The following is a 72,089-nucleotide window of genomic DNA, read 5'->3' as shown; positions in this document are numbered from 1 at the left end:
ACGAGTCAAAGCTGATACAGACATACCCAAGACGAGTCAAAGCTGATACAGACTCAAGACGAATCAAAGCTGATACAGACATACCCAAGACGAGTCAAAGCTGATACAGACCCAAGACGAGTCAAAGCTGTAATCTCCATGTCACACCCTGACCTTAGAGCTTTTTATGTCTCTATTTTGGTTTGGTCAGGGTGTGATTTGGGTGGACATTCTATGTTCCTTTTTCTATGTTTTGTATTTCCTTGTTTTGGCCGGGTATGTTTCTCAATCAGGGACAGCTGACTATCGTTGTCTCTGATTGGGAACCATACTTAGGTACCCTTTTCCCCACCTATGCTTTGTGGGTAGTTATTTTCTGTTTAGTGTTTTCTGCACCTTATACAAGACTGTTTCGGTTTCATTAATAAATTTTTGTTATTAGTGTTCAGTTTAAATAAAAGGCATGAACAATTACCACGCTGCGCTTTGGTCTGATGATTCCTCATCCGACGACGACACCCGTTGCACACCGCCAAAGGTGTTTATATAAAGTGTTGACTCAGGGGTGTGACTACTTATGTAAATGAGATATTTCTGTACTTCATTTTCAATAAATTTGCAATTACACCTGTAACTACATCATTACACCTATAACTACATCATTACACCTGTAACTACATCATTACACCTGTAACTACATCATTACACCTATAACTACATCATTACACCTGTAACTACATCATTACACCTGTAACTACATCATTACACCTGTAACTACATCACTACACCTATAACTACATCATTACACCTATAACTTACATCATTACACCTGTAACTACATCATTACACCTGTAACTACATCACTACACCTATAACTACATCATTACACCTGTAACTACATCATTACACCTATAACTACATCATTACACCTGTAACTACATCATTACACCTGTAACTACATCACTACACCTATAACTACATCATTACACCTGTAACTACATCATTACACCTGTAACTACATCACTACACCTATAACTACATCATTACACCTGTAACTACATCATTACACCTATAACTACATCATTACACCTGTAACTACATCATTACACCTGTAACTACATCACTACACCTATAACTACATCATTACACCTGTAACTACATCATTACACCTGTAACTACATCACTACACCTATAACTACATCATTACACCTGTAACTACATCATTACACCTGTAACTACATCATTACACCTGTCACTACATCATTACACCTATAACTACATCATTACAAACATATTTTTGTAATATTCTTTTAAATGGGATGTAACCAGTGTTTTCCTTTTCCCTGAAGTGTGCAAACGCAAAGATCCCTAAAGGGTGACGATGTTACGGCACTTATATAATCATGAGAAGAACATCCGGAATCTGACGGAATCTGAAACCAACCGAGGTTTTGACACAACCAATGAAGTCAACCGCTCCTCTACGATTGCTGTAAAAAATCCCTATCGATCGCCTGCTGTGGTGTTGCGTTCGGTTCACCAAGGGGTTTGTCCCAAATGGCACCCTATTCCCTATGCACCCTATTCCCTATATATGTGTCCTGGTCAAAAGTAGTGTACTATAAAGGGTGCCATTTGGGACGTACAGCAGATCATGTGTTGCTGTGTTTTCCCCTAGTAGGAATCTGTTAGCAGCATGCTGTTACTGCTCTCTGCCCTGCAATCAATCCATATAGGCTGATCATTCATCTCTAATCTCCCTGCATGATAGCCAGCTCTTTCAGGCATCAGGTTACAGTCAGAGCCATATGGCACAGTTTAACACTGATTTATTTCATTTAGAATTTGGAGAAAGTTTGACCTCCTAGCTGACTAACACACTGAAGGAGAACTGTATAGGAGATGAATTTATTCTACTACGGGTTGGGGAATGTTTTCCCACCTATCTAACATACTGAAGGAGAACTGTATGAGAGAGTATATGTGAGAACGCAGTAGGACAACTGCTGTGTTTCACTCACTATCACAGCCTGGGTCTATATTTCATATAGGCCCTGAAACCACACATCAAGGTATGGTTTAAAAGGTCATGAAACCACTCATCAAGGTATGGTTTAAAAGGTCATGAAACCACTCATCAAGGTATGGTTTAAAAGGTCATGAAACCACTCATCAAGGTATGGTTTAATCAAGGCCCTGAAACCACTCATCAAGGTATGGTTTAAAAGGTCATGAAACCACTCATCAAGGTATGGTTTAATCAAGGCCCTGAAACCACACATCAAGGTATGGTTTAAAAGGTCATGAAACCACTCATCAAGGTATGGTTTAATCAAGGCCCTGAAACCACTCATCAAGGTATGGTTTAATCAAGGCCCTGAAACAACACATCAGGGTAGGGTTTAATCAAGGCCCTGAAACCACTCATCAAGGTATGGTTTAATCAAGGCCCTGAAAACACTCATCAAGGTATGGTTTAATCAAGGCCCTGAAACCACACATCAAGGTAGGGTTTAATCAAGGCCCTGAAACCACACATCAAGGTATGGTTTAAAAGGTCATGAAACCACTCATCAAGGTATGGTTTAATCAAGGCCCTGAAACCACTCATCAAGGTATGGTTTAAAAGGTCATGAAACCACTCATCAAGGTATGGTTTAATCAAGGCCCTGAAACAACACATCAAGGTAGGGTTTAATCAAGGCCCTGAAACAACACATCAAGGTAGGGTTTAATCAAGGCCCTGAAACAACACATCAAGGTAGGGTTTAATCAAGGCCCTGAAACAACACATCAAGGTAGGGTTTAATCAAGGCCCTGAAACCACACATCAAGGTAGGGTTTAATCAAGGCCCTGAAACCACTCATCAAGGTATGGTTTAATCAAGGCCCTGAAACCACACATCAAGGTAGGGTTTAATCAAGGCCCTGAAACAACACATCAAGGTAGGGTTTAATCAAGGCCCTGAAACAACACATCAAGGTAGGGTTTAATCAAGGCCCTGAAACAACACATCAAGGTATGGTTTAATCAAGGCCCTGAAACAACACATCAAGGTAGGGTTTAATCAAGGCCCTGAAACAACACATCAGGGTAGGGTTTAATAAAAGGTCATGAAACCACAAGTCAAGATATAATTGGTTTCATAAAGTCAGGCTCTTCCTAACTCTGGACCAGTTTGCCTAAAGCAACACTAGCATCTCCAACTTCTGTCTGAATCCAGCAAAGCAGCTCCAAGAGTCTGTAGTCATTGAATAAATCAAAAACCACAAATTAAATATTGTGTGTGATTTATGCCTCTAGGCAAAAAGCATGAAAGTATAAATCTCTGTCTTGAATCTTCACCTTAAAGAAACGTTCTTTAACAGTTTTTCAACCAGACAAGAGTAACTTTCAGAAGCACTTTTCCTTCTGACCCTTTTTCTTCAAAAACTATTTTAGTGAACCCTGCGATAACATCAGTTAATGTTTTATTACAACTTCTCAACACTCTCAAAATACTTATCTTAAATTTTCAGAATGAATGCTAAGGCTGGATCCATAAGTTAAATCATGAAATAGGTAGCCACGCCTATAAAACTAAAACAATCCATATGCTCCAATCAAAAGGCCTGATTAACATGACATCATTAACAAAGCCACATCCTGAGTCCTCACATTCAGAAATCAAAAAAATGGTTTAGTATTTAGTTTAAAAGCTGTGACGAAGGCCAACGAGAACAAGAAACACTTTTCAATGAGAAAACAGAAATACACTTTTGGATCAAAATATTCTTTAAATGACAACTGTTTTCTAAGATGCAAAACTTAGCCTTAGCCTACATTTGAACACCACTGCAGAAGCTTTGTTATTTGGCATCTTCCCAATTAAGTAACCTAGTTTTGTTGTTTGTTTGAGAACCAGGGCTTATTCACTCTGCAGCCACATGAGGCTGCTGAGAGGAGAACGGCTCATAATAACACCCGGAACGGAGCCACCGGAATGACATCACATGACGCTGCTGAGAGGAGAACGGCTCATAATAACACCCGGAACGGAGCCACCGGAATGACATCACATGAGGCTGCTGAGAGGAGAACGGCTCATAATAACACCCGGAACGGAGCCACCGGAATGACATCACATGACGCTGCTGAGAGGAGAACGGCTCATAATAACACCCGGAACGGAGCCACCGGAATGACATCACATGACGCTGCTGAGAGGAGAACGGCTCATAATAACACCCGGAACGGAGCCACCGGAATGACAGCAAACACCTGGAAACCATGTGTATGATGGGTTTGATACCGTTCCACCAACTCCGCTCCAGGCAGTACCACGAGCCCGTTGTCCCCAATGAAGGTGCCACCAACCTCCTCTTCCAGTGCATTAAAGACTGTGCATCTAATTCTACTAGATGAAGAGCTGAGACGAGTGGAACATCCTGGCATTTAAACCATACTTCATTTTTTAAAAATTCACCCACTATAAAACATTCCATTTTGGCGTAATGAGAATGCGTCATGCGTGTTGCGTTGTTTCCCGCTATTCGTTGTTGTCACGCCCTGACCTGAGTAGTCTTTGTTTTCTTTATATATTTTGGTTAGGTCAGGGTGTGACGAGGGAGGTATGGGTGTTTTTGTCTCATCTAGGGTTTTTGTGCTGTCTAGGGTTTTTTGTAGATTTATGGGGTTGTTTATCATCTAGGTGTTTATGTTGGTCTATGGTTGCCTAGATTGGTTCTCAATTAGAGACCGGTGTTTATCGTTGTCTCTGATTGGGCACAATATTTAGGCAGCCATCTGCTTTGGGTATTTTGTGGGTTATTGTCTATGTTATACGTTAGCACAGTGTTCATTTAAAAAATATATATATATTATTTTTATACCTTTATTTAACTAGGCAAGTCAGTTAAGAACAAATTCTTATTTTCAATGACGGCCTGGGAACAGTGGGTTAACTGCCTGTTCAGGGGCAGAACGACAGATTTGTACCTTGTCAGCTCTGGGGTTTGAACTTGCAACCTTCCGGTTACTAGTCCAACGCTCTAACCACTAGGCTACCCTACCGCCCCTCATTAGCAGTCACGTTCGGCTTATCGTTTTGTTGTTTAAGTGTTCTTCCTGAAATAAAGAAGAATGTATTCTAACCACGCTGCGCTTTGGTCTCCTCCATACGACGATCGTGACAGTTGTTTTCGGTAGCTCATCCCAATTGATCAGCTGTTGTCAAAGGTGAAATTAGTATTACATCCGGGCATTTAAAGTATCCTAGCTTTTTCAAAAATGTTGCATACTATTAAACATTTTTTCTCCCCGCATACTCAAACGGCCTACAATTTAGGACGCAAGTATGGGTATTGGGACACGGCCATTGACTGTGATGGATTTTTCTACAGAGTTAGTTTACACAAAGGTGAGTCCTGGCCATATAAAAACCCGGATGAATAACGTCTACTCATTCGTTAATGTTGCGTTCGTGCTAAATCTAACCCCCTGTTGTCAAAGGCCCTCAGTCTTAGGTTTGTGTCCCAAATGGCACCCTATTCCCAAAACCCTAGTTTACTACTTTTGACCAGAGCCATGTGGGCCTTGGTCAAATGTAGTGCACTAAATGGGAACTAGGGTGCCATTTGGGTCACAGGAGTCCTACCACTCAATACATTGATGGGCTGTGTGTGGTGGAATGTAGCAGTCACTCTCCATGGGCACAGCTTGCTACAAACAGCCCTTAACTGCCAGACAGAAACAGAGGGAAGCGGGAACTATACGGGGATAGAACTGGTGTTTCACAATGTGTTCCAAGGTAGGTGGGGATTTTTCTTTCCCAAAAAAATAGCTTAATTTGGTTTGGTCACGATGACGGATCTTCGTTAAAAAAAGACCATTACAGGTTCCCCCTCCCTGGGGAACCTCCCTGGCTTTTATTCTCAGTAAATGCCTTTGGACCACACAGACTGTATGTCCTACTGAACAAGGCGGACATGACTGCACTCTAAATGACTTGACTGGAATAGAGAATAAACTGTACAGAGCAGATACAGGGCCTTCGGAAAGAATTCAGACCCCTTGAATTTTTCTACATGTTGTTGCATTACAGCCTTATTCTAAAATTGATTAAATTGTTCCCCCCCCCCTCATCAATCTACACACGATACCCCATAATGACAAAGCGAAAACAATTGTATATTTGTATTTATTTATTTTTCTCCCCAATATCATGATTACAATCTTGTCTCATCACTGCAACTCCCCAACGGGCTCGGGAGAGGCGAAGATCGAGTCATGCGTCCTCCAATGACGTGCCGGCTTAACCCAGAAGCCAGCTGCACCAGTGTGTTGGAAGAAACACCGTTCAACTGACGACCGAAGTCAGCCTGCAGTTGCCCGGCCCGCCACAAGGAGGCACTAGAGCGCGATGAGCCAAGTAAAACCCCCTGGCCAAACCCTCCTCTAACCCGGACGACACTGTGCCAAACCCTCCCCTAACCCGGACGACACTGGGCCAAACCCTCCCATAACCCAGACGACACTGGGCCAAACCCTCCCCTAACACGGACGACACTGGGCCAAACCCTTCCCTAACCCGGACGACACTGGGCCAAACCCTCCCATAACCCGGACGACACTGGGCCAAACCCTCCCCTAACCCGGACGACACTAGGCCAAACCCTCCCCTAACCCGGACGACACTGGGCCAAACCCTCCCATAACCCAGACGACACTGGGCCAAACCCTCCCATAACCCGGACGACACTGGGCCAAACCCTCCCCTAACCCGGACGACACTGGGCCAAACCCTCCCCTAACCCGGTCACGGCCAGTTGTGGGCCGCTTTATGGGACTCCTGGTCACGGCCAGTTGTGGGCCGCTTTATGGGACTCCCGGTCACGGCCAGTTGTGGGCCGCTCTATGGGGACTCCCGGTCACGGCCAGTTGTGGGCCATGATCGGAACCCCAGGCTGTAGTGACGCAGCAACACCGCGATGCAGTGCCTTAGACCGCTGTTCCACTCGGGAGGCCTCTCAAAAACATTATACTTTTTTTGTTTGTTGCAAATGCTCTGTTCCTTGTCAATTCCCTTGGACCACACTTACGTACACTGCTAAACCATGGCCCTAACTGCACTAAAACTAAATGGTCTGACTGGAAGGAACATAAAGACTTTGTCAGAAAAAAACACCTTGGTTTTCGTAACCGAGACTTTTAGGTGGAGTCCTGATAAACCGAGGTAGACCAGGCCTACTCTTCAGTCTTCACCATGACGCTTGAAGAGATCTGTGCTTTTAAACACCCTCCTGAGTCATATTGCTTGGCTGTTGCTTCTGAAGTAGTTCTGCTTAATCCCACATTTCATCGACAGTGAGGAAGACACTTAATGGTGGACAAGCCTAAAATCCTAAAGCTTTTGGGAGTTTAACACTGGCACATCATCAGATAGTGTCTATGTCAGAGGCCATTGGAAATATTACCACATTTCCAAACAAAATCATTCAAGAAGTGTCAAGTGAAATCCTTTTGAACTGTTTTTATTGCATGGCTTAATTTAGGATTTTGGCAACAACAGAAACAATTAATAACCAAGTCTTTGCATAGTGATGTAGTAAGTGCTGGCATACCAGTGTATATGGACAGTCTCTCAGTGAAACAATTGCGTGCTGCTTTGTCAAACCCTAACCCCAGTCCTCCTAACACAGGACTAAACATTAAAACAAACACTTCATTGCACCTCAGCTACCAAGCAAACGACTGCACAGCTTCTGAGTGAAAGGCTTGTGCATGTCTCAGTCAAAGCCTTTTTAGTGTTGCTGTTGTCAAAGATCTCGTCAGATGGTTGAGTGAGTCTCAGTCTGAGCTCAGTACTGCCAGGTCCTGCTGTGAAGATGGTCCAGGGAGGCCTGGGAGAGACAGACAGACTGTCTGAGTTTCCATGGAGTACTGATGCCTCCTGCCATCTTCCTCCTCGGCTCCTCCGAAGGCCATAACGTGCCGAAACGCACAGCTCTGAGTTTCCATGGAGTACTGATGCCTCCTGCCATCTTCCTCCTCGGCTCCTCCGAAGGCCATAACGTGCCGAAACGCACAGCTCTGAGTTTCCATGGAGTACTGATGCCTCCTGCCATCTTCCTCCTCGGCTCCTCCGAAGGCCATAACGTGCCGAAACGCACAGCTCCGAGTTTCCATGGAGTACTGATGCCTCCTGCCATCTTCCTCCTCGGCTCCTCCGAAGGCCATAACGTGCCGAAACGCACAGCTCTGAGTTTCCATGGAGTACTGATGCCTCCTGCCATCTTCCTCCTCGGCTCCTCCTCGGCTCCTAACGTGCCGAAACGCACAGCTCTGAGTTTCCATGGAGTACTGATGCCTCCTGCCATCTTCCTCCTCGGCTCCTCCTCGGCTCCTAACGTGCGAAAAGCACAGCTCTGAGTTTTCAGATCAACTGTCTAACTACGCATGAAATCAATGAGCTGAATAGAATATTAAGGTGAAACGAACGTGACATTAGGTCCATTTCAGTTAAATGTTAAATGTTAAATGTTAAATGTTAAATGTTAAATGTTTTATTTATTGTTATGACATTTATATGAATAATGACTAAATGATGTATACATTTAACTTAGAACTATAACTAAACAGAATACTACCCTGTCACTGTATGATTGTATGAATCATAACACTAAATAATGTGTTTAGTTTTAGTCAAGAATTAGAACAAGGACTTTCTGTTCCTTGTTAGAAACAAATGGAGCTATCGTCAGACCGGCTGGAATACTGTGTTCCTTACAGGACATTCTGTCCCCACCCAGGGAGGGGAGAGACCTGGGGCTTGTAGTAGATTGTTTAACAGGTGGCAGACAAGGTGAGAAGACTTGTGAACTATGTTGCCATTGTATCTGAGAGGAGGAGGGACATTTACGACGAAATGTGAGGTATATAAACCAATGTACATGGCATTATGATCAGAGCTCTCGAGAATAAACACTATTGGTTAATGTTGATGACTGGTCTCTGTCTATTTTATGTAAATAAGAACCTTACAAATTCTTATAAACGGACAGAGTGTTTTAATTGAATTGGTTAATGAACACATAAGAACTAAATTATTTAACCAGGGAAGTCAGTTAAGAACAAATTCTTATTTTCAATGACGGCCTAGGAACAGTGGGTTAACTGCCTTGTTCAGGGGCAGAACAACAGATTTGTACCTTCAGGTCTAGTCAACTGTGATGTGTGGGGTATGTTGCTTCCTGTAAGTCTACCTCAGGTCTAGTCAACTGTGATGTGTGGGGTATGTTGAGGTAAGTCTACCTCAGGTCTAGTCAACTGTGATGTGTGGGGTATGTTGCTTCCTGTAAGTCTACCTCAGGTCTAGTCAACTGTGATGTGTGGGGTATGTTGAGGTAAGTCTACCTCAGGTCTAGTCAACTGTGATGTGTGGGGTATGTTGCTTCCTGTAAGTCTACCTCAGGTCTAGTCTACTGTGATGTGTGGGGTATGTTGCTTCCTGTAAGTCTACCTCAGGTCTAGTCAACTGTGATGTGTTGCTATATGTTGCTCCTTTTCCTCCAGATTTTCATATGGTGGCATTTGATCAAAATCTACATTGGACAGTTTTGTTTGCCTCCAGTGACCTTCCATTGATATGCCCTGAAGGACCAACGTGTAAACAGAATGCTGTAAACTGAATGTAAACTGAATGTAAACTGAATGTAAACTGAATGTAAACTGAATGTAAACTGAATGTAAACTGAATGCTGAAATATTTTGATACATAACCAAACATCCCTCAAAAAGGCCCTTCTTGTCTCCCCTGACAGCATAGCCTAGTGGTTAGAGCGTTGGACTAATAACCACAAAGGTTGCAAGTTCAAATCCCCGAGCTGACTAGACCTGATGTAGCCACACATCACAGTTGACTAGACCTGAGCTAGACTTACAGGAAACAACATGCAGTGGGGCAAAAAAGTATTTAGTCAGCCACCAATTGTGCAAGTTTTCCTACTTAAAAAGATGAGAGAGGCCTGCAATTTTCATCATAGGTACACTTCAACTATGACAGACAAAATGAGAAAAGAAATCCAGAAAATCACATTGTAGGATTTTTTATGAATTTATTTGCAAATTATGGTGGAAAATAAGTATTTGGTCACCTACAAACAAGCAACATTTCTGGCTCTCACAGACCTGTAACTTCTTCTTTAAGAGGCTCCTCTGTCCTCCACTCGATACCTGTATTAATGGCACCTGTTTGAACTTGTTATCAGTATAAAAGACACCTGTCCACAACCTCAAACAGTCACACTCCAAACTCCACTATGGCCAAGACCAAAGAGCTGTCAAAGGACACCAGAAACAAAATTGTAGACCTGCAGCAGGCTGGGAAGACTGAATCTGCAATAGGTAAGCAGCTTGGTTTGAAGAAATCAACTGTGGGAGCAATTATTAGGAAATGGAAGACATACAAGACCACTGATAATCTCCCTCGATCTGGGGCTCCACGCAAGATCTCACCCCGTGGGGTCAAAATGATCACAAGAACGGTGAGCAAAAATCCCAGAACCACACGGGGGGACCTAGTGAATGACCTGCAGAGGGCTGGGACCAAAGTAACAAAGCCTACCATCGGGAACACACTACGCCGCCAGGGACTCAAATCCTGCAGTGCCAGACGTGTCCCCCTGCTTAAGCCAGTACATTTCCAGGCCCGTCTGAAGTTTGCTAGAGAGCATTTGGATGATCCAGAAGAAGATTGGGAGAATGTCATATGGTCAGATGAAACCAAAATATAACTTTTTGGTAAAAACTCAACTCGTCGTGTTTGGAGGACAAAGAATGCTGAGTTGCATCCAAAGAACACCATACCTACTGTGAAGCAAGGGGGTGGAAACATCATGGTTTGGGGCTGTTTTTCTGCAAAGGGACCAGGACGACTGATCCGTGTAAAGGAAAGAATGAATGGGGCCATGTATTGTGGGATTTTGAGTGAAAACCACCTTCCATCAGCAAGGGCATTGAAGATGAAAAGTGGCTGGGTCTTTCATCATGACAATGATCCCAAACACACCGCCCGGGCAACGAAGGAGTGGCTTCGTAAGAAGCATTTCAAGTTCCTGGAGTGGCCTAGCCAGTCTCCAGATCTCAACCCCATACATCTTTGGAGGGAGTTGAAAGTCCGTGTTGCCCAGCAACAGCCCCAAAACATCACTGCTCTAGAAGAGATCTGCATGGAGGAATGGGCCAAAATACCAGCAACAGTGTGTGAAAACCTTGTGAAGACTTACAGAAAACGTTTGACCTCTGTCATTGCCAACAAAGGGTATATAACAAAGTATTGAGATAAACTTTTTGTTTAATGACCACCATAATTTGCAAATAAATTCATTCAAAATCCTACAATGTGATTTTCTGGATTTTTTTCCTCTAATTTTGTCTGTCATAGTTGAAGTGTACCTATGATGAACATTACAGGCCTCTCTCATCTTTTTAAGTGGGAGAACTTGCACAATTGGTGGCTGACTAAATACTTTTTTGCCCCACTGTACCCCACACATCACAGTTGACTAGACCTGAGGTAGACTTACAGGAAACAACATATTTTTTTTAACCTTTATTTAACCAGGCAAGTCAGTTAAGAACACATTCTTATTTTCAATGACGGCCTGGGAACAGTGGGTTAACTGCCTGTTCAGGGGCAGAACGACAGATTTGTACCTTGTCAGCTCGGGGGTTTGAACTCACAACCTTCCAGTTACTAGTCCAACGCTCTAACCACTAGGCTACCCTGCCGCCCCGACATCACAGTTGACTAGACCTGAGATAGACTTACAGGAAGCAACATACCCCACACATCACAGTTGACTAGACCTGAGATAGACTTACAGGAAGCAACATACCCCACACATCACAGTTGGTATAAACTGTTCCCCAGAATATGAGTTTCTGGTGGAGACTGGAAAAAGACAGTTGTGTTTCAGCAGTGATGTCATCAACACCAACGTCCAGAGAGGTGATGGATCAGATTATAACCAAATTGTGACAGGAAGTCCTATATTTAGACACACAGCAAGGCTGCATCCCAAATGGCACCCTAGTCCCTATAAAGTAAAGTTGACCAGGACCCACAGGGCTCTTGTTCAAAAGTAGTGCCTCTATATAGGTCAAATGGAGTGCTGTATGCTCCAAACTGACTGACACAACTGAGGACAGCTACAATGCTGGTCTAACAATCAGGGCAAAGACAACACACAGAATCCCTCTTGATTCATATCATTGGTCGCCCAAAACAAGCCCTGCTGGAAAAGCAGGCAAGTCATCGTAGCTCCAACAGTACACGTCACATGGTACAGCGTGTCATAATGGTGTCCAAGTAGCTCAACTGTTCTAAACTTGACACCAGCTGTTATGACTGTCTGGGATCTATTGTGTCATGCTTATGAAAAGATTTATAATACATGGTTAATGGACATAGTAGAGTAGGACCATGTAACCACCACCCATTGACAACACAGCCACAAAGACATGTTAATGGACATAGTAGAGTAGGACCATGTAACCACCACCCATTGACAACACAGCCACAAAGACATGTTAATGGACATAGTAGACATAGTAGAGTAGGACCATGTAACCACCACCCATTGACAACACAGCCACAAAGACATGTTAATGGACATAGTAGAGTAGGACCATGTAACCACCACCCATTGACAACACAGCCACAAAGACATGTTAATGGACATAGTAGACATAGTAGAGTAGGACCATGTAACCACCACCCATTGACAACACAGCCACAAAGACATGTTAATGGACATAGTAGACATAGTAGAGTAGGACCATGTAACCACCACCCATTGACAACACAGCCACAAAGACATGTTAATGGACATAGTAGAGTAGGACCATGTAACCACCACCCATTGACAACACAGCCACAAAGACATGTTAATGGACATAGTAGACATAGTAGAGTAGGACCATGTAACCACCACCCATTGACAACACAGCCACAAAGACATGTTATCTCTGCTCATTTGAATAGCTGGTTACTATTTTATGATATTGACATTTAGCTCACCGGAACATCTGAATAAAAAACAAAGAGGGTAACATTTGTTTACAAGGACTCACGGAATGGATATGGAGCTGCCGAGTGGCGCAGCGGTCTAAGGCACTGCATCTCAGTGCTAGAGGCGTCACTACAGACCCTGGTTCGATTCCAGGCTGTATCACAACCGGATGTATTTGGGGGTCCTATAGGGCAGCGCACAATTGGCCCAGTGTCGTCCTGGATAGGGTTTGGCCGGGGGTAGGCCGTCATTTGTAAATAAGAATTTGTTCTGAACTGACTTGCCTAGTTAAATAAAGGTTAAATGAATCCCATGTAATAATTTGGAATATGACGGCATTGAGATGCTATATTCCACACACACACACACACACTAGCAAGAAGTCTGACCGCAATATTACATGTTTCTCTAATATCCAAACTCTTCTTGACAGAGAGACATTTCTCTGAAAGTGAAATCCTAAAACCAGACGACCAATAACAGTGTGAATGTGGTCATCGTCATGCTGCAGGCCTCTCAGCTCTCCAATAGCTGAGAGATCAGTTGCATGGATTTCCCAAAACAGTCATTATGAAAACCAACCTTGCAAAGCAGTCGGTCGGTCATTGTTCCTGTGAATAATCTGTGGTACAGCATTGCTCACCAACAACGTAAACCTCGTTGGTCCAGAAGTGTGAATCACACTAAATAAAGGGGCTCCATTGACCCACATGTCAACAATGAGCCCTTATAGTAATATGCCTGTCAGTACTATTTATGCTGATGTAGCAGGATGGATGATGGGTGAAGAGGAGGGAAGAGGCACTTTCTCAGACCCCGGAGAGGAAATCTTTTAAGAGAGCGAGACAGAGAAAGAATCCATATACAGTATGCCAGTAAAGGGCCTTTGAATTTCATTTATTTGAGAGAGAGCAAGAGAGGGAGAGAGGGAGGGAGAGAGAGCAGAGAGGGAGAGAGGGAGGGAGAGAGAGAGGGAGAGAGAGCAGAGAGCAAGAGAGGGAGGGAGGGAGGGAGAGAGAGCAAGAGAGGGAGAGAGGTAGAGAGAGAGAGCAAGAGAGGGAGAGACGGAGGGAGAGAGGGAGAGAGAGAGAGAGCTAGAGAGGGAGAGAGGGAGAGAGGGAGGGAGAGAGAGCAGAGAGGGAGAGAGGGAGGGAGAGAGAGAGAGCAGAGAGCAAGAGAGGGAGGGAGGGAGGGAGGGAGGGAGGGAGGGAGGGAGGGAGGGAGGGAGGGAGGGAGGGAGGGAGGGAGGGAGGGAGGGAGGGAGGGAGGGAGGGAGGGAGGGAGGGAGGGAGGGAGGGAGGGAGAGAAGATAGGGAGAGAGGTAGAGAGAGCAAGAGAGGGAGAGAGGGAGAGAGGGAGGGGAGAGCAAGAGATGGAGAGAGGGAGGGAGAGAGAGCAAGAGAGGGAGAGACGGAGGGAGAGAGAGAGAGGGTGAGAGCTAGAGAGGGAGAGAGGGAGAGAGAGAGAGCAAGAGAGGGAGAGAGGGAGGGAGAGAGGGAGAGAGAGCAAGAGAGGGAGAGAGAGAGGGAGAGAGGGAGGGAGAGAGAGCAAGAGAGGGAGAGAGGGAGGCAGAGAGAGCAGAGAGCAAGAGAAGGAGGGAGAGAGGGAGAGAGAGCAAGAGAGGGAGAGAGGGAGGGAGAGAGAGCAAGAGAGGGAGAGAGGGAGGGAGAGAGGGAGAGAGAGCAAGAGAGGGAGAGAGGGAGGGGGAGAGGGAGAGAGAGCAAGAGAGGGAGATAGAGAGGGAGAGAGGAAGGGAGAGAGAGCAAGAGAGGGAGAGAGGGAGGGAGAGAGGGAGAGAGAGCAAGAGAGGGAGAGAGGGAGGGAGAGAGGGAGAGAGAGCAAGAGAGGGAGATAGAGAGGGAGAGAGGAAGGGAGAGAGAGCAAGAGAGGGAGAGCGGGAGAGAAGGATTTGCTTTGGCAATGTAAACACATGTTTCCCATGCCAATAAAGCCCTTAAATTGAAATTGAAATTGAAAATTGAATTGAGAGGGAGAGAGTGGAGTGAGAGAGGGTGAGACAGAGAGAGAGAGGAAGAGAGGGTGAGATGGCGAGAGAGAGTGAGAGACGGAGAGAGGGAGAGGGAGAGAGGAAGGGAGAGAGGAAGGGAGAGAGTGAAGGAGGGAGAGAGGGTGAGACGGAGAGAGAGAAAGAAAAGTGTAAGGAAGAGAGAACAAGAGTGTCACACCTTGATTAGGGTTTCATCAAATCAAATTGTACTGATCACAATCAAATATTTAGCAGATGTTATTGTGAAATGCTTGTGTTCCTAGTTCAAACAGTGTCTCTCTACATTATGTCTTTCTTCAGATTAGAGGCTCTTGGAAAGAAAATATGCTCCCTCCCTCTTCCCCTTTAAAGATTAGATGTCCCTGGCTTCTCTCCTCCCCTTTAAAGATGAAAGGCCCCTGGAAAGAAAAGAGGCTCCCTCGCCCTTCCCCTTTAAAGATTTTGAGGCCCATGGAAAGAAAAGATGCTCCCTCCCTCCGCCCCTTTAAAAATGAGATGCCCCTGGCCTCTCTCCTCCCCTTTAAAGATTAGATGCCCCTGGCCTCTCTCCTCCCCTTGAAAGTTTAGAGGCCCCTGACCTCTCTCCTCCCCTTTAAAGATTAGATGCCCCTGGCCTCTCTCCTCCCCTTTAAAGATTAGATACCCCTGGCTTCTCTCCTCCCCTTTAAAGATTAGATGCCCCTGGCCTCTCTCCTCCCCTTTAAATATTAGAGGCCCCTGGCATCTCTCCTTCCCTTTAAATATTAGAGGCCCCTGGCCTCCCTCCTCCCCTCTAAAATTAGAGGCCCCTGGCCTCTCTCCTTCCCTTTAAAGTTTAGAGGCCTCTGTCCTCTCTCCTCGCCTTTAAAGATTAGAGGCCCCTGGGTCTCTCTCCTCCCCTTTAAAGATTAGAGGCCCCTGGACTCTCTCCTCCCCTTTAAAGGTTAGAGGCCCCTGTCCTCTCTCCTCCCCTCTAAAGATTAGAGGCCCCTGGCCTCTCTCCTCCCCTTTAAAGGTTAGAGGCCCCTGGCCTCTCTCCTCCCCTTTAAAGATTAGGAGGGGCAACTCCACAACTGGTTTGATATTGATGAAGAGCTAAAAGTACTGGAGGAAACACAAATCTACGAGGAAACGGCTCTAGCCAAGACATGTGGTTCAGTGCAGACAGCTTTCCTCTCAGAGGGAATTCCATTCCTCCAAACCCCACTGTAATCTATGCATTTTTCATCACATGGTGTCAAATGAGGTGGGCGCAATTATGAGAGAATGTCTCGAGGGGAAACAGGGGTTTGTGGTTGATCATTGAGAGGGAGGGAGCACCCTATTCCCTATGTGGTCTGGTCAAAAGCAGTGCACTAGAAATGTAATAGGGGGGCATCTGGGACGCAGCCTTCTCGCCGGTCACGCCTGCAGGGATGAGCTGCTGGAACACACAGACACACCAATCCTCCTCCCACTCCAACTGCCGTGTCTGACTCTGTGGTCAACAGGGTGGAGAGGAAGAAGAGAGAGGGAGAGGAGAAGAGAGGAGAGGAGAAGAGAGGAGAGGAGAGGAGAGGAGAGGAGAGGAGAGGAGAGGAGAGGAGAGGAGAGGAGAGGAGAGGAGAGGAGAGGAGAGGAGAGGAGAGGAGAGGAGAGGAGAGGAGAGGAGAGGAGAGGAGAGGGAAGAGAAGAGGGGAAGTATTCCCTTGGTATTGATAAGACTGTCACACCCTCTGATTCAAGCAGTGTTGATACCATACTGACTAGAACGTTGTAACATTTCCATCTGTAGGCCAAGACCTGATGATTAAATCAAATCAAATGTATTTATATGGCCCTTCTTACATCAGCTGATGTCTCAAAGTGCTTTACAGAAACCCAGCCTAAAACCCTAAAACAGCAAGCAATGCAGGTATAGAAGCACGGTGGCTGGGAAAAACTCCCTAGAAAGGCCAGAACCTAGCAAGAAACCTAGAGAGGAACCAGGCTATGAGGGGTGGCCAGTCCTCTTCTGGCTGTGCCGCGTGGAGAACAGAACATGGCCAAGATGTTAAAATGTTCATAAATGACCAGCATGGTCAAATAATAATCACAGTAGTTGTCGATGGTGCAGCAAGTCAGCACCTCAGGAGTAAATGTCAGTTGACTTTTCATAGCCGATCATTAAGAGTATCTCTACCGCTCCTGCTGTCTCTAGAGAGTTGAAAACCGCAGGTCTGGGACAGGTAGCACGTCCGGTGAACAGGTCTGGGTTCCATAGCCGCAGGCAGAACAGTTGATGACCCGTAGATTGAACTGGTATGTAGACCAGATGTTTTATGGACCTAATGATGACCTGTAGATTGAACTGGTATGTAGACCAGATGTATTATGGACCTAATGATGACCTGTAGATTTAACTGGTATGTAGACCAGATGTATTATGGACCTAATGATGACCTGTAGATTTCACTGGCAGGTAGACCAGATGTTTTATGGAGCATCATTTTGTCAGTTCAGTAACAACTCTCTCATTCCACTTAAGATGCTTCTACTGCCCCTATACCTGGACACACAACCTCATACTGTCAGAGCCACTCCTAATGGACACTACATAAACGACATAGTGTCAGAGACACTCCTAATGGACACTACATAGACTACATACTGTCAGAGACACTACTAATGGACACTACATAGACTACATACTGTCAGAGACACTACATAAACTACATACTGTCAAAGACACTCCTAATGGACACTACATAACTACATACTGTCAGAGACACTCCTAATGGACACTACATAAACTACATACTGTCAGAGACACTCCTAATGGACACTACATAACTACATACTGTCAGAGACACTACATAGACTACATACTGTCAGAGACACTACATAACTACATACTGTCAGAGACACTACATAACTACATACTGTCAGAGACACTCCTAATGGACACTACATAACTACATACTGTCAGAGACACTCCTAATGGACACTACATAACTACATACTGTCAGAGACACTCCTAATGGACACTACATAACTACATACTGTCAGAGACACTCCTAATGGACACTACATAACTACATACTGTCAGAGACACTCCTAATGGACACTACATAACTACATACTGTCAGAGACACTCCTAATGGACACTACATAACTACATACTGTCAGAGACACTCCTAATGGACACTACATAGACTACATACTGTCAGAGACACTCCTAATGGACACTACATAAACTACATACTGTCAGAGACACTCCTAATGGACACTACATAAACTACATACTGTCAGAGACACTCCTAATGGACACTACATAAACTACATACTGTCAGAGACACTCCTAATGGACACTACATAAACTAAAACACAAGCAATAACAGTAGTAATATATAATATATAACAGTAGTAATATATAATATATAACAGTAGTAATATATAATATATAACAGTAGTAATATATAATATATAACAGTAGTAATATATAATATATAACAGTAGTAATATATAATATATAACAGTAGTAATAATATAACAGTAGTAATATATAATATATAACAGTAGTAATATATAATATATAACAGTAGTAATATATAATATATAACAGTAGTAATATATAATATATAACAGTAGTAATATATAATATATAACAGTAGTAATATATAATATATAATTGTAGTATATATAATATATAACAGTAGTAATATATAACAGTAGTAATATATAATATATAACAGTAGTAATATATAATATATAACAGTAGTAATATATAATATATAACAGTAGTAATATATAACAGTAGTAATATATAATATATAACAGTAGTAATATATAATATATAACAGTAGTAATATATTAATATATAACAGTATTAATATATAACAGTAGTAATATATAATATATAACAGTAGTAATATATAACAGTAGTAATATATAACAGTAGTATATATAATATAACAGTAGTAATATATAACAGTAGTAATATATAACAGTAGTAATATATAATATATAACAGTAGTAATATATAATATATAACATAGTAAGTATATATAATATATAACAGTAGTAATATATAACAGTAGTAATATATAACAGTAATATTAATATATAACAGTAGTTTTTACTATATAACAGTAGTAATATATATTATATAACAGTAGTAGTATATATATTATATAACAGTAGTAATATATCATATATAACCAGTTCGTTAATATTAATACCAGTAAGTAATATATAATATATAACAGTTAGTAATATACTAATAGTATAACAGTAGTCATATATAATATATAACAAGTTAGTTATATCTATAACAGTAGGATATATAATATATAACAGTAGTAATATATACTAATATAACAGTAGTAATATATCACGTAGTAATATATAATATATAACAGTAGTAGTATATATAATATATAACAGTAGTAATATATAACAATTAACAGTAGTAATATATAATATATAACAGTAGTTAATATTATAACAGTAGTAATATATAATATATAACAGTAGTAATATTATATATAATATATATAACAGTAGTAATATATAATATATAACAGTAGTAATTATATAACAGCAGTAGTAATATATAATATATAACAGTATAATATATAATATATAACAGTAGTAAATATATTATATAACAGTAGTAATATATAATATATAACAGTAGTATAGATAATATATAACAGTAGAATCATATAACAGTAGTAATAGTATAATATATAACAGTAGTAATATATAATATATAACAGTAGTAATATATAATAATATAAACAGTAGTTAATATAATATAACAGTAGTAATAATATAACAGTACTAATATATATATCTAACAGTAGTAATATATAATATATAACAGTAGTAATATATAACAGTAGTAATATATAATATATAACAGTAGTAATATATAATATATAACAGTAGTAATATATAATATATAACAGTAGTAATATATAATATATAACAGTAGTAATATATATTATATAACAGTAGTAATATATAATATATAACAGTAGTAATATATAATATATATAACAGTAGTAATAATATAACAGTAGTAATATATAAATATAACAGTAGTAATATATAACAGTAGTATATATATTATATAACAGTAGTAATATATAATATATAACAGTAGTAATATATAATATATAACAGTAGTAATAATATAACAGTAGTAATATATAATATATAACAGTAGTAATATATATTATATAACAGTAGTAATATATAATATATAACAGTAGTAATATATAACAGTAGTAATATATAATATATAACAGTAGTAATATATAATATATAACAGTAGTAATATATATTATATAACAGTAGTAATATATAATATATAACAGTAGTAATATATAATATATAACAGTAGTAATATATATTATATAACAGTAGTAATAATATAACAGTAGTAATATATAATATATAACAGTAGTAATATATAATATATAACAGTAGTAATATATAATATATAACAGTAGTAATATATAATATATAACAGTAGTAATATATAATATATATATAACAGTAGTAATATATATATATAACAGTAGTAATATATATTATATAACAGTAGTAATATATATATATAACAGTAGTAATATATAATATATAACAGTAGTAATATATAATATATAACAGTAGTAATATATAATATATAACAGTAGTAATATATAATATATAACAGTAGTAATATATAATATATAACAGTAGTAATATATATATATAACAGTAGTAATATATATATATAACAGTAGTAATATATAATATAACAGTAGTAATATATAATATATAACAGTAGTAATATATAATATATAACAGTAGTAATATAATATATAACAGTAGTAATATATAACAGTAGTAATATATAATATATAACAGTAGTAATATATAATATATAACAGTAGTAATATATAATATATAACAGTAGTAATATATAACAGTAATATATAATATAACAGTAGTAATATATAACAGTAGTAATATATAATATATAACAGTAGTAATATATATATAACAGTAGTAATATATAATATATAACAGTAGTAATATATAACAGTAGTAATATATAATATATAACAGTAGTAATATATAATATATAACAGTAGTAATATATAATATATAACAGTAGTAATATATAATATATAACAGTAGTAATATAATATATAACAGTAGTAATAATACATTGATATAACATATTCCTGGTGCAAATACAACATTACAAAGATAGTCACATTCCAGATACAAGAGTGAGTAAACATGTATCCCCTAACCTACCCTGGCTAATGACCTAGCCTGGCTAATGACCTAGCCTGGATACTGTTGTCTGACAGCATGACAGAGAAGTGATAACGTTTGGTAAACAAAGATAGGACCCCAGCTCTGCGTCTAAAACATGCTGTATGGTCCTTGTGCTGTATTGAATCCTCATACTAAAGGACATGAAACATCACGACTTCAGCAGGAGGCTACTGGTTGCTCTCTGTCCTTTCAACCATCTTTGATTCTCTTAATGCGGTCGAAGTCTGTTCCAACACTATTCTGCCAGGATCTAAAGGTGATGTTTTTCAACCTTCCATCTGCAAGCTCTCTAAAGGATTCTAGAACTATCTGGTGTGTCTCCACAGTAGAGCAATCTGTCTGATGCTATGTAAGAGCTTGGGGATTGTCAGGGCTCGAAAAAATATGAATTTGTAAATCTCATCGTAGATATTGACATTTGCCGTTTAATAGATATGTTATGCAAATTCAAATCCTTTTAAATGTTAAGCAAACAAATTATGATCTAAATCCTGTCTGCACTGTGTTAAACCAGATGGTTATAATGGAGATAGCATGATCTGTCTGCACTGTGTTAAACCAGATGGTTATAATGGAGATAGCATGATCTGTCTGCACCGTGTTAAACCAGGTGGTTATAATGGAGATAGCATGATCTGTCTGCACCGTGTTAAACCAGATGGTTATAATGGAGATAGCATGATCTGTCTGCACCGTGTTAAACCAGATGGTTATAATGGAGATAGCATGATCTGTCTGCACTGTGGTAAACCAGATGGTTTATAATGGAGATAGCATGATCTGTCTGCACCGTGTTAAACCAGATGGTTATAATGGAGATAGCATGATCTGTCTGCACCGTGTTAAACCAGGTGGTTATAATGGAGATAGCATGATCTGTCTGCACCGTGTTAAACCAGATGGTTATAATGGAGATAGCATGATCTGTCTGCACTGTGTTAAACCAGGTGGTTATAATGGAGATAGCATGATCTGTCTGCACCGTGTTAAACCAGGTGGTTATAATGGAGATAGCAGGATCTGTCTGCACTGTGTTAAACCAGGTGGTTATAATGGAGATAGCATGATCTGTCTGCACCGTGTTAAACCAGGTGGTTATAATGGAGATAGCATGATCTGTCTGCACCGTGTTAAACCAGGCGGTTATAATGGAGATAGCATGATCTGTCTGCACCGTGTTAAACCAGGTGGTTATAATGGAGATAGCATGATCTGTCTGCACCGTGTTAAACCAGGTGGTTATAATGGAGATAGCATGATCTGTCTGCACCGTGTTAAACCAGATGGTTATAATGGAGATAGCATGATCTGTCTGCACCGTGTTAAACCAGGTGGTTATAATGGAGATAGCATGATCTGTCTGCACCGTGTTAAACCAGGTGGTTAATTTTTATTTAAAAATCTTTTATTTAATCTTTATTTAACTAGGCAAGTCAGTTAAGAACAAATGATTATTTACAATGGCGGCCTACAACGGCCAAACCTGAACGACGCTGGGCCAATTGTACGCCGCCTTATGGGACTCCCAGTCACGGCAGGTTAATGGAGATAGCATGCCTCGGTTGCTGTTTTGTTGTTTCACTACAACAGTAGCTTGTTTCCTACAGAGACCCTGCTGGTATTAAACAATAACCATGTGTTGAAATAGTAGCGTCACTTCCATCTCCTTTATTGGGGCAACAGCCTTAAGACATGGTTGGTCTGAGAGGCTGCTACTGTTGTAGTGTTGTGCAGTATTAACACGGTGTTGGCTGTGTAGGTTGGACTATAACTAACACCCTTAGACAGTAGAGGTAATACTTATTTGGGGATTTTAGGAGGAGTATATACTGTATGTCATGAGTAATTTATACACAAGGAAATGTTTCATTTTGTTTTGCGTGCTATTGCTAGCGCCAGAGAAGTGGCCACTATGACTGTCTGTATTGAAACAGCTGCTTCACAATAGAGGGGTTTATTTAGATAAGACCCATCCCAAACAGCAGTGTCTATATGGACTGAGAAAGAACGTCTACGGTTTGTCTTGAAGTCAGTGAACCTGTAAACCAGACACAGAAAAGCCAAGGAGACCTACTGAGTCAGGCTTCCTCAGGTCAAATGGGAGCCTTTCAGTCCACTGAACAAACCTCTGTCTCTATCTCTTTTTCTTCTCCTCGTTGTGATTGGTCCCTGAGTTCATAGGAGGCCATTTTGAAATGTATAAAAGCATCAACGTTATTTTATTCTTTTTTTTTTAAACCTTGAAGGCCAAAAGCCTTGGTTTTACGTGCAACAATAAAGAAGCATTTTTAAAGTGACTTCCGTTGGCCTCCCAAGAGTTGCTGAATCTCATCTTAACGTTTCTTCCTCTCCTAACAGGAGACCTGGGTGAAGGGGGAGGCGAGGGAGACCAGGGACGGCTGGGAAAGACCGGCCCACCAGGACTACTAGGTTCCTCCTTTATATATCTTTTATTGGTTTAATATTCAAATACATGAATCATTGAGGAATTAAAAGGAAGTGGTATAAAAGCCAGAGAGTTGATTCAACTTTCCGGCATGTTCTACTGATCCTTTTTTAAATTGTTTTTAAATTGTTGTCTTGACGGTTTTAAACAGAGTATCCAAACAGAGTTTGTTAAGTGTCTAAGTGAGCTGAGGTGTTTTGTATACTCCCACGCGTAGTGGTTTAAAGTACTGAAGTAAAAATACTTTAAAGTACTACTTATGTTGTTTTGGGGGGTATCTGTACTTTACTATTTATAATTTTGACAACTTTAACTTTTATTTCACTCACTTCCTGAAGAAAATTTAACTCCATAAATTTTCCCTGACACCCAAAAGTACTCGTTACATTTTTTATGCTTAGCAGGACAGGAAAATGGTCCAATTCACACACTTATCAAGAAAATATCCGTAGTCATTCCCACTTCCTCTGATCTGGCAGACTCACTAAAGACAAATGCTTTGTTTTTCTATTAAGGTATCTTTACTTTTACTCAAGTATGACACATTTTCCACCACTGCCCACCGCAGAGTAAGTCCTCAGAGTTCAAGGTATGTAAAACCTCCTCAGTTGAAGGTACATGCCTATATAAGCACTCAATACTCTAGACTCAAAAGCAGAACAGACTAGCTAATCCCCCCAGTCTTTCTATATTCAGAAGCAGCACGGTGTCTGACTCTGACGTGAGTGAGGTCTGATTGGCACCGGCAGTGAGCTGAGTTACAATGGAGTAGCCTGGGCCAGACCAGCCAGCCTCCGTGAGCCTGACTCTCTGCTTTTCCTTGAAGGAAGTCACATCAGAGCAGACGTGTTAATTGCTGCTGCAGTATGGCGGCCAGCGGTCGGCGGGAGCACCATATATGTTCTGTGGGAGGTGGACGTAAGAGACAGGGAGGCAGGCACAGGCGCTAAATGAACTTCTGGCTGGCCTCTTTCACAAACACACACCTCTATCATCGGACCAACAGACAGAGACAAATGCCAGCCAGGACCGTTGGGAGTCATTTCCCCCCCACAAAGAAAGAACACATCAAACTTGTTGACTTGTTTTTTCAACTTCACCCCACAGTGGATAACAAAACTAACAATGTTGGTTTCCTGTATAGGTTTGTTGTTCGGTTGGATTTGATGTATGTTCACCATAACGTAATGATTTATAAATCCATTACATGACATTACAGTAAATACCCAGCTTGATCAAAGTTTCCTTTACAGGTAATTTACTAAGAGATGTTAGAGTAACTTTAACATGTAAATGGGGCTTAAAGAGGGTTACTAACCATCAAAGTGAGTTTAAAATATCCACTGCACATACTACTGTCGTTGATTAAGCTAAGACTGACTGAAGCCAAATTTGTAATTGCCTTTAATTTGACATTGCATGAAAGGGTCACTAAACTAAAATGCATCACAAATGGTGCCACATTTTCCATAAATAATACAGTACTTTTGACCAGGACCCATAAGGCTCTGGTCAACAGCAGTGCACTGTGTAGGTATTTGGGAATAGGGTGTCATTTGTGCCACTAAACTAAAGTTTTCTCTGAACCTTTCCTGAGCATCAGCTGCTGGTGCCTTCAGCACCTGGGAGAAGGAGAGTCATTAGACACCGGTTGGCCTTTGAAAAGGGGGAAGTGAAATGAGAGAATGACATCTTGAACTTCTGACTGCTGGTTAAACTTAGCAATATCAGTGAGAAAATGTCAATAATCAGACCTGTATCGGTAGTGGATAATTAATCAATAATCAGACCTGTATCGGTAGTGGATAATTAATCAATAATCAGACCTGTATCGGTAGTGGATAATTAATCAATAATCAGACCTGTATCGGTAGTGGATAATTAATCAATAATCAGACCTGTATCGGTAGTGGATAATTAATCAATAATCAGACCTGTATCGGTAGTGGATAATTAATCAATAATCAGACCTGTATCGGTAGTGGATAATTAATCAATAAGGTGCAAGAGGCAGTGCAATATGACGACTACAGTCACAGTAGGTAAATGGTATTGTTCGGCTCGATGCGATAAACCACTGCCTTGTGTGCCTTATTGCTTTTAGACAATTCTTACCAACATATTTAAAATAACAATGGTTACATATTTTCATTAAAAAACGTTATTTGGATAAGTCATTACATAGAATTGAATGATTCCACCAGAATAATCTGGGTGTTAGTTATTTTGGTCATGTTGCTACAGACGTGACCCAGTTGTAAATGATTTTTGCATAGTTGCTATGCAACAGGACTGGTCATCCGTTCTCGTTACTTGCTCTAGATAGCTAACCAACTTCAGCTAACTCAGTCACGTCAAAACATTGAACCTTTAATAACAGTACACAAACTGCATTTTCGTTTGTTTGAGCTTCTTTTTTTTCTATTGACATTTACTTGGATATGTCCATGATACTGACGTTGATGTGTGATTTCGACTGTCTCAGAAAAAGTTGTCTGGTCTCGTCTGGGCACCGTTCACCGTATGGTACTAAATTCAAAAGTTTAACACTGTTTCCCGAGGTCTTACAGGCAGACAGCTAGGCTTATATTATCCCCCGCTGTACCAAACTAAATGCTAGGCTGGAAGCAAGGGGAAATCATGTGCGAGTTGGGATAAATACAAGAAATGATTCGGCCAGCAACACGATCATCATAGTCTTATGGAGGCGCAGGGATACTTTTCAGAGGGAAGCGTTATCAGGCATAGGTGTGTCTGTGACCGCCAATACAAGACGGCTCGTCCAATCAGCATCCAGGATCCAAACAACCAGTTTTATAATGACCGTTCCTGACTAAATCAAACAATCTCTTCACGTTCAGCCTATCATTTGAAATGTCCCACCTGCTAGAATATGAAAGCAGACACCATAATGATGATGTTCCATGTTGAGAAATGTTTCCGTGTGTTAGGAAATTGTCCTTTAAAAAATTCAGTCAGCTGAAATTATGCTAAAATGTGATGATGACTAAAATACTTGAGCTGTACATATGCTAGGTTGAACAAAACCCCAAAGTAGGTCTAATTTGGAAAAACACCAACGCTTTATACAATCTGTGAAGATACTAAATAATTACAATTCAATCCAACTGGACATGGCTGAAATACATTGTGAAAAACAATATTGACTGGTGCTAGACGGTTCATGTGTGGTACAGGCTTTTGGGAAGGGGGTCCTGCATCAGTTATTATTTCAACTACTGAGTATTTCCTGAGGAAATACTCATTTTGATCCTGGCAGAGCGGCTCTGGCATAAAAAGCAGATGTCCCAATCCGTCTCTCTCAATTCAATTCAAGGGCTTTTATTGGCACGGGACAAATATGTTAACATTGCCAAAGCAAGTGAAGTAGAATATAAAGTGAAATAAACAATCAAAATGAACAGTAAACATTACACATACAAAAGTTCCAAAAGAATAAAGACATTTCAAATGTCATATTATGTATATACTGTATACAGTGTTGTAATGATGTGCAAATAGTTAGTACAAAAGTGAAAATAAATAAACATAAATATGGGTTGTATTTACCATGGTGTTTGTTCTTCACTGGTTGCCCTTTTCTTGTGGCAACAGGTCACAAATCTTGCTGCTGTGATGGCACACTGTGGTATTTCACCCAGTAGATATGGGAGTTTATCAAAATTGGGTTTGTTTTTCAAATTCTTTGTGGATCTGTGTAATCTGAGGGAAATATGTGTCTCTAAAATGGTTATACATTTGGCAGGAGGTTAGGAAGTGCAGCTCAGTTTCTACCTCATTTTGTGGGCAGTGAGCACATAGCCTGTCTTCTCTTGAGAGCCAGGTCTGTCTACGGCGGCCTGTTTCAATAGCAAGGCTATGCTCACTGAGTCTGTACATAGTCAAAGCTTTCCTTAAATTTGGGTCAGTCACGGTGGTCAAGTATTCTGCCACTGTGAACTCTCTGTTTAGGGCCAAATAGCATTCTAGTCTCTCTCTCTAGTTTGCACTGTTTATTTCCATGTGTCAAGTAATTATCTTTTTGTTTTCTCACAATTTTGTTGGGTCTAATTTGGTTGGGTCTCTCTCTCCCCCTAGCTCTCTCTCTCTCTCCCCCCTCTTCCTCTCCCCCTCTTTCTCTTTCTCCACCCTCTCACTCTCCCCTCACTCCCCCTTTCTCCCCCCTCTCAGTCCCCCCCCTCTCTCTCTCCATCTCTCTTCCCATTTTTCTCCACCCTCTCTCCTTCCCCCTCCCTCTCCCCCCTCTCACTCTCCCCCTCCTTCTCTCTCCCCCTCTCCCTCCCCTCTCTCTCTCTCTCTGGCCTTTAGTTTCTCTCTCCTCTTTCTCTCTCCCCCTCTCTCCCCCTCTCCCTCCCCTCTCTCTCGCTCTCTGGCCTTTAGTTTCTCTCTCCCCCTCTCCCTCCCCTCTCTCTCTCTGGCCTTTAGTTTCTCCCTCCCCCTTTCTCTCTCCCCCTCTCCCTCCCCTCTCTCTCTCTCTTTCTGGCCTTTAGTTTCTCTCTCCCCTTTCTCTCTCCCCCTCTCTGCCCCTCTCCCTCCCCTCCATCTCTGGCCTTTAGTTTCTCTCTCCCCCTCTCCCTCCCCCCTCTCTCTCTCTCTGGCCTTTAGTTTCTCTCTCCCCCTTTGTCTCTCCCTCTCCCTCTCTCTCTGGCCTTTCGTTTCTCTCTCCCCCTTTCTCTCTCCCTCTCCCTCCCCTCTCTCTCTCTCTGGCCTTTAGTTTCTCTCTCCCCCTTTCTCTCTCCCCCTCTCCCTCCCCTCTCTCTCTGGCCTTTAGTTTCTCTCTCCCCCTTTCTCTCTCCCCTCTCCCTCCCCTCTCTCTCTCTCTCTGGCCTTTAGTTTCTCTCTCCCCCTCTCCCTCCCCTCTCTCTCTCTCTCTGGCCTTTAGTTTCTCTCTCCCCCTTTCTCTCTCCCTCTCTCTCTGGCCTTTAGTTTCTCTCTCCCCCTTTCTCTTTCCCCCTCTCTGCCCTCTCCCTCCCCTCTCTCTCTCTGGCCTTTAGTTTCTCTCTCCCCCTTTCTCTCTCCCCCTCTCCCTCCCCTCTCTCTCTCTCTCTCTGGCCTTTAGTTTCTCTCTCCCCCTCTCCCTCCCCTCTCTCTCTCTCTCTCTGGCCTTTAGTTTCTCTCTCCCCCTTTCTCTCTCCCCCTCTCCCTCCCTCTCTCTCTCTCTCTGGCCTTTAGTTTCTCTCTCCCCCTTTCTCTCTCCCCCTCTCCCTCCCCTCTCTCTCTCTCTCTGGCCTTTAGTTTCTCTCTCCCCCTCTCTGCCCCTCTCCCTCCCCTCTCTCTCTCTGGCCTTTAGTTTCTCTCTCCCCCTCTCTGCCCCTCTCCCTCCCCTCTCTCTCTCTCTCTCTGGCCTTTAGTTTCTCTCTCCCCCTCTCCCTCCCCTCTCTCTCTCTCTCTCTCTCTCTCTGGCCTTTAGTTTCTCTCTCCCCCTCTCTGCCCCTCTCCCTCCCCCCTCTCTCTCTCTCTGGCCTTTAGTTTCTCTCTCAGGTCTGACAGTTCACCAGTCTTCTCCTACCCTCTGTCTCAGGTCTGACAGTTCACCAGTCTTCTCCTACCCTCTGTCTCAGGTCTGGCAGTTCACCAGTCTTCTCCTACCCTCTGTCTCAGGTCTGGCAGTTCACCAGTCTTCTCCTACCCTCTGTCTCAGGTCTGACAGTTCACCAGTCTTCTCCTACCCTCTGTCTCAGGTCTGGCAGTTCACCAGTCTTCTCCTACCCTCTGTCTCAGGTCTGGCAGTTCACCAGTCTTCTCCTACCCTCTGTCTCAGGTCTGGCAGTTCACCAGTCTTCTCCTACCCTCTGTCTCAGGTCTGACAGTTCACCAGTCTTCTCCTACCCTCTGTCTCAGGTCTGACAGTTCACCAGTCTTCTCCTACCCTCTGTCTCAGGTCTGGCAGTTCACCAGTCTTCTCCTACCCTCTGTCTCAGGTCTGGCAGTTCACCAGTCTTCTCCTACCCTCTGTCTCAGGTCTGACAGTTCACCAGTCTTCTCCTACCCTCTGTCTCAGGTCTGGCAGTTCACCAGTCTTCTCCTACCCTCTGTCTCAGGTCTGGCAGTTCACCAGTCTTCTCCTACCCTCTGTCTCAGGTCTGGCAGTTCACCAGTCTTCTCCTACCCTCTGTCTCAGGTCTGGCAGTTCACCAGTCTTCTCCTACCCTCTGTCTCAGGTCTGACAGTTCACCAGTCTTCTCCTACCCTCTGTCTCAGGTCTGGCAGTTCACCAGTCTTCTCCTACCCTCTGTCTCAGGTCTGACAGTTCACCAGTCTTCTCCTACCCTCTGTCTCAGGTCTGGCAGTTCACCAGTCTTCTCCTACCCTCTGTCTCAGGTCTGACAGTTCACCAGTCTTCTCCTACCCTCTGTCTCAGGTCTGGCAGTTCACCAGTCTTCTCCTACCCTCTGTCTCAGGTCTGGCAGTTCACCAGTCTTCTCCTACCCTCTGTCTCAGGTCTGACAGTTCACCAGTCTTCTCCTACCCTCTGTCTCAGGTCTGGCAGTTCACCAGTCTTCTCCTACCCTCTGTCTCAGGTCTGGCAGTTCACCAGTCTTCTCCTACCCTCTGTCTCAGGTCTGGCAGTTCACCAGTCTTCTCCTACCCTCTGTCTCAGGTCTGGCAGTTCACCAGTCTTCTCCTACCCTCTGTCTCAGGTCTGGCAGTTCACCAGTCTTCTCCTACCCTCTGTCTCAGGTCTGACAGTTCACCAGTCTTCTCCTACCCTCTGTCTCAGGTCTGGCAGTTCACCAGTCTTCTCCTACCCTCTGTCTCAGGTCTGGCAGTTCACCAGTCTTCTCCTACCCTCTGTCTCAGGTCTGGCAGTTCACCAGTCTTCTCCTACCCTCTGTCTCAGGTCTGACAGTTCACCAGTCTTCTCCTACCCTCTGTCTCAGGTCTGGCAGTTCACCAGTCTTCTCCTACCCTCTGTCTCAGGTCTGGCAGTTCACCAGTCTTCTCCTACCCTCTGTCTCAGGTCTGGCAGTTCACCAGTCTTCTCCTACCCTCTGTCTCAGGTCTGGCAGTTCACCAGTCTTCTCCTACCCTCTGTCTCAGGTCTGACAGTTCACCAGTCTTCTCCTACCCTCTGTCTCAGGTCTGGCAGTTCACCAGTCTTCTCCTACCCTCTGTCTCAGGTCTGGCAGTTCACCAGTCTTCTCCTACCCTCTGTCTCAGGTCTGGCAGTTCACCAGTTTTCTCCTACCCTCTGTCTCAGGTCTGGCAGTTCACCAGTCTTCTCCTACCCTCTGTCTCAGGTCTGGCAGTTCACCAGTCTTCTCCTACCCTCTGTCTCAGGTCTGGCAGTTCACCAGTCTTCTCCTACCCTCTGTCTCAGGTCTGACAGTTCACCAGTCTTCTCCTACCCTCTGTCTCAGGTCTGGCAGTTCACCAGTCTTCTCCTACCCTCTGTCTCAGGTCTGGCAGTTCACCAGTCTTCTCCTACCCTCTGTCTCAGGTCTGACAGTTCACCAGTCTTCTCCTACCCTCTGTCTCAGGTCTGACAGTTCACCAGTCTTCTCCTACCCTCTGTCTCAGGTCTGGCAGTTCACCAGTCTTCTCCTACCCTCTGTCTCAGGTCTGGCAGTTCACCAGTCTTCTCCTACCCTCTGTCTCAGGTCTGACAGTTCACCAGTCTTCTCCTACCCTCTGTCTCAGGTCTGGCAGTTCACCAGTCTTCTCCTACCCTCTGTCTCAGGTCTGGCAGTTCACCAGTCTTCTCCTACCCTCTGTCTCAGGTCTGGCAGTTCACCAGTCTTCTCCTACCCTCTGTCTCAGGTCTGACAGGGGAGCTCGGAGATAAAGGAGAGCAGGGCCGGACAGGGAAGATGGGTCCTGCTGGAGACCAAGGTAATCATTTAGTAATCAGACTGGGAAATATTCTGCTTACGGAGAAGAAAACTGTTCTGGCTGCATCTCAGGCCAATGATACAGAGGCTGTGTCTCTACTGACACCCTATTCAGCCATAGGACTGGTTAAAAGTAGTGCACTACTACCCATAGTTCTGGTCGAAAGTAGTGCACTACTACCCATAGGGCTGGTCGAAAGTAGTGCACTACTACCCATAGTTCTGGTTGAAAGTAGTGCACTACTACCCATAGGGCTGGTCGAAAGTAGTGCACTACTACCCATAGTTCTGGTTGAAAGTAGTGCACTACTACCCATAGGGCTGGTCGAAAGTAGTGCACTACTACCCATAGGACTGGTTAAAAGTAGTGCACTACTACCCATAGAACTGGTTAAAAGTAGTGCACTACTACCCATAGGACTGGTCGAAAGTAGTTGCACTACTACCCATAGGGCTGGTCGAAAGTAGTGCACTACTACCCATAGGGCTGGTCGAAAGTAGTGCACTACTACCCATAGGGCTGGTCGAAAGTAGTGCACTACTACCCATAGGGCTGGTCGAAAGTAGTGCACTACTACCCATAGGGCTGGTCGAAAGTAGTGCACTACTACCCACAGGACTTGTCAAAAGTAGTGCACTACTACCCATAGGGCTGGTCGAAAGTAGTGCACTACTACCCATAGGGCTGGTCGAAAGTAGTGCACTACTACCCATAGGGCTGGTCGAAAGTAGTGCACTACTACCCATAGGGCTGGTCGAAAGTAGTGCACTACTACCCATAGGGCTGGTCGAAAGTAGTGCACTACTACCCACAGGACTTGTTAAAAGTAGTGCACTACTACCCATAGGGCTGGTCGAAAGTAGTGCACTACTACCCATAGGGCTGGTTAAAAGTAGTGCACTACTACCCATAGGACTGGTTAAAAGTAGTGCACTACTACCCATAGTTCTGGTCGAAAGTAGTGCACTACTACCCATAGTTCTGGTCGAAAGTAGTGCACTACTACCTATAGGGCTGGTTGAAAGTAGTGCACTACTACCCATAGGGCTGGTTAAAAGTAGTGCACTACTACCCATGGGGCTGGTAAAAAGTAGTGCACTACTACCCATAGGGCTGGTTGAAAGTAGTGCACTACTACCCATAAGGCTGGTCGAAAGTAGTGCACTACTACCCATGGGGCTGGTTAAAAGTAGTGCACTACTACCCATAGTTCTGGTTGAAAGTAGCGCACTACTACCCATAGGGCTGGTTAAAAGTAGTGCACTACTACCCATAGGGCTGGTCGAAAGTAGTGCACTACTACCCATAGGGCTGGTCGAAAGTAGTGCACTACTACCCATAGGGCTGGTTAAAAGTAGTGCACTACTACCCATAGGACTGGTTAAAAGTAGTGCACTGCTACCCATAGGGCTGGTCGAAAGTAGTGCACTACTACCCATAGTTCTGGTCGAAAGTAGTGCACTACTACCCATAGTTCTGGTCGAAAGTAGTGCACTACTACCCATAGTTCTGGTCGAAAGTAGTGCACTACTACCTATAGGGCTGGTTGAAAGTAGTGCACTACTACCCATAGTTCTGGTTGAAAGTAGCGCACTACTACCCATAGGGCTGGTTAAAAGTAGTGCACTACTACCCATAGGGCTGGTTGAAAGTAGTGCACTATACAGGGAATAGGGTGCCATTAGGGCTTGGCCACAGAGACACACTGCCAGACCCAAACTACCTGGGAGACCTTCATCAAGCTTGTTTTACATAAACAGCTTTTTATCCAATGGATTCAGCCTCTCTTCCCATTGAACCCTTCAACTCGGGTTGTAGATGCATCTGTTAGACAGACCTGGGTTCAAATACTATTTGAAATCTTTCCATTCTTTGATCATTTGCTCTAGCCTGGCCTGCCTGTAGTATCAGACAGACAGGGGTTACAGTGCTCTAGCCTGGCCTGTAGTATCAGACAGACAGGGGTTACAGTGCTCTAGCCTGGCCTGTAGTATCAGACAGACAGGGGTTACAGTGCTCTAGCCTGGCCTGTAGTATCAGACAGACAGGGGTTACAGTGCTCTAGCCTGGCCTGTAGTATCAGACAGACAGGGGTTACAGTGCTCTAGCCTGGCCTGTAGTATCAGACAGACAGGGGTTACAGTGCTCTAGCCTGCCTGTAGTATCAGACAGACAGGGTTACAGTGCTCTAGCCTGGCCTGTAGTATCAGACAGACAGGGGATACAGTGCTCTAGCCTGGCCTGTAGTATCAGACAGATAGGGGTTACAGTGCTCTAGCCTGGCCTGTAGTATCAGACAGACAGGGTTACAGTGCTCTAGCCTGCCTGTAGTATCAGACAGACAGGGTTACAGTGCTCTAGCCTGCCTGTAGTATCAGACAGACAGGGTTACAGTGCTCTAGCCTGGCCTGTAGTATCAGACAGACAGGGGTTACAGTGCTCTAGCCTGGCCTGTAGTATCAGACAGATAGGGGTTACAGTGCTCTAGCCTGGCCTGTAGTATCAGACAGATAGGGGTTACAGTGCTCTAGCCTGCCTGTAGTATCAGACAGACAGTGGTACAGTGCTCTAGCCTGCCTGTAGTATCAGACAGACAGGGTTACAGTGCTCTAGCCTGGCCTGTAGTATCAGACAGACAGGGGTTACAGTGCTCTAGCCTGGCCTGCCTGTAGTATCAGACAGACAGGGGTTACAGTGCTCTAGCCTGCCTGTAGTATCAGACCGATAGGGGTTACAGTGCTCTAGCCTGGCCTGCCTGTAGTATCAGACAGACAGGGTTACAGTGCTCTAGCCTGCCTGTAGTATCAGACAGACAGGGTTACAGTGCTCTAGCCTGGCCTGTAGTATCAGACAGACAGGGGATACAGTGCTCTAGCCTGGCCTGTAGTATCAGACAGATAGGGGTTACAGTGCTCTAGCCTGGCCTGTAGTATCAGACAGACAGGGTTACAGTGCTCTAGCCTGCCTGTAGTATCAGACAGACAGGGTTACAGTGCTCTAGCCTGCCTGTAGTATCAGACAGTGTTGGGACTATTCTATCAATCAAGCACAGATAAAGGATTTGCCTAGCTGCCTTTGTGCCCTTGAGCAAAGCACTTAACCCCCCACAACAGTTCCCCAGGTGCCCAGTGTGGCACCCCCCACCCCTTCTCAAAAAAAAACGGTATGTGTGTGTGTGTGTGTGTCTTTCTGAGGGGTCAAATCAGAGGTCAAAATTCCGTTGGACCTCGTGTGCAATTGACCAATAAAGTAATGTTACTCTTAATAGTATTTGTCACGGCCGTTGAATGAAGAGGACCAAGGTGTAGCGTGGTGAGCGTACATATTATTATTATTAGAAAAGACGCTGAACAAAACAATAAACGCTACCATGACGCTACCATGACGCTAAAGGCTATGTGCCATAAACAAAGTCAACTTCCCACCAAGACAGGTGGGAAAAAGGGCTGCCTAAGTATGGTTCTCAATCAGAGACAACAATAGACAGCTGTCCCTGATTGAGAACCCTACCCAGCCAAACATAGAAATACAACGATAGACAGCTGTCCCTGATTGAGAACCCTACCCAGCCAAAACATAGAAATACAACGATAGACAGCTGTCCCTGATTGAGAACCCTACCCAGCCAAAACATAGAAATACAAATCATAGAACACAGAATACCCACCCCAAATCACACCCTGACCAAACCAAAATAGATACATAAACAGGATCTCTAAGGTCAGGGCGTGACAGTATTAGTATCAAATAGTATGTGAACTCAGGTCCGCTAGTAGAGAATTATTTTCCACGGTCGTCAATGTGATCAGCTTGGAAGGGACTCATATTTAGGTGTCAGGAACATGTTTACTGAGAGCTAAACCATTATGTCCTGTGTGAAACCCTGTGTACATCCCAAATGCCGTCTATTCCCTATATAGTGCACTACTTTCTACCAGAGCCTGGTTAACAGTAGTGCACTACTTTCTATCAGAGCCTGGTTAACAGTAGTGCACTACTTTCTACCAGAGCCTGGTTAACACTAGTGCACTACTTTCTATCAGAGCCTGGTTAACAGTAGTGCACTACTTTCTACCAGAGCCTGGTTAACAGTAGTGCACTACTTTCTACCAGAGCCTGGTTAACAGTAGTGCACTACTTTCTATCAGAGCCTGGTTAACACTAGTGCACTACTTTCTACTAGAGCCTGGTTAACAGTAGTGCACTACTTTCTACCAGAGCCTGGTTAACAGTAGTGCACTACTTTCTACCAGAGCCTGGTTAACACTAGTGCACTACTTTCTACCAGAGCCTGGTTAACAGTAGTGCACTACTTTCTACCAGAGCCTGGTTAACAGTAGTGCACTACTTTCTACCAGAGCCTGGTTAACAGTAGTGCACTACTTTCTACCAGAGCCTGGTTAACAGTAGTGCACTACTTTCTACCAGAGCCTGGTTAACAGTAGTGCACTACTTTCTATCAGAGCCTGGTTAACACTAGTGCACTACTTTCTATCAGAGCCTGGTTAACACTAGTGCACTACTTTCTATCAGAGCCTGGTTAACAGTAGTGCACTACTTTCTATCAGAGCCTGGTTAACAGTAGTGCACTACTTTCTATCAGAGCCTGGTTAACACTAGTGCACTATACAGGGAATAAGTTGTCATTTGTGATGCAGCCCCTCTCTGAAGTAACATGTATGTAAACCTCAAGGCCTCATCAAGAGTCTGGTCAATCCTGTCTGTAATGCTCTGACAGACCTACAGAAAGAGTCTGGTCAATCCTGTCTGTAATGCTCTGACAGACCTACAGAAAGAGTCTGGTCAATCCTGTCTGTAATGCTCTGACAGACCTACAGAAAGAGTCTGGTCAATCCTGTCTGAAATGCTCTGACTGACCTACAAAAAGAGTCTGGTCAATCCTGTCTGTAATGCTCTGACAGACCTACAGAAAGAGTCTGGTCAATCCTGTCTGAAATGCTTTGACAGACCTACAGAAAGAGTCTGGTCAATCCTGTCTGAAATACTTTGACAGACCTACAGAAAGAGTCTGGTCAATCCTGTCTGTAATGCTTTGACAGAGCTACAGAAAGAGTCTGGTCAATCCTGTCTGAAAAGCTTTGACAGACCTACAGAAAGAGTCTGGTCAATCCTGTCTGTAATGCTTTGACAGAGCTACAGAAAGAGTCTGGTCAATCCTGTCTGAAATACTTTGACAGAGCTACAGAAAGAGTCTGGTCAATCCTGTCTGAAATGCTTTGACAGAGCTACAGAAAGAGTCTGGTCAATCCTGTCTGAAATGCTTTGACAGACCTACAGAAAGAGTCTGGTCAATCCTGTCTGAAATACTTTGACAGAGCTACAGAAAGAGTCTGGTCAATCCTGTCTGAAATGCTTTGACAGAGCTACAGAAAGAGTCTGGTCAATCCTGTCTGAAATGCTTTGACAGAGCTACAGAAAGAGTCTGGTCAATCCTGTCTGAAATACTTTGACAGACCTACAGAAAGAGTCTGGTCAATCCTGTCTGAAATACTTTGACAGAGCTACAGAAAGAGTCTGGTCAATCCTGTCTGAAATACTTTGACAGACCTACAGAAAGAGTCTGGTCAATCCTGTCTGAAATACTTTGACAGAGCTACAGAAAGAGTCTGGTCAATCCTGTCTGAAATACTTTGACAGACCTACAGAAAGAGTCTGGTCAATCCTGTCTGAAATACTTTGACAGACCTACAGAAAGAGTCTGGTCAATCCTGTCTGAAATACTTTGACAGACCTACAGAAAGAGTCTGGTCAATCCTGTCTGAAATACTTTGACAGACCTACAGAAAGAGTCTGGTCAATCCTGTCTGTAATACTTTGACAGAGCTACAGAAAGAGTCTGGTCAATCCTGTCTGTAATGCTTTGACAGACCTACAGAAAGAGTCTGGTCAATCCTGTCTGAAATGCTTTGACAGAGCTACAGAAAGAGTCTGGTCAATCCTGTCTGAAATACTTTGACAGACCTACAGAAAGAGTCTGGTCAATCCTGTCTGAAATACTTTGACAGAGCTACAGAAAGAGTCTGGTCAATCCTGTCTGTAATGCTTTGACAGACCTACAGAAAGAGTCTGGTCAATCCTGTCTGTAATGCTTTGACAGACCTACAGAAAGAGTCTGGTCAATCCTGTCTGAAATACTTTGACAGAGCTACAGAAAGAGTCTGGTCAATCCTGTCTGTAATGCTCTGACAGACCTACAGAAAGAGTCTGGTCAATCCTGTCTGTAATGCTTTGACAGACCTACAGAAAGAGTCTGGTCAATCCTGTCTGTAATACTTTGACAGAGCTACAGAAAGAGTCTGGTCAATCCTGTCTGTAATACTTTGACAGAGCTACAGAAAGAGTCTGGTCAATCCTGTCTGTAATGCTCTGACAGACCTACAGAAAGAGTCTGGTCAATCCTGTCTGTAATACTTTGACAGAGCTACAGAAAGAGTCTGGTCAATCCTGTCTGTAATGCTTTGGCAGACCTACAGAAAGAGTCTGGTCAATCCTGTCTGTAATACTTTGACAGAGCTACAGAAAGAGTCTGGTCAATCCTGTCTGTAATACTTTGACAGAGCTACAGAAAGAGTCTGGTCAATCCTGTCTGTAATGCTTTGACAGAGCTACAGACAGAGTCTGGTCAATCCTGTCTGTAATGCTCTGACAGACCTACAGAAAGAGTCTGGTCAATCCTGTCTGTAATGCTTTGACAGACCTACAGAAAGAGTCTGGTCAATCCTGTCTGTAATGCTTTGACAGACCTACAGAAAGAGTCTGGTCAATCCTGTCTGTAATGCTTTGACAGAGCTACAGAAAGAGTCTGGTCAATCCTGTCTGTAATGCTCTGACAGACCTACAGAAAGAGTCTGGTCAATCCTGTCTGTAATGCTTTGACACACCTACAGAAAGAGTCTGGTCAATCCTGTCTGTAATGCTCTGACAGACCTACAGAAAGAGTCTGGTCAATCCTGTCTGAAATACTTTGACAGAGCTACAGAAAGAGTCTGGTCAATCCTGTCTGTAATGCTCTGACAGACCTACAGAAAGAGTCTGGTCAATCCTGTCTGTAATGCTTTGACAGACCTACAGAAAGAGTCTGGTCAATCCTGTCTGTAATACTTTGACAGACCTACAGAAAGAGTCTGGTCAATCCTGTCTGTAATGCTTTGACAGACCTACAGAAAGAGTCTGGTCAATCCTGTCTGTAATGCTCTGACAGACCTACAGAAAGAGTCTGGTCAATCCTGTCTGTAATGCTCTGACAGACCTACAGAAAGAGTCTGGTCAATCCTGTCTGTAATGCTCTGACAGAGCTACAGAAAGAGTCTGGTCAATCCTGTCTGTAATACTTTGACAGAGCTACAGACAGAGTCTGGTCAATCCTGTCTGTAATGCTCTGACAGAGCTACAGAAAGAGTCTGGTCAATCCTGTCTGTAATGCTCTGACAGCTCTACAGAAATCCAGACCTCACTTAGCAGACACATAATGACACTATCAATTTAGTAGGTTAAGCCTTAACAATAATCAAAACATATCCATATTTGTGTTATATAAAAACACTATGCAGGTACTATTGTCCCAGGTAACTGTGGGAAAATAAAGGGTATTTCATGAAGCTGTATCAAGTCAAGAGAAAAGCCTTCAAATCAATCTCAGTGAAAATCTCAGATCCTTCAGCTATTTTGTGACACGATAACGTGACGCCTACACATTATTGCCCTCCGGTTCCAACTGTCATAAAAACAACCTGTGTTGTGTTGGTAATCTACTTACTTCCCCTAATTTATAAACTGCCAGTTAGGGGGTAAAACACCTAGTGTAGAGAGGGGTTGATTCACCTTCCTGTCAGTTAGGAGGTAAAACACCTAGTGTAGAGAGAGGTTGATTCTCCTTCCTGTCAGTTAGGATGTAAAACACCTAGTGTAGAGAGAGGTTGATTCTCCTTCCTGTCAGTTAGGAGGTTAAACACCTAGTGTAGAGAGAGGTTGATTCTCCTTCCTGTCAGTTAGGAGGTAAAACACCTAGTGTAGAGAGAGGTTGATTCTCCTTCCTGTCAGTTAGGAGATAAAACACCTAGTGTAGAGAGAGATGGATTCACCTTCCTGTCAGTTAGGAGATAAAACACCTAGTGTAGAGAGAGATGGATTCTCCTTCCTGTCAGTTAGGAGGTAAAACACCTAGTGTAGAGAGAGATGGATTCACCTTCCTGTCAGGTAGGATATAAAACACCTAGTGTAGAGAGAGATGGATTCACCTTCCTGTCAGTTAGGAGGTAAAACACCTAGTGTAGAGAGAGATGGAATCACCTTCCTGTCAGTTAGGAGATAAAACACCTAGTGTAGAGAGAGGTTGATTCACCTTCCTGTCAGTTAGGAGGTAAAACACCTAGTGTAGAGAGAGATGGATTCACCTTCCTGTCAGTTAGGAGATAAAACACCTAGTGTAGAGAGAGATGGATTCTCCTTCCTGTCAGTTAGGAGGTAAAACACCTAGTGTAGAGAGAGGTTGATTCACCTTCCTGTCAGTTAGGAGGTAAAACACCTAGTGTAGAGAGAGGTTGATTCTCCTTCCTGTCAGTTAGGAGGTAAAACACCTAGTGTAGAGAGAGATGGATTCACCTTCCTGTCAGTTAGGAGATAAAACACCTAGTGTAGAGAGAGATGGATTCTCCTTCCTGTCAGTTAGGAGGTAAAACACCTAGTGTAGAGAGAGGTTGATTCACCTTCCTGTCAGTTAGGAGGTAAAACACCTAGTGTAGAGAGAGGTTGATTCTCCTTCCTGTCAGTTAGGGGGTAAAACACCTAGTGTAGAGAGAGGTTGATTCCCTCTCCTGCCACATCTCTGCTCTATGAAGTGAAGCACTGTGGAGTGCTGCTGTCTAGTGGTGATATCTCACCAGTGCAAATAGTTTTCCTCCTGAAGCAGACGTCTACTCCACAAAATGTATATGTCTGGTCTCTCTCCTCCCTGGACTATGCTGCTGTCCCATATGTGCAGTGTAACTGTACATGTTGTTTCCAGGAGACGCAGGAGATGCAGGAGTCGATGGACCCTCTGGACTGAAAGGGAAAGCAGGTGAGCTAGTTCATTATTTAGCCTCGTTCTTTGTTCATGTATGTTTCCATACCACTGGATATGTGGGAACTCCTTCATGACTGTTGGAAGAAGCATTCCAGGTGAAGCTGGTTGAGAGAATGCCAAGAGTGTGCAAAGCTGTCATCAGGCAAAGGGTTTCTACCTTGAATAATCTAAAATCTATCTTGATTTGTTAAACACTTTTTGGGGTTACTACATGATTCCATATGTGTTATTTCACAGTTTTGATGTCTTATTCTACAATGTAGAAAATAGTAAAAACAAAGAAAAGCCCTTGAATGAGCAGGTTTGTCCTGACTTTTGACTGGTACTGTATGTTTCCAAACCACTGGAGACAGTACCTCCAAGTCACTGGAGATAGTACCTCCAAACCACTGGAGACAGTACCTCCAAACCACTGGAGACAGTACCTCCAAACCACTGGAGATAGTACCTCCAAACCACTGGAGACAGTACCTCCAAACCACTGGAGACAGTACCTCCAAGTCACTGGAGACAGTACCTCCAAACCACTGGAGACAGTACCTCCAAGCCACTGGAGACAGTACCTCCAAACCACTGGAGATAGTACCTCCAAACCACTGGAGACAGTACCTCCAAACCACTGGAGATAGTACCTCCAAACCACTGGAGACAGTACCTCCAAACCACTGGAGACAGTACCTCCAAACCACTGGAGACAGTACCTCCAAACCACTGGAGATAGTACCTCCAAACCAAAGGAGACAGTACCTCCAAACCACTGGAGACAGTACCTCCAAAACACTGGAGACAGTACCTCCAAACCACTGGAGACAGTACCTCCAAGTCATTGGAGATAGTACCTCCAAGTCACTGGAGACAGTACCTCCAAACCACTGGAGATAGTACCTCCAAACCACTGGAGACAGTACCTCCAAACCACTGGAGACAGTACCTCCAAACCACTGGAGACAGTACCTCCAAACCACTGGAGATAGTACCTCCAAACCACTGGAGATAGTACCTCCAAACCACTGGAGACAGTACCTCCAAACCACTGGAGATAGTACCTCCAAACCACTGGAGATAGTACCTCCAAACCACTGGAGACAGTACCTCCAAACCACTGGAGACAGTACCTCCAAGTCACTGGAGATAGTACCTCCAAGTCACTGGAGACAGTACCTCCAAACCACTGGAGATAGTACCTCCAAACCACTGGAGACAGTACCTCCAAACCACTGGAGACAGTACCTCCAAACCACTGGAGACAGTACCTCCAAACCACTGGAGACAGTACCTCCAAACCACTGGAGACAGTACCTCCAAACCACTGGAGATAGTACCTCCAAACCACTGGAGACAGTACCTCCAAACCACTGGAGACAGTACCTCCAAACCACTGGAGACAGTACCTCCAAACCACTGGAGACAGTACCTCCAAACCACTGGAAACAGTACCTCCAAACCACTGGAGACAGTACCTCCAAACCACTGGAGACAGTACCTCCAAACCACTGGAGACAGTACCTCCAAACCACTGGAGACAGTACCTCCAAACCACTGGAGACAGTACCTCCAAACCACTGGAGACAGTACCTCCAAACCACTGGAGACAGTACCTCCAAGTCACTATCATACAATGTTGTGTCTTCACATTCTGGACTGGCCTAGTTACAAAAAGAGATTTCCTGAAAGAGAATGATGTTTATTGTAAGACACATGCCGTACCTGACTACAAGCATGTCTGACAGGGGCAACATGTGACTGTGGGAGGTACAGGAAGGTGGTTGGACAGATGGACATCAATGTCAGAAAGCTGAAGAATGCAGTCAAGTTTGTGAAAAATGGTAAGTCATTGTATTCTGCTTAAATCATCATTTCAGGTCAGATCATTAGAAAACAATTGAACTAAAACAAGAAAATCTCAGCCAACGTAAATCAAACTGGCATCCTACAACACAAATAAATATCGGTTTGACTTGGATTGAATAAGGAGTTTTTACTTATATTGAATTGAATGAATAAGGAGTTTAGACTCCAACTTATTACATCTCATATGTCATATTCAGTCATTTTAGGCATTAAGGAAACGGAGGAGAAATTTTACCTGATTGTGAAAGAGGCCAGAAAGTACCGAGAGGCTCTGATAAACTGTAAGCTGAGGGGCGGTATGCTCGCCATGCCCAAAACAACAGACACCAACACCCTGATTGCAGACTACGTCACCCAGGCCGGCCTTACCCAGGTCTTCATCGGGCTGCAGGCTGGGCAGAAGGGGGGAGGGCCTGTTTACGCAGACTTGACCCCAGTGAGGAACTATACAGCCTGGGGCCTAGAGGAGCCATCAGGGGCCCCTTCCAACACCAGCTGTGTGAAGATGGTCAGCACAGGTATGGCAAGGACATTTTAACATGTACTCACTATGATTGACTAGTCCTACAATCTAATTCTAGATATCAATGAGCAACACTGAAATGGCACTCTATTCTCTGCCCTATAGAGTGCACTACTCTGGTCAAAAAGTGCATAAAACTAGGGAATAGGATGCCACTTTAGACACAGCCAATAAATACATTTGGACTTAGTACCATTTCAGAGTCAAGATATCGGCTGTGTTCCCCTGCTCAGACGTTGCACGTATCAGCCAATGGTTGCGTGCCACGTCATCGACCGTGCCGTCTTGGTACCAGATTGCTATGACATAATGAATGTAGTCAGCCCGATACTTCAAAAAATACCTATCCAGGTGTGGTGAGACCTGGAATGAGTCGGCAATGTCTGAGCAAAGGGAGGGGGGCGCCGCCATCAACACTTCCATTTGGACTAGTCCTCCTGATTGTATTCACCCACAGGCATCTGGAACCAGGTGGAGTGTGACATCACCATGTACTACGTGTGCGAGTTCAAGAAGAGCAGGAGAGGTCTCGCCGCCGTGCTGTGATGTCATCAAGTCGGTGGAAGGTTGACGTGGACATTAGACCTTTATAGTAAGACAGAAACCAGAGGTACTTTAACCTATAGATAAACATGTAGCCTTATAGTAACTAGACAAAGGTCATTGATATAACCTAGCCTATTGATATTAATGAGAGATAAAAGTTGGTATTCATGGGGGCCTCCCGAGTGGCGCAGCGGTCTAAGAGGTGTCACTACAGACCCGGGTTTGATCCCGGGCTGTATCACAACCAGCCGTGACCGGGAGTCCCATAGGGCGGTGCACAATTGGCCCAGTGTCGTCCGGGTTAGAGGAGGGTTTGGCCAGGGGGCTATACTTGGCATCGTCAGTCTCTAGCGCCTCCTTGTGGCGGGCCCGGGCGCCTGTAGACTGACCTCGGGTTGTCAGTTGAACGGTGTTTCCTGCGACACATTGGTGCGGCTGACTTCTGGGTTAAGAGGGCGGGTGTTAAGAAGAAGGGCGGTTTGGCGGGTCATGTTTCAGAGGACACATGACTCGACCTTCGCCTCCCGAGCCCGTTGGAGAGTTGCAGCGATGAGATGAGATTCAAATTGGGGAGAAAATGTTTTTTGTTGTTGTTTTTTAAAGTTGGTTTCCCTTTTGACACTTAAGCCTGTTGTGTTTTTAAAGTTGGTTTCCCTTTTGACACTTAAGCCTGTTGTGTTTTTAAAGTTGGTTTCCCTTTTGACACTTAAGCCTGTTGTGTTTTTAAAGTTGGTTTCCCTTTTGACACTTAAGCCTGTTGTTTTTTAAAAGTTGGTATCCCTTTTGACACTTAAGCCTGTTGTTTTTTTAAAGTTGGTATCCCTTTTGACACTTAAGCCTGTTGTTTTTTGGGGGATAGCACATAAAAACCTTTCCCTTTCTGTAATAAAACACCATACAAATCAACCACCTCATTTTCATCGTCCATTTATTCAGATCAGATCAGGTAAGATTATGTTTCTAGTGAGCAGTGGCACAGCGGCAAGGAAAAAGTCCCTAGAAGAAAGGAAGAAACCTGCAGAGGAACCAAAAAGCTAAACATTCACTGCACCAGTAACTTTAGGAATACAGTACAGCCAGTGAAAATAGATCAGTCCTTAATTGGACCGACTCTGTCTAACCTTGTTAACAGTATGTGCAGCTTGGGGTTATGTCAACAGGAGCTGAGTTTATCCACATATTCCAGGTAAACATTAACCTGGTGGGGCTTTTCTAGCCTGTTACTGCCCCTGTATGAAATAACAATCACTCTCTCATAATACCGTTCTCACTCTCTCTGACAATATAGATAAGTGGCAGACAGGACTCTTGCAGTCATCTATTCAATTCAGAGGCTTGCAGGTGTAGGCTATGGCTACGCCCCAAATGGCACCTTAAACGTAGTGCACTACGTAGGGCGTGAGGTGCTATTTGGTGACGTTTCTCTGTGGGTGATGGTTATTGAGTAAACAACTTAAGTTGTGTAATTATTTACCTAAACCATGAAGCTGTTTCAGCTTGCAGATAAATCACAGCTCTGCTTTCCGTTTCTCAGACTCCTCTCACCTTGGCATTTTCTCCCCCTGCAGGTAGACTAATATTGACTTTAGAGTGTCCTATCAACATCTGTGGAAGTTAATCGGCATCACTGCATCGTATTTTTTTCTCGAAAGGGATTCTATAGTAGAGCCTATCTCTCATTTTCTCAGGCACGTTCAATTCGTAGCAGATTCATCTTTAGCGAGTCGCGACGGTGAGATCGGGGTGAGGTATTGCGGTAACTGCGACTGCCTCCACTCTGCGGGTGAGTTGAGGTGGATAAAGTGAAAGGAGGAGCCGTGCACCTGTTAGACCAGTTAGGGACACATGACTGCTGAAGAATTTGCCTGAGTTGGTGTCCTTTGTCGAGATACAAGACGGGAAGGATGTCGGAGCCAGCGACGAATCCTGCGGTGACAGCATTCCCAGCGCCGACGATATCTTTGCCATTGGGACTACAAATATTGAGGACGTACTCCGGTGCTCTGATCTGCTTGGAAATTGTGAGTGTCGCATCTCTATTTCTACGAGTTTTGTGAGCAAATACATCACCGGTGGTCAGATTCTGGTTACACCCTTGTTTGAAGAAGGCCTACTTGGGGAAACTGCAGTCTAATCGATAGTCTTTATTAATTCTGCTTAATTCATTTAGTTCATTTGAGCTTTAGGATGAGCTTTTTCCATCGCAGAGGTAGTTATGTATAACACTATCAGAGGAGCCAGGCAGGTAGCGTCATAGTAATGGAAGTCAGTCATTACAGTACTTCGGCTGTGTTTTACTAACGGCATATGGGCGACTCCCTATTGTACAATCTGATAGTGTAGGATTGATAGGAGCAGAACATACTGCACATTTTGTCATTGTGAAGTGAACGACAAAATAGATACAACTGTTCTCTAGCTAAATAGTATAGTAGTGTGTTACTAGGCCTATAAATAATCTGTGTTCAGTTCAATTACAGCCTGCTCCTTTTAGGCCTATAAATGATCTGTGTTCAGTTCAATAACAGCCTGCTCCTTTTAGGCCTATAAATAATCTGTATTCAATAACAGCCTGCTCCTTTTAGGCCTATAAATGATCTGTGTTCAGTTCAATAACAGCCTGCTCCTTCTAGGCCTATAAATAGTCTGTGTTCAGTTCAATAACAGCCTGCTTCTTTTCACAAATGGAAATCGTACACTGTTGTCAGGCCTAGGATGCATTTTAAATAAACGGACATTCATGTCATGATCAGATCTCACAGTCTGGTGAAACAGTCTATATTCCTAAAGCATTTATTATGTCACAGATATCAAATCAGTCTTGACGAATGATGACTTGTCTAACAAATCTTCTCTATTCTGTTCTTCCAGATATTTGGAGGGCTAGTATGGATCCTGGTGGCCTCCTCCAACGTGCCTGTGCCCCTGCTACAGGGCTGGGTGATGTTTGTCTCTGTCAGCACGTTCTTCTGTTCCAGCGTGTACCTCCTCCTCTTCCTCCTGGGATTGGCTGACAGGATCAACACCGACTGGAACCTGATGGTGAGTCTGATAGTGACGGGGCTTTACCCAAGGAACAGGTCACATAAAACAACTCATTCTTGGGAAACAGGTTGGGAGCACTGAAAAACCAGCAGAGGTACAGATCTTCTTACCGTCAGATATACACAGGTATACTGACGTCACATGACATCATCAGAGGTAGAGTCTTCCTGATCTGTTTGGTTTGTCACTTCAGGGCTGTCCAACTCCAGTCTTCCTGGTCTGTTTGGTTTGTCACTTCAGGGCTGTCCAACTCCAGTCTTCCTGGTCTGTTTGGTTTGTCACTTCAGGGCTGTCCAACTCCAGTCTTCCTGGTCTGTTTGGTTTGTCACTTCAGGGCTGTCCAACTTCAGTCTTCCTGGTCTGTTTGGTTTGTCACTTCAGGGCTGTCCAACTTCAGTCTTCCTGGTCTGTTTGGTTTGTCACTTCAGGGCTGTCCAACTCCAGTCTTCCTGGTCTGTTTGGTTTGTCACTTCAGGGCTGTCCAACTCCAGTCTTCCTGGTCTGTTTGGTTTGTCACTTCAGGGCTGTCCAACTCCAGTCTTCCTGGTCTGTTTGGTTTGTCACTTCAGGGCTGTCCAACTCCAGTCTTCCTGGTCTGTTTGGTTTGTCACTTCAGGGCTGTCCAACTCCAGTCTTCCTGGTCTGTTTGGTTTGTCACTTCAGGGCTGTCCAACTCCAGTCTTCCTGGTCTGTTTGGTTTGTCACTTCAGGGCTGTCCAACTCCAGTCTTCCTGGTCTGTTTGGTTTATATCTTCAGGTCTGTCCAACTCCAGTCCGGGAGAGCTACTGGTTGGTGCAGGGTTTAGTTCCACCTCGGCACTAAACACAATTCAAATGATAAACAAATAGTAGTCTTCAGTCTGAACATTTGCTATTTGAATCCGATGAATTTGGAGATCACCCTGCAAATCAAACACAATATCTTTAGAATAGTCAGGAGACATGTTCTTCAGGAGCCTCATTCAAATGCTGCCGACTCCATAGCAGTTCCCCTTCACTCCTGAAAGGATGTTCCATTCAGTATCATGTCACTACTGATGTAGAACAATCCTGCTCTTAGATAGTCCTAATTACAGTACAGAGGATGTCTTTCCCAGACGTGTGTGTGTGTGTGTGTGTGTGTGTAATGACACACCGAGTTAAACACTGCACCACACCTACTGAGTATGATCTCATCACAACTTTAGTCATGAGGGTGCCTCTACACATGCTGGTATCAAAACTGACCAGAAACACTGAAACATGACAGAGAGCTTGATCTACTAGTCTGTCAAGAAACTTAAAGCCATGTAACAGAGCCGAGTGCACATTATAATTGCAAGAACACACTGCATGTGCTGGGTGAGACATAATGTAAAAGCGTCTGTCATTTAATTTGTTGAAAAACAACGGTCCCTAGGCAGGCAGACGGGCAGACCCAGTCAGTGTTGTGCCAATCAGTCCTCACACTGGCCCTGATCCCAGCTCTGCTGCTGCTGGCCCTGATCCCAGCTCTGCTGCTACTGGCATTGATCCCAGCTCTGCTGCTGCTGGCCCTGATCCCAGCTCTGCTGCTACTGGCCCTGATCCCAGCTCTGCTGCTACTGGCCCTGATCCAGCTCTGCTGCTACTGGCCCTGATCCCAGCTCTGCTGCTACTGGCCCTGATCCCAGCTCTGCTGCTACTGGCCCTGATCCCAGCTCTGCTGCTACTGGCCCTGATCCCAGCTCTGCTGCTACTGGCCCTGATCCCAGCTCTGCTGCTATTAACACTTCCATATTTTAATTATATTTCTGCCATTTAGCAGACGCTTTTATCCAAAATGACTTTGCCACACTTACACATAATAACTAACATGAAGTACTAATGACTGACTGCACTAGAGGTTGACTTGAAGGGTACTGCCTACACTACTAGCTACAGTACTGTACTGACACAGACTACGTCCCAAATGACCCTAGTCATTAGTAGTGCACTATATAGGGAATAGAGTACCATTTGGGACCTATCCACAGACAGCCCTCAGACCCACCAGGCTCCAGTTTTTCTCTTAAATGTGTGTGTGTTGTCATCTCATAGACAATGAGAAAACAAAGCTTGTGACACAGCTACTGAGAGAATAGTGAGCTCACACCAGACAATGGCCAGTCTGTGGGCCCTGAGTCCCCATTGTCAACAGTCTGTGGCTACCTACGAAATTGCACCCTTATTCATAAGGCTCAGGTCAAACGTAGGTCAAAGATGGTGCACTATATAGGTAGTAGGGTGCCATTTGGGAGGCGGCCGGTCTCTTACTGTGACCCCCTATCTCTCTGGGAGGCGGCCGGTCTCTTACTGTGACCCCCTATCTCTCTGGGAGGAGGCCGGTCTCTTACTGTAATCCCCTATCTCTCTGGGAGGAGGCCGGTCACTGACTGTAACCCCCTATCTCTCTGGGAGGCGGCCGGTCTCTGACTGTAACCCCCTATCTCTCTGGGAGGCGGCCGGTCTCTTACTGTAATCCCCTATCTCTCTGGGAGGAGGCCGGTCACTGACTGTAACCCCCTATCTCTCTGGGAGGCGGCCGGTCTCTGACTGTAACCCCCTATCTCTCTGGGAGGCGGCCGGTCTCTTACTGTAATCCCCTATCTCTCTGGGAGGCGGCTGGTCTCTGACTGTGACCCCCTATCTCTCTGGGAGGCGGCCGGTCTCTGACTGTAACCCCCTATCTCTCTCGGAGGCGGCCGGTCTCTGACTGTAACCCCCTATCTCTCTGGGAGGAAGCCGGTCTCTGACTGTAACCCCCTATCTCTCTGGGAGGAGGCCGGTCTCTGACTGTAACCCCCTATCTCTCTGGGAGGCGGCCGGTCTCTTACTGTGACCCCCTATCTCTCTGGGAGGCGGCCGGTCTCTTACTGTGACCCCCTATCTCTCTGGGAGGCGGCCGGTCTCTTACTGTGACCCCCTATCTCTCTGGGAGGCGCCCGGTCTCTTACTGTGACCCCCTATCTCTCTGGGAGGCGGCCGGTCTCTTACTGTGACCCCCTATCTCTCTGGGAGGCGGCCGGTCTCTTACTGTGACCCCCTATCTCTCTGGGAGGCGGCCGGTCTCTTACTGTAACCTCCTATCACACGTGATTTCTCTCAATACATTCAATGAGACCTGACTACTCTCAATCCATATTATAAAACCGTCTTTCCATCTTCATTGCAGGATGTGCTGTACCACTTCACAGCACTGCTGTTCTACTTCAGTGCCTTGGTGCTGGAGGCTGCTGTTACGGCTGCCAGAGGGGTCATCAGGAGTACCAACAGCTCCATACCAGGATGTGTAACAGCCCCTAGTGGAAATATACTCACCTTCCTGGACAACAGACAATACAGTATTAACGTGGCAGCTACGGTCAGTGTACACTAACACACAACGTCAAGGCTGTCTGTAATGCAAATGGTGGTTCACTGATCAGATCAGGCTTTTAATTCAAATTCTTCATACTGTACGTGCCTGTTTGAGTTTGCCTGGGTTGATAAACCAATTGAAAATTCCCAGAACTGCAAACCCTGCCCATCTGGTTGTCACTAGTTACCAAAGTCAAAGTTGTTGATATCGTAAAAATACAAGAAAAGAAAATGTATCTTTTTGATCTTAATTTAAGGTTTAAATCAGATTTTAAGAAGATAAACTGTAGAAATCGGTGTGGTTTATCCATAATTATGACTTTGTGGTAACTAATGACAAACTACTGGATCTGGCACTCCAGGCAGACAAGCAAACGATCAGTTATTGGAATCGATTCTTCCAGTGTTATAAACCCAGAAGTCTGTTACTACTATAACATGTTATTATAAACCTAGAGGTCTGTTACTACTATAACATGTGATTATAAACCCAGAGGTCTGTTACTACTATAACATGGTATTATAAACCCAGAGGTCTGTTACTACTATAACATGGTATTATAAACCCAGAGGTCTGTTACTACTATAACATGGTATTATTGTAGTATTATAAACCCAGAGGTCTGTTACTACTATAACATGCTATTATAAACCCAGAGGTCTGTTACTACTATAACATGGTATTATAAACCCAGAGGTCTGTTACTACTATAACATGGTATTATAAACCCAGAGGTCTGTTACTACTATAACATGGTATTATAAACCCAGAAGTCTGTTATTACTATAACATGGTATTATAAACCCAGAGGTCTGTTACTACTATAACATGTGATTATAAACCCAGAGGTCTGTTACTACTATAACATGGTATTATTGTAGTATTATAAACCCAGAGGTCTGTTACTACTATAACATGGTATTATAAACCCAGAGGTCTGTTACTACTATAACATGGTATTATAAACCCAGAGGTCTGTTACTACTATAACATGGTATTATTGTAGTATTATAAACCCTGAGGTCTGTTACTACTATAACACAGGGATGTTTTTAGAGTCTTGGTGAGGTCGTATCTCAGTGTTCTGCTGTTGACAGTAAACAGATGTTGTGCTTCGTCCTGACTGCCGTGTCCATTTCTGTATTGGTAGCTCCTGTACTGATGTTGTGCTTCGTCCTGACTGCCGTGTCCATTTCTGTATTGGTAGCTCCTGTACTGATGTTGTGCTTCGTCCTGACAGCCGTGTCCATATCTGTATTGGTAGCTCCTGTACTGATGTTGTGCTTCGTCCTGACAGCCGTGTCCATATCTGTATTGGTAGCTCCCTGTACTGATGTTGTGCTTCGTCCTGACTGCCGTGTCCATATCTGTATTGGTAGCTCCTGTACTGATGTTGTGCTTCGTCCTGACTGCCGTGTCCATTTCTGTATTGGTAGCTCCTGTACTGATGTTGTGCTTCGTCCTGACAGCCGTGTCCATATCTGTATTGGTAGCTCCCTGTACTGATGTTGTGCTTCGTCCTGACTGCCGTGTCCATTTCTGTATTGGTAGCTCCTGTACTGATGTTGTGCTTCGTCCTGACTGCCGTGTCCATATCTGTATTGGTAGCTCCCTGTACTGATGTTGTGCTTCGTCCTGACAGCCGTGTCCATTTCTGTATTGGTAGCTCCTGTACTGCACACAGCTATTTTCACACCGTTTCATTACCAAGGAGACCAAACACAACAGCTCTGTAGTAAACTCCTCATCTAAGTCGATGTTATTCAGTACATTGAGCTGTAGGCCTTTCCATTCCATGAGTTAATGTTTGACCGTTGTTCTATCGACTCTATACTAGGTAGTTTGTTCAGTGATGGTGCTGTACTCTATAGCTGCTGCTATTACACTAGGTGTCATTGCTCAAGGCTTTCTGTGAGTTAGCCTAACCTTTTTGTTGTTGTTGTTGTCCTGGTTCTCCTCTAGATATTTGCCTTTGTGGTGACACTCTGCTACGCCTGCAGCATGTTCATGGGCTTCAGGAGGTGGCAGATGTGACACGGAAGAAAGAAAACGCACCATCTACAGTTCAAACTCCTACTGTGCCGTCAAGACGTTGTCTGTTTATTACATGTGTATAACATTATTATTTTTTTAAAGAGTATTTGTTGCTATGAGATCAAGACAGAACACTTTGTTGTATCTGTCATGTAATAACAGCACACCAGGCGTTATGGCTAAAGCTACCAGATGTGTTTAGTTGTGTGATCAATAGTGTAGATTTTATTTATTAGTGTTTGATTCCCTGTAAAATGAATTCAACTCTGGATCAGAAGAGACCTATAACTGATTTAAATAACAATAATGGGACAGTTATATTTTCCCCTTGTAGAATGTCTTTAACTTTCTTAGAGCAACATGGAAAACTGTGTTAAACATACTACATAGGACAATTATCATCATAATCACTTAATGACATTGTGTGAATACCTACTGGAATATATTCTGTGATTTCTGAAATGCATTTTTACAAATAAATAACTTTTCTTATCTTGTTAATACAAGATGTATTTGTATATGTGGCTAGTTTAGCAGGGCTTCACCAGAAGGGGGAACTATTCTCACAAAGACTGTTTTTAGCGGGGAGAGTTATTGGCTCATCAGCCCTGCTGGTTATTCAGGAGCCAGTTCAAGTGTCCCAGAGGTTAAATAGGCTACTGGAGGTGGTTGGACCAGATGCCTTTGTTGTCAGTTGAAGGGAAAGGAACGTTGCTGCTACCTCTCTCTTCAACCAAGGTGAATGAACTGAGGAGGAGTCTGAAGGGAAGAGGAGATTCCTCTTGGAGGACAGTGTCGGTTGATGAAAGTGCTTCGGGCCTTTAGACCTCATCAGGGTTTTTGGTGTCAGTTGAAAGTGCTTCGGGCCTTTAGACCTCATCAGGGTTTTTGGTGTCAGTTGATGAATATCTTCATACACGACCGGTCAAACGTTTTAGAACACCTACTCATTCAAAGGGTTTTAGAACACCTACTCATTCAAAGGTTTTAGAACACCTACTCATTCAAACATTTTAGAACACCTACTCATTCAAAGGGTTTAGAACACCTACTCATTCAAAGGGTTTAGAACACCTACTCATTCAAAGGGTTTAGAACACCTACTCATTCAAAGGTTTTTATTTTGTTTTTACTATTTTCAACATTGTAGAATAATAGTGACGACATCAAAACTATGAAATAATACACATGGAATCATTTAGTAAACAAAAAAGTGTTAAACAAATCAAAATGTGTTTTATATTTGAGATTCTTCAAATAGCCACCCTTTGCCTTGATGACAAGCTTTGCACACTCTTGGCATTCTCTCAACCAGCTTCACCTGGAATGCTTTTCCAACATATGCTGAGCACTTGTTGACTGCTTTTCCTTCGCTGTGTGGTCCGACTCATCCCAAAGCATCTCAATTTGGTTGAGGTAGGGGGATTGTGGAGGCCAGGTCATCTGATGCAGCACTCCATCACTCTCCTTCTTGATAAAATAGACCTTACACAGTCTGGAGTTGTGTTGGGTCATTGTCCTGTTGAAAAACAAATGATTGTCCCACTAAGCTCAAACTAGATGGGATGGCATATCGCTGTGGTAGCCATGCTGGTTAAGTGTGCCTTGAATTCTAAATAAATCACAGACAGTATCACCAACAAAGCACCCCCACACCATAACACCACCTCCTCCATGCTTCACGTGGGAAATACACATGTGGAGAACATCCGTTCACCCACACTGAGTCTCACAAAGACACAGCGGTTGGAACCAAAAATCTCCAATTTGGACAAATTTCTAATGTCCATTTCTCATGTTTCTTGGCCCAAGCAAGTCTCTTCTTATTATTGGTGTCCTTTAGTAGTGGATTCTTTGCAGCAATTTGACCATGAAGGCCTGATTCACACAGTCTCTGAACAGCTGATGTTGAGATGTGTCTGTTACTTGAACTCTGTGAAGCATTTATTTGGGCTGCAATGTCTAAGGCTGGTAACTCTAATGAACTTAATCTTCAGCAGCAGAGGTAACTCTGGGTCTTCTATTCCTGTGGCGGTCCTCACGAGAGCCAGTTTCATCATAGCGCTTGATGGTTTTTGCGACTGCACTTGAAGAAACTTTCAAAATTCTTGAGATTGTCTGTATTGACTGACTTTAATTTCTTAAAGTAATGATGGACTGTTGTTTCTCTTTGCTTATTTGAGCTGTTCTTGCCATAATATGGACTTGGTCTTTTACCAAATATGGCTATCTTCTGTATACCACCCCTACCTTGTCACAACACAACTGATTGGCTCAAACACATTAAGAAGCAAAGTAATTCCACACATTAACTTTAAACAAGATATACAGTGCCTTGCGAAAGTATTCGGCCCCCTTGAACTTTGCGACCTTTTGACACATTTCAGGCTTCAAACATAAAGATATAAAACTGTATTTTTTTGTGAAGAATCAACAACAAGTGGGACACAATCATGAAGTGGAAGGACATTTATTGGATATTTCAAACTTTTTTAACAAATCAAAAACTGAAAAATTGGGCGTGCAAAATTATTCATAATAAATTATACATAAAGTTTTATATCTTTATGTTTGAAATCGGAAATGTGGCAAAAGGTCACAAAGTTCAAGGGGGCCGAATACTTTCGCAAGGCACTGTACCTCAAATCAAATCAAATTTATTTATATAGCCCTTCGTACATCAGCTGATATCTCAAAGTGCTGTACAGAAACCCAGCCTAAAACCCCAAACAGCAAGCAATGCAGGTGTAGAAGCACGGTGGCTAGGAAAAACTCCCTAGAAAGGCCAATACCTAGGAAGAAACCTAGAGAGGAACCAGGCTATGTGGGGTGGCCAGTCCTCTTCTGGCTGTGCCGGGTGGAGATTATAACAGAACATGGCCAAGATGTTCAAATGTTCATAAATGACCAGCATGGTCGAATAATAATAACGCAGAACAGTTGAAACTAGAGCAGCAGCACAGTCAGGTGGAAGTTGAAACTGGAGCAGCAGCATGGCCAGGTGGACCTGGTAATTGAAATGCATTCCAGGTGACTACCTCATGAAGCTGGTTGAGAGAATGCCAAGAGTGTGCAAAGCTGTCATCAAGGCAAAGGGTGGCCACTTTGAAGAATCTCAAATACAACATTTATTTAGATTTTGTTTAACACTTTTCTGGTTACAACATGATTCCATATGTGTTATTTCATAGTGTTGATGTCTTCACTATTATTCTACAATGTAGAAAATAGTACAAATAAATAAAAACCCTTGAATGAGTAGGTGTTCCCAAACCTTTGACCGGTAGTGTACACTGTACATGATTCAATTATAATTATGCTTTTTAATTTTTTTTATTGAACCTTTATTTAACTAGGCAAGTCAGTTAAGAACAAATAGTTCTTGATGGCCTACCCCGGCCAAACCCAGACGACGCTGGGCCAATTGTGCATAGCCCTGTGGGACTCCCAATCATGGCCCGGATGTGATACAGCCTGGATTGGAACCAGGGACTTGTGGACCAGTAACGCCTCTTACACTGAGATGCAATGCCTTAGACCGCTGCACCACTCGGGAGCGAGAGATTAACTCCATTAATTACAGTGCAGTCAGCAGTCCAGTCAGTTATTCCTACCACAGAGGGAAATACTATCAATCAGTGGTTATGTGGTGAGCCTAGAGGACGGTGAACACATTAAATACCCTATTTCAGCTGCCTACAGTGAAATTCCTGGGCTCCATATCAGACAAATTAGCGCATAATCTTGAACCCGTAAGGAGGAAGAAGATGTATGTGTCTACACGTGGGGAAATATCTCAGTGTTCGTCCCAAATTACACCCTATACAGTGCACTACTTTTGACCTGAGCCCTGGTTGGTAGAGCATGGCACTTGCAGCGCTAGGGTTGTGGGTTGGATTCCCAAGGGGGGCTAGTATGAAAATGTAGGCACCCACAACTGTAAATCGCTCCGGATATGAGCGTCCATCTGTAGGGAGTAATACAGTACCATCTGTAGGGAGTAATACAGTACCATATGTAGGGAGTCATACAGTACCATCTGTAGGGAGTTATACAGTACAATCTGTAGGGAGTAATACGGTACCATCTAGGGAGTAATACAGGGAGTAATACGGTACCATCTGTAGGGAGTAATACAGGACCATCTGTAGGGAGTAATACAGTACCATCTGTAGGGAGTAATACGGTACCATCTGCAGGGAGTAATACGTTTCCATCTGTAGGGAGTAATACAGTACCATCTGTAGGGAGTAATACAGGACCATCTGTAGGGAGTAATACAGTACCATCTGTAGGGAGTAATACGGTACCATCTGCAGGGAGTAATACGTTTCCATCTGTAGGGAGTAATACAGTACCATCTGTAGGGAGTAATACAGGACCATCTGTAGGGAGTAATACGGTACCATCTGTAGGGAGTAATACGGTACCATCTGTAGGGAGTAATACGGTACCACCTGTAGGGAGTAATACAGTACCACCTGTAGGGAGTAATACAGTATCATCTGTAGGGAGTAATACGGTACCATCTGTTGGGAGTAATACAGTACCACCTGTAGGGAGTAATACGGTACCACCTGTAGGGAGTAATACAGTACCACCTGTAGGGAGTAATACGGTACCATCTGTAGGGAGTAATACAGGGAGTAATACAGTACCACCTGTAGGGAGTAATACGGGACCATCTGTAGGGAGTAATACGGTACCACCTGTAGGGAGTAATACGGTACCATCTGTAGGGAGTAATACGGTACCATCTGTAGGGAGTAATACAGTACCATCTGTAGGGAGTAATACGTTACCATCTGTAGGGAGTAATACAGTACCACCTGTAGGGAGTAATACAGTACCATCTGTAGGGTGTAATACGGTACCATCTGTAGGGAGTAATACAGTACCACCTGTAGGGAGTAATACAGTACCACCTGTAGGGAGTAATACGGTACCATCTGTAGGGAGTAATACGGTACCATCTGTAGGGAGTAATACAGTACCATCTGTAGGGAGTAATACGGTACCCCCTGTAGGGAGTAATACAGCACCATCTGTAGGGAGTAATACGGTATCATCTGTAGGGAGTAATACGGTACCATCTGTAGGGAGTAATACGGTACCATCTGTAGGGAGTAATACGGTACCATCTGTAGGGAGTAATACGGTACCATCTGTAGGGAGTAATACGGTACCATCTGTAGGGAGTAATACGGTACCATCTGTAGGGAGTAATACGGTACCATCTGTAGGGAGTAATACGGTACCATCTGTAGGGAGTAATACGGTACCATCTGTAGGGAGTAATACAGTACCATCTGTAGGGAGTAATACAGGGAGTAATAGGATAGCATTTGGGACAGAGCCCCATACTTTGGGGGGAAACTTAGGAACCTCTCAGGTATGTGCAACCTATGGCTTTGACAGTGTGTTGTCAATTTTAACACACCTCCAACCTTTATGACCTCTGTGGCTCCGCTGACCCACATTAGATGCAAGCAAAACCCTATAGTCTGTCTTCTGAACCGTTCTAAGTTTGTTCTGGCAGTTTAGGCCTGAAGTGGAAGTAGTGGTTCTGATTTGTCTATTGGCAAAATAGACTTACTACGTAGCTGTACAATAATACCGTGGAAAGCCCTGATGATACACTACATCACCAAAAGTATGTGGACACCTGGTCGTCGAACATCTCATTCCAAAATCATGGGCATTAATATGGAGTTGGTCCCCCCTTTGCTGCTATAACAGCCTCCACTCATCTGGGAAGGCTTTCCACTAGATGTTGGAACATTGCTGCGGGGACTTGCTTCCATTCAGCCCCAAGAGCATTAGTGAGGTCGGGCACTGATTTTGGGTGATTAAGCCTGGCTCGCAGTCTGCGTCCAATTCATCCCAAAGGTGATCGATAGGGTTAAGGTCAGGGCTCTGTGCAGGCCAGTCAAGTTCTTCCACGCCGATCTCAACAAACCATTTCTGTATGGACCTTGCTTTATGCACGGGGGGGATTGTCATGCTGAAACAGGAAAGGCCCTTCCCCAAACTGTTGCCACAAAGTTGGAAGCACAGAATCGTCTAGAATGTCATTGTATGCTGTAGTGTTAACATTTCACTTCACTGGCATTGAATATATAGTGTACACATTGAATATATAGTGCACACATTGAATATATAGTGTACACATTGAATATATAGTGTACACATTGAATATATAGTGTACACTTTGAATATATAGTGTACACATTGAATATTGAATTATCTGCAATACATCTTGAGTGAAGGACTGAAGGATTTGAAATATAAAACGTGAGCTTAAATTTCAAGAGAAACATCGATAGAACTTGTTTGTTTGAATAAAAAACTATGGTTATAGTTCCTGCCATTCCATTGGAGGAGGGAGGCAATGAATGCAGTGATCTGCTTTTTAACAGCAGCTCAGCGCCCCTGAACGTCTATATGTATCCAGGTTGAGGCGAGGGGGCCTGCTGTTAGGAACAGAAAACTACATGAATCCCAAATGGCACCCTCGTCCCTATCTAGTGCACTACTTTTGACTAGGGCCTATAGGGGCGTCATATATGGGCCCTGGTCAAAAGTAGTGCACTACATAAGGAATAGTGTGCCACTTAGGACACGACCGGTGTGTTACTGTAGACACACTCAACTGTCTGTCTGTGTCGTGCCTTAAAAACCCTGCCGCCTCATGGACAGCAGGAAGGGGACACATAGCTGGCCACTGACCCATCACATCACTCGTTCCTTCAAGTCTTACGTTGTCCATTCCCTCTGTTTACGTCTCAAATGGCAACCTAGTCCCCATCTAGTGCATTATTTTTGACCGGGCAGAAACCCTCTGGGGTAGGTAGTGAATAGAATGTCGTTTGGGACGCAGCCTCTGTCTTCCCCTCAGTCAGTCAGCCTTGACTTGACATGATCACTTGTGCTCCAGAATGATCCTGAACATTGGTTTTGGCGAGGGCAGCCTCCCCATTCCAGCACACGACACCACAGCAAAGACTAGACCATTGTTAGACTTTATGTTAAGACTAGACCACTATTAGACAGGCTTTATGTTAAGACTAGACCACTGTTAGACCACTGTTAGACAGGCTTTATGTTAAGACTAGACCACTGTTAGACAGACTTTATGTTAAGACTAGACCACTGTTAGACAGGCTCTGTGTTAAGACTAGACCACTGTTAGACAGGCTCCGTGTTAAGACTAGACCACTGTTAGACAGGCTCCGTGTTAAGACTAGACCACTGTTAGACAGACTTTATGTTAAGACTAGACCACTGTTAGACAGACTCTGTGTTAAGACTAGACCACTGTTAGACCACTGTTAGACAGGCTTTATGTTAAGACTAGACCACTGTTAGACCACTGTTAGACTTTATGTTAAGACTAGACCAGTGTTAGACAGGCTCCGTGTTAAGACTAGACCACTGTTAGACAGGCTCTGTGTTAAGACTAGACCACTGTTAGACAGGCTCTGTGTTAAGACTAGACCACTGTTAGACAGGCTCTGTGTTAAGACTAGACCACTGTTAGACAGGCTCTGTGTTAAGACTAGACCACTGTTAGACAGGCTCTGTGTTAAGACTAGACCACTGTTAGACAGGCTCTGTGTTAAGACTAGACCACTGTTAGACAGGCTCTGTGTATGTTTCCTTCCGGAACCACTGCAAGGCCAAAAACATCAGTGGCAGTTCTCTGCCTACGTCCCAAATGACTCCCTATTCCCTATATATAGTGCACTACTTTTGACCAGGGCCCTATGACAGCCCTATGCACTACACAGGGAATAGGGTGCTATTCTTGACGCCACCCTGTATTGGGGTAATTTATAGAGGCAGTGGCACCAGACTCTTCCCGGCGCAGACAACAGACCAATAAATCCTCTCTTTCCCCCCACCTCCATTCTTCCCTGCTGCCATAACTTAATGGATGCTGAGTAAACAACAAATAACGGTAGTGGCTGTAAATTATAGCCCCAGAAATACCCATTTCTGCTTGGTGGGATATGTTATCGTCCTTCTCATAGGAGAGCCCAGCATTCCCAAAGAGTCAACGTACAGCCATTAGCCAAAGAGTAGAATTTAGTTCACAGTACCTGTAGGCTAACGTCAATTGAAAAGATACCACATTCTATAGACTCTTCCATTGTAAAGATACCACATTCTATAGACTCTTCCATTGTAAAGATACCACATTCTATAGACTCTTCCATTGTAAAGATACCACATTCTATAGACTCTTCCATTGTAAAGATACCACATTCTATAGACTCTTCCACTGTAAAGATACCACATTCTATAGACTCTTCCACTGTAAAGATACCACATTCTGTAGACTCTTCCATTGTAAAGATACCACATTCTATAGACTCTTCCACTGTAAAGATACCACATTCTATAGACTCTTCCACTGTAAAGATACCACATTCTATAGACTCTTCCATTGTAAAGATACCACATTCTATAGACTCTTCCATTGTAAAGATACCACATTCTATAGACTCTTCCATTGTAAAGATACCACATTCTATACACTCTTCCACTGTAAAGATACCACATTCTATAGACTCTTCCACTGTAAAGATACCACATTCTATAGACTCTTCCACTGTAAAGATACCACATTCTATAGACTCTTCCACTGTAAAGATACCACATTCTATAGACTCTTCCATTGTAAAGATACCACATTCAATAGACGCTTCCACTGTAAAGATACCACATTCTATAGACTCTTCCACTGTAACGATACCACATTCTATAGACTCTTCCATTGTAAAGATACACATTCTATAGACCTCTTCCATTGTAAAGATACACATTCTATAGACTATTCCATTGTAAAGATACCACATTCTATAGACTCTTGCATTGTAAAGATACCACATTCTATAGACTCTTCCATTGTAAAGATACCACATTCTATTTATTTTAAATTTTTTATTTAACCTTTATTTAACCAGGTAGGCTAGTTGAGAACAAGTTCTCATTTGCAACTGCGACCTGGCCAAGATAAAGCATAGCAGTGTGAGCAGACAACAAAGAGTTACACATGGAGTAAACAATTAACAAGTCAATAACACAGTAGAAAACAAAGGGGGAGTCTATATACAATGTGTGCAAAAGGCATGAGGAGGTAGGCAAATAATTACAATTTTGCTGAATGTGATGAATGATCAGATGGTCATGTACAGGTGGAGATATTGGTGTGCAGAAGAGCAGAAAAGTAAATAAATAAAAACAGTATGGGGATGAGGTAGGTGAAAAAGGGTGGGCTATTTACCAATAGACTATGTACAGCTGCAGCGATCGGTTAGCTGCTCAGATAGCTGATGTTTGAAGTTGGTGAGGGAGATAAAGGTCTCCAACTTCAGCGATTTTTGCAATTTGTTCCAGTCACAGGCAGCAGAGTACTGGAACGAAAGGTGGCCAAATGAGTTGTTGGCTTTAGGGATGATCAGTGAGATACACCTGCTGGAGCGCGTGCTACGGATGGGTGTTGCCATCGTGACCAGTGAGCTGAGATAAGGCGGAGCTTTACCTAGCATGGACTTGTAGATGACCTGGAGCCAGTGGGTCTGGCGACGAATATGTAGCGAGGGCCAGCCGACTAGAGCATACAAGTCGCAGTGGTGGGTGGTATAAGGTGCTTTAGTGACAAAACGGATGGCACTGTGATAAACTGCATCCAGTTTGCTGAGTAGAGTGTTGGAAGCCATTTTGTAGATGACGTCGCCGAAGTCGAGGATCGGTAGGATAGTCAGTTTTACTAGGGTAAGCTTGGCGGCGTGAGTGAAGGAGGCTTTGTTGCGGAATAGAAAGCCGACTCTTGATTTGATTTTCGATTGGAGATGTTTGATATGAGTCTGGAAGGAGAGTTTGCAGTCTAGCCAGACACCTAGGTACTTATAGACGTCCACATATTCTAGGTCGGAACCATCCAGGGTGGTGATGCTAGTCGGGCATGCGGGTGCAGGCAGCGACCGGTTGAAAAGCATGCATTTGGTTTTACTAGCGTTTAAGAGCAGTTGGAGGCCACGGAAGGAGTGTTGTATGGCATTGAAGCTTGTTTGGAGGTTAGATAGCACAGTGTCCAAAGACGGGCCGAAAGTATATAGAATGGTGTCGTCTGCGTAGAGGTGGATCAGGGAATCGCCCGCAGCAAGAGCAACATCATTGATATACACAGAGAAAAGAGTCGGCCCGAGAATTGAACCCTGTGGCACCCCCATAGAGACTGCCAGAGGACCAGACAGCATGCCCTCCGATTTGACGCACTGAACTCTGTCTGCAAAGTATTTGGTGAACCAGGCAAGGCAGTCATCCGAAAAACCGAGGCTCCTGAGTCTGCCGATAAGAATATGGTGATTGACAGAGTCGAAAGCCTTGCAAGGTCGATGAAGACGGCTGCACAGTACTGTCTTTTATCGATGGCGGTTATGATATCGTTGAGTACCTTGAGTGTGGCTGAGGTGCACCCATGACCGGCTCGGAAACCAGATTGCACAGCGGAGAAGGTACGGTGGGATTCGAGATGGTCAGTGACCTGTTTGTTGACTTGGCTTTCGAAGACCTTAGATAGGCAGGGCAGGATGGATATAGGTCTGTAACAGTTTGGGTCCAGGGTGTCTCCCCCTTTGAAGAGGGGGATGACTGCGGCAGCTTTCCTATAGACCCTTCCATTGTAAAGATACCACATTCTATAGACTCTTCCGTTGTAAAGATACCACATTCTATAGACTCTTCCGTTGTAAAGATACCACATTCTATAGACTCTTCCATTGTAAAGATACCACATTCTATAGACTCTTCCATTGTAATGATACCACATTCTATAGACTCTTCCACTGTAAAGATACCACATTCTATAGACTCTTCCACTGTAAAGATACCACATTCTATAGACTCTTCCACTGTAAAGATACCACATTCTATAGACTCTTCCACTGTAAAGATACCACATTCTATAGACTCTTCCACTGTAAAGATACCACATTCTATAGACTCTTCCATTGTAAAGATACCACATTCTATAGACTCTTCCATTGTAAAGATACCACATTCTATAGACTCTTCCATTGTAAAGATACCACATTCTATAGACTCTTCCATTGTAAAGATACCACATTCTATAGACTCTTCCATTGTAAAGATACCACATTCTATAGACTCTTCCATTGTAAAGATACCACATTCTATAGACTCTTCCACTGTAAAGATACCACATTCTATAGACTCTTCCATTGTAAAGATACCACATTCGAGTGACTCTTCCATTGTAAAGATACCACATTCGAGTGACTCTTCCATTGTAAAGATACCACATTCGAGTGACTCTTCCATTGTAAAGATACCACATTCTATAGACTCTTCCATTGTAAATATACCACATTCTATAGACTCTTCCATTGTAAAGATACCACATTCTATAGACTCTTCAATTGTAAAGATACCACATTCTATAGACTCTTCCATTGTAAAGATACCACATTCTATAGACCTCTTCCATTGTAAAGATACCACATTCTATAGACTCTTCCACTGTAAAGATACCACATTCTATAGACTCTTCCACTGTAAAGATACCACATTCTATAGACTCTTCCATTGTAAAGATACCACATTCAATAGACGCTTCCACTGTAAAGATACCACATTCTATAGACTCTTCCACTGTAACGATACCACATTCTATAGACTCTTCCATTGTAAAGATACACATTCTATAGACCTCTTCCATTGTAAAGATACACATTCTATAGACTATTCCATTGTAAAGATACCACATTCTATAGACTATTCCATTGTAAAGATACCACATTCTATAGACTCTTGCATTGTAAAGATACCACATTCTATAGACTCTTCCATTGTAAAGATACCACATTCTATAGACTCTTCCATTGTAAAGATACCACATTCTATAGACTCTTCCATTGTAAAGATACCACATTCTATAGACTCTTCCATTGTAAAGATACCACATTCTATAGACTCTTCCATTGTAAAGATACCACATTCTATAGACTCTTCCATTGTAAAGATACCACATTCTATAGACCTCTTCCATTGTAAAGATACCACATTCTATAGACTCTTCCATTGTAAAGATACCACATTCTATAGACCTCTTCCATTGTAAAGATACCACATTCTATAGACTCTTCCACTGTAAAGATACCACATTCTATAGACTATTCCATTGTAAAGATACCACATTCTATAGACTCTTCCACTGTAAAGATACCACATTCTATAGACTCTTCCATTGTAAAGATACCACATTCTATAGACTCTTCCATTGTAAAGATACCACATTCTATAGACTCTTCCATTGTAAAGATACCACATTCTATAGACTCTTCCATTGTAAAGATACCACATTCTATAGACTCTTCCATTGTAAAGATACCACATTCTATAGACTCTTCCACTGTAAAGATACCACATTCTATAGACTCTTCCATTGTAAAGATACCACATTCGAGTGACTCTTCCATTGTAAAGATACCACATTCGAGTGACTCTTCCATTGTAAAGATACCACATTCTATAGACTCTTCCATTGTAAAGATACCACATTCTATAGACTCTTCCATTGTAAAGATACCACATTCTATAGACTCTTCCACTGTAAAGATACCACATTCTATAGACTCTTCCATTGTAAAGATACCACATTCTATAGACTCTTCCATTGTAAAGATACCACATTCTATAGACTCTTCCACTGCAGAGATACCACATTCTATAGACTCTTCCACTGTAAAGATACCACATTCTATAGACTCTTCCACTGTAGAGATACCACATTCTATAGACTCTTCCACTGTAAAGATACCACATTCTATAGACTCTTCCACTGTAAAGATACCACATTCTATAGACTCTTCCATTGTAAAGATACCACATTCTATAGACTCTTCCATTGTACAGATACCACATTCTATAGATCCTTCCATTGTAAAGATACCACATTCTATAGACTATTCCATTGTAAAGATACCACATTCTATAGACTATTCCATTGTAAAGATACCACATTCTATAGACTCTTCCATTGTAAATATACCACATTCTATAGACTCTTCCATTGTAAAGACACCACATTCTATAGACTCTTCCATTATAAAGATACCACATTCTATAGACTCTTCCATTGTAAAGATACCACATTCTATAGACTCTTCCATTGTAAAGATACCACATTCTATAGACTCTTCCATTGTAAAGATACCACATTCTATAGACCTCTTCCATTGTAAAGATACCACATTCTATAGACTCTTCCACTGTAAAGATACCACATTCTATAGACTCTTCCATTGTAAATATACCACATTCTATAGACTCTTCCACTGTAAAGATACCACATTCTATAGACTCTTCCACTGTAAAGATACCACATTCTATAGACTCTTCCATTGTAAAGATACCACATTCTATAGACTCTTCCATTGTAAAAATACCACATTCTATAGACTCTTCCATTGTAAATATACCACATTCTATAGACTCTTCCATTGTAAAGATACCACATTCTATAGACTCTTCAATTGTAAAGATACCACATTCTATAGACTCTTCCATTGTAAAGATACCACATTCTATAGACCTCTTCCATTGTAAAGATACCACATTCTATAGACTCTTCCACTGTAAAGATACCACATTCTATAGACTCTTCCATTGTAAATATACCACATTCTATAGACTCTTCCACTGTAAAGATACCACATTCTATAGACTCTTCCACTGTAAAGATACCACATTCTATAGACTCTTCCATTGTAAAGATACCACATTCTATAGACTCTTCCACTGTAAAGATACCACATTCTATAGACTCTTCCACTGTAAAGATACCACATTCTGTAGACTCTTCCATTGTAAAGATACCACATTCTATAGACTCTTCCACTGTAAAGATACCACATTCTATAGACTCTTCCACTGTAAAGATACCACATTCTATAGACTCTTCCATTGTAAAGATACCACATTCTATAGACTCTTCCATTGTAAAGATACCACATTCTATAGACTCTTCCATTGTAAAGATACCACATTCTATACACTCTTCCACTGTAAAGATACCACATTCTATAGACTCTTCCACTGTAAAGATACCACATTCTATAGACTCTTCCACTGTAAAGATACCACATTCTATAGACTCTTCCACTGTAAAGATACCACATTCTATAGACTCTTCCATTGTAAAGATACCACATTCAATAGACGCTTCCACTGTAAAGATACCACATTCTATAGACTCTTCCACTGTAACGATACCACATTCTATAGACTCTTCCATTGTAAAGATACACATTCTATAGACCTCTTCCATTGTAAAGATACACATTCTATAGACTATTCCATTGTAAAGATACCACATTCTATAGACTCTTGCATTGTAAAGATACCACATTCTATAGACTCTTCCATTGTAAAGATACCACATTCTATTTATTTTAAATTTTTTATTTAACCTTTATTTAACCAGGTAGGCTAGTTGAGAACAAGTTCTCATTTGCAACTGCGACCTGGCCAAGATAAAGCATAGCAGTGTGAGCAGACAACAAAGAGTTACACATGGAGTAAACAATTAACAAGTCAATAACACAGTAGAAAACAAAGGGGGAGTCTATATACAATGTGTGCAAAAGGCATGAGGAGGTAGGCAAATAATTACAATTTTGCTGAATGTGATGAATGATCAGATGGTCATGTACAGGTGGAGATATTGGTGTGCAGAAGAGCAGAAAAGTAAATAAATAAAAACAGTATGGGGATGAGGTAGGTGAAAAAGGGTGGGCTATTTACCAATAGACTATGTACAGCTGCAGCGATCGGTTAGCTGCTCAGATAGCTGATGTTTGAAGTTGGTGAGGGAGATAAAGGTCTCCAACTTCAGCGATTTTTGCAATTTGTTCCAGTCACAGGCAGCAGAGTACTGGAACGAAAGGTGGCCAAATGAGTTGTTGGCTTTAGGGATGATCAGTGAGATACACCTGCTGGAGCGCGTGCTACGGATGGGTGTTGCCATCGTGACCAGTGAGCTGAGATAAGGCGGAGCTTTACCTAGCATGGACTTGTAGATGACCTGGAGCCAGTGGGTCTGGCGACGAATATGTAGCGAGGGCCAGCCGACTAGAGCATACAAGTCGCAGTGGTGGGTGGTATAAGGTGCTTTAGTGACAAAACGGATGGCACTGTGATAAACTGCATCCAGTTTGCTGAGTAGAGTGTTGGAAGCCATTTTGTAGATGACGTCGCCGAAGTCGAGGATCGGTAGGATAGTCAGTTTTACTAGGGTAAGCTTGGCGGCGTGAGTGAAGGAGGCTTTGTTGCGGAATAGAAAGCCGACTCTTGATTTGATTTTCGATTGGAGATGTTTGATATGAGTCTGGAAGGAGAGTTTGCAGTCTAGCCAGACACCTAGGTACTTATAGACGTCCACATATTCTAGGTCGGAACCATCCAGGGTGGTGATGCTAGTCGGGCATGCGGGTGCAGGCAGCGACCGGTTGAAAAGCATGCATTTGGTTTTACTAGCGTTTAAGAGCAGTTGGAGGCCACGGAAGGAGTGTTGTATGGCATTGAAGCTTGTTTGGAGGTTAGATAGCACAGTGTCCAAAGACGGGCCGAAAGTATATAGAATGGTGTCGTCTGCGTAGAGGTGGATCAGGGAATCGCCCGCAGCAAGAGCAACATCATTGATATACACAGAGAAAAGAGTCGGCCCGAGAATTGAACCCTGTGGCACCCCCATAGAGACTGCCAGAGGACCAGACAGCATGCCCTCCGATTTGACGCACTGAACTCTGTCTGCAAAGTATTTGGTGAACCAGGCAAGGCAGTCATCCGAAAAACCGAGGCTCCTGAGTCTGCCGATAAGAATATGGTGATTGACAGAGTCGAAAGCCTTGCAAGGTCGATGAAGACGGCTGCACAGTACTGTCTTTTATCGATGGCGGTTATGATATCGTTGAGTACCTTGAGTGTGGCTGAGGTGCACCCATGACCGGCTCGGAAACCAGATTGCACAGCGGAGAAGGTACGGTGGGATTCGAGATGGTCAGTGACCTGTTTGTTGACTTGGCTTTCGAAGACCTTAGATAGGCAGGGCAGGATGGATATAGGTCTGTAACAGTTTGGGTCCAGGGTGTCTCCCCCTTTGAAGAGGGGGATGACTGCGGCAGCTTTCCTATAGACCCTTCCATTGTAAAGATACCACATTCTATAGACTCTTCCGTTGTAAAGATACCACATTCTATAGACTCTTCCGTTGTAAAGATACCACATTCTATAGACTCTTCCATTGTAAAGATACCACATTCTATAGACTCTTCCATTGTAATGATACCACATTCTATAGACTCTTCCACTGTAAAGATACCACATTCTATAGACTCTTCCACTGTAAAGATACCACATTCTATAGACTCTTCCACTGTAAAGATACCACATTCTATAGACTCTTCCACTGTAAAGATACCACATTCTATAGACTCTTACACTGTAAAGATACCACATTCTATAGACTCTTCCACTGTAAAGATACCACATTCTATAGACTCTTCCACTGTAAAGATACCACATTCTATAGACTCTTCCACTGTAAAGATACCACATTCTATAGACTCTTCCACTGTAAAGATACCACATTCTATAGACTCTTCCACTGTAAAGATACCACATTCTATAGATCCTTCCACTGTAAAGATACCACATTCTATAGACTCTTCCACTGTAAAGATACCACATTCTATAGATCCTTCCATTGTAAAGATACCACATTCTATAGACTCTTCCACTGTAAAGATACCACATTCTATAGACTCTTGCATTGTAAAGATACCACATTCTATAGACTATTCCATTGTAAAGATACCACATTCTATAGACTCTTCCACTGTAAAGATACCACATTCTATAGACTCTTCCACTGTAAAGATACCACATTCTATAGACTCTTCCATTGTAAAGATACCACATTCTATAGACTCTTCCATTGTAAAGATACCACATTCTATAGACTCTTCCACTGTAAAGATACCACATTCTATAGACTCTTCCACTGTAAAGATACCACATTCTATAGACACTTCCATTGTAAAGATACCACATTCTATAGACTCTTCCATTGTAAAGATACCACATTCTATAGACTCTTCCACTGTAAAGATACCACATTCTATAGACTCTTCCATTGTAAAGATACCACATTCTATAGACTCTTCCATTGTAAAGATACCACATTCTATAGACTCTTCCATTGTAAAGATACCACATTCTATAGACTCTTCCATTGTAAAGATACCACATTCTATAGACTCTTCCATTGTAAAGATACCACATTCTATAGACTCTTCCATTGTAAAGATACCACATTCTATAGACTCTTCCACTGTAAAGATACCACATTCTATAGACTCTTCCATTGTAAAGATACCACATTCGAGTGACTCTTCCATTGTAAAGATACCACATTCTATAGACTCTTCCATTGTAAATATACCACATTCTATAGACTCTTCCATTGTAAAGATACCACATTCTATAGACTCTTCAATTGTAAAGATACCACATTCTATAGACTCTTCCATTGTAAAGATACCACATTCTATAGACCTCTTCCATTGTAAAGATACCACATTCTATAGACTCTTCCACTGTAAAGATACCACATTCTATAGACTCTTCCACTGTAAAGATACCACATTCTATAGACTCTTCCATTGTAAAGATACCACATTCAATAGACGCTTCCACTGTAAAGATACCACATTCTATAGACTCTTCCACTGTAACGATACCACATTCTATAGACTCTTCCATTGTAAAGATACACATTCTATAGACCTCTTCCATTGTAAAGATACACATTCTATAGACTATTCCATTGTAAAGATACCACATTCTATAGACTCTTGCATTGTAAAGATACCACATTCTATAGACTCTTCCATTGTAAAGATACCACATTCTATTTATTTAAAAAAATTTATTTAACCTTTATTTAACCAGGTAGGCTAGTTGAGAACAAGTTCTCATTTGCAACTGCGACCTGGCCAAGATAAAGCATAGCAGTGTGAGCAGACAACAAAGAGTTACACATGGAGTAAACAATTAACAAGTCAATAACACAGTAGAAAACAAAGGGGGAGTCTATATACAATGTGTGCAAAAGGCATGAGGAGGTAGGCAAATAATTACAATTTTGCTGAATGTGATGAATGATCAGATGGTCATGTACAGGTGGAGATATTGGTGTGCAAAAGAGCAGAAAAGTAAATAAATAAAAACAGTATGGGGATGAGGTAGGTGAAAAAGGGTGGGCTATTTACCAATAGACTATGTACAGCTGCAGCGATCGGTTAGCTGCTCAGATAGCTGATGTTTGAAGTTGGTGAGGGAGATAAAAGTCTCCAACTTCAGCGATTTTTGCAATTTGTTCCAGTCACAGGCAGCAGAGTACTGGAACGAAAGGTGGCCAAATGAGTTGTTGGCTTTAGGGATGATCAGTGAGATACACCTGCTGGAGCGCGTGCTACGGATGGGTGTTGCCATCGTGACCAGTGAGCTGAGATAAGGCGGAGCTTTACCTAGCATGGACTTGTAGATGACCTGGAGCCAGTGGGTCTGGCGACGAATATGTAGCGAGGGCCAGCCGACTAGAGCATACAAGTCGCAGTGGTGGGTGGTATAAGGTGCTTTAGTGACAAAACGGATGGCACTGTGATAAACTGCATCCAGTTTGCTGAGTAGAGTGTTGGAAGCCATTTTGTAGATGACGTCGCCGAAGTCGAGGATCGGTAGGATAGTCAGTTTTACTAGGGTAAGCTTGGCGGCGTGAGTGAAGGAGGCTTTGTTGCGGAATAGAAAGCCGACTCTTGATTTGATTTTCGATTGGAGATGTTTGATATGAGTCTGGAAGGAGAGTTTGCAGTCTAGCCAGACACCTAGGTACTTATAGACGTCCACATATTCTAGGTCGGAACCATCCAGGGTGGTGATGCTAGTCGGGCATGCGGGTGCAGGCAGCGACCGGTTGAAAAGCATGCATTTGGTTTTACTAGCGTTTAAGAGCAGTTGGAGGCCACGGAAGGAGTGTTGTATGGCATTGAAGCTTGTTTGGAGGTTAGATAGCACAGTGTCCAAAGACGGGCCGAAAGTATATAGAATGGTGTCGTCTGCGTAGAGGTGGATCAGGGAATCGCCCGCAGCAAGAGCAACATCATTGATATACACAGAGAAAAGAGTCGGCCCGAGAATTGAACCCTGTGGCACCCCCATAGAGACTGCCAGAGGACCAGACAGCATGCCCTCCGATTTGACGCACTGAACTCTGTCTGCAAAGTATTTGGTGAACCAGGCAAGGCAGTCATCCGAAAAACCGAGGCTCCTGAGTCTGCCGATAAGAATATGGTGATTGACAGAGTCGAAAGCCTTGCAAGGTCGATGAAGACGGCTGCACAGTACTGTCTTTTATCGATGGCGGTTATGATATCGTTGAGTACCTTGAGTGTGGCTGAGGTGCACCCATGACCGGCTCGGAAACCAGATTGCACAGCGGAGAAGGTACGGTGGGATTCGAGATGGTCAGTGACCTGTTTGTTGACTTGGCTTTCGAAGACCTTAGATAGGCAGGGCAGGATGGATATAGGTCTGTAACAGTTTGGGTCCAGGGTGTCTCCCCCTTTGAAGAGGGGGATGACTGCGGCAGCTTTCCTATAGACCCTTCCATTGTAAAGATACCACATTCTATAGACTCTTCCGTTGTAAAGATACCACATTCTATAGACTCTTCCGTTGTAAAGATACCACATTCTATAGACTCTTCCATTGTAAAGATACCACATTCTATAGACTCTTCCATTGTAATGATACCACATTCTATAGACTCTTCCACTGTAAAGATACCACATTCTATAGACTCTTCCACTGTAAAGATACCACATTCTATAGACTCTTCCACTGTAAAGATACCACATTCTATAGACTCTTCCACTGTAAAGA

General features: G+C 43.1%; 2 protein-coding genes across 2 annotated transcripts; both read left to right on the top strand.

Annotated features, from left to right (window-relative positions):
* The first annotated feature begins 21,433 nt into the window (after positions 1–21,433).
* On the top strand, positions 21,434–44,527 carry LOC109880423 (collectin-10-like). Its single transcript, XM_031812102.1, has 7 exons — positions 21,434–21,572; positions 23,675–23,746; positions 31,545–31,616; positions 40,642–40,695; positions 42,432–42,527; positions 42,750–43,070; positions 43,533–44,527. Exons 3-7 carry the CDS (start codon positions 31,595–31,597, stop codon positions 43,619–43,621), a joined length of 582 nt encoding a protein of 193 aa, XP_031667962.1. The 5' UTR covers positions 21,434–21,572; positions 23,675–23,746; positions 31,545–31,594; the 3' UTR covers positions 43,622–44,527.
* Positions 44,528–45,026: 499 nt separating this feature from the next.
* On the top strand, positions 45,027–52,559 carry LOC109905421 (protein MAL2-like). The gene is made up of 5 exons (XM_031812103.1): positions 45,027–45,189; positions 45,310–45,642; positions 46,493–46,663; positions 49,839–50,027; positions 51,987–52,559. Exons 2-5 carry the CDS (start codon positions 45,526–45,528, stop codon positions 52,056–52,058), a joined length of 549 nt encoding a protein of 182 aa, XP_031667963.1. The 5' UTR covers positions 45,027–45,189; positions 45,310–45,525; the 3' UTR covers positions 52,059–52,559.
* The last annotated feature ends 19,530 nt before the right edge of the window (positions 52,560–72,089 follow it).

Source organism: Oncorhynchus kisutch, unplaced genomic scaffold (genome assembly GCF_002021735.2).
Source record: "Oncorhynchus kisutch isolate 150728-3 unplaced genomic scaffold, Okis_V2 Okis02a-Okis13b_hom, whole genome shotgun sequence".
Taxonomy (NCBI): domain Eukaryota; kingdom Metazoa; phylum Chordata; class Actinopteri; order Salmoniformes; family Salmonidae; genus Oncorhynchus; species Oncorhynchus kisutch.
Note: the sequence above shows the minus strand (reverse complement) of the source record. Positions and strands in the feature narration are given on the sequence as shown.

Bases quoted from the DNA above. Each gene is read 5' to 3' on its own strand.
- LOC109880423 (XM_031812102.1), top strand. From the start codon at position 31,595: ATGGGTCCTGCTGGAGACCAAG. The intron at 40,696-42,431 runs GTGAGCTAGTTC...CATGTCTGACAG, and splicing joins TGGACTGAAAGGGAAAGCAG to GGGCAACATGTGACTGTGGG. The intron at 42,528-42,749 runs GTAAGTCATTGT...TGTCATATTCAG, and splicing joins AGTCAAGTTTGTGAAAAATG to TCATTTTAGGCATTAAGGAA.
- LOC109905421 (XM_031812103.1), top strand. From the start codon at position 45,526: ATGTCGGAGCCAGCGACGAATCCTGCGGTGACAGCATTCCCAGCGCCG. The intron at 46,664-49,838 runs GTGAGTCTGATA...TCTTCATTGCAG, and splicing joins ACACCGACTGGAACCTGATG to GATGTGCTGTACCACTTCAC. The intron at 50,028-51,986 runs GTCAGTGTACAC...GTTCTCCTCTAG, and splicing joins GTATTAACGTGGCAGCTACG to ATATTTGCCTTTGTGGTGAC.